The sequence below is a fragment of the Fundulus heteroclitus genome, chromosome 14 (assembly GCF_011125445.2).
Source record: "Fundulus heteroclitus isolate FHET01 chromosome 14, MU-UCD_Fhet_4.1, whole genome shotgun sequence".
Taxonomy (NCBI): domain Eukaryota; kingdom Metazoa; phylum Chordata; class Actinopteri; order Cyprinodontiformes; family Fundulidae; genus Fundulus; species Fundulus heteroclitus.
This window is the reverse complement of record NC_046374.1, coordinates 3,937,383-3,991,792: the sequence shown is the minus strand read 5'-3', so window position 1 is coordinate 3,991,792 and position 54,410 is coordinate 3,937,383. Positions and strand designations below refer to the sequence as shown.

General features: G+C 39.2%; 3 protein-coding genes across 4 annotated transcripts; 2 read left to right on the top strand and 1 right to left on the bottom strand.

Annotated features, from left to right (window-relative positions):
- The first annotated feature begins 3,670 nt into the window (after nucleotides 1-3,670).
- On the top strand, nucleotides 3,671-8,652 carry sox19b (SRY-box transcription factor 19b). 2 transcript variants are annotated; one of them, XR_004932489.1, is made up of 3 exons: nucleotides 3,671-4,738; nucleotides 6,957-7,291; nucleotides 7,857-8,652. XR_004932489.1 is itself a non-coding variant. In XM_036146085.1 (2 exons), exons 1-2 carry the CDS (start codon nucleotides 4,086-4,088, stop codon nucleotides 7,216-7,218), a joined length of 915 nt encoding a protein of 304 aa, XP_036001978.1. In that variant the 5' UTR covers nucleotides 3,671-4,085; the 3' UTR covers nucleotides 7,219-7,977. The 2 variants fall into 2 exon arrangements, 1 of the variants encoding a protein (XP_036001978.1); XM_036146085.1 differs by having other exon boundaries at nucleotides 6,957-7,977.
- An 11,373-nt stretch (nucleotides 8,653-20,025) lies between these two features.
- mpdu1b (mannose-P-dolichol utilization defect 1b) lies at nucleotides 20,026-27,190 on the bottom strand. Its single transcript, XM_012851613.3, has 7 exons — nucleotides 27,025-27,190; nucleotides 23,124-23,189; nucleotides 21,743-21,875; nucleotides 21,529-21,614; nucleotides 21,124-21,242; nucleotides 20,682-20,792; nucleotides 20,026-20,490 (listed from the first exon to the last, which is right to left on the bottom strand). The coding sequence occupies exons 1-7, from the start codon at nucleotides 27,149-27,151 to the stop codon at nucleotides 20,362-20,364; spliced, it is 771 nt and encodes a 256-aa protein (XP_012707067.2). The 5' UTR covers nucleotides 27,152-27,190; the 3' UTR covers nucleotides 20,026-20,361.
- A 6,066-nt stretch (nucleotides 27,191-33,256) lies between these two features.
- On the top strand, nucleotides 33,257-50,333 carry mblac1 (metallo-beta-lactamase domain containing 1). The gene is made up of 2 exons (XM_012851614.3): nucleotides 33,257-33,718; nucleotides 49,622-50,333. Exons 1-2 carry the CDS (start codon nucleotides 33,308-33,310, stop codon nucleotides 49,859-49,861), a joined length of 651 nt encoding a protein of 216 aa, XP_012707068.1. The 5' UTR covers nucleotides 33,257-33,307; the 3' UTR covers nucleotides 49,862-50,333.
- Nucleotides 50,334-54,410: the final 4,077 nt, after the last annotated feature.

Here is a 54,410-nt window from a genome sequence, read left to right as displayed (position 1 = left end):
ACGTTAATCCTCGATTTTTGTTTGTGGTAATAATAGGCCATCGGGCCAGGCCACCATCCGGGCCATCGGGCCAGGCCACCATCCGGGCCATCGGGCCAGGCCACCATCCGGGCCACCGGGAAAACTCCTGGTGCTCCTGATGGCCAGTCCGCCTCTGTCGACGTTATTGAACAACTAAAAGGGTAGCTATGTTTTTCCCCTTAAGAAAATTGACTACTGACTCAATATGAAAATCTTTGGTTAAAATAAAATATTATTTCTATATGTTATATAATTAAAATAATTTTTTTTTTACTTTCTTATCTGAGAAGACATTATGCCTCTAAATAAGAGCTGTGAAGTCACAACAGCAGATTCCAGCTATCTTTTTTTGTCTTCTCCCATGCGTGGGTGCACAACACTGGTGTCATTTTAACTTGTCACCACAGGGGGCAGACAACAGCAAAAATCCTGGAACTTGCCCAGTGCACCTTTAAAGCCGCTTTCTGAAACACAGTTAACTTTCTGTGATCGAGCCAGTAACCTGCAGTGAGATCTATAAGGTCAGGTAGACAGTGGAACACAAGAGTTCAGGCTTCAGAGTATTCATGTAGGACCAACAAAAATAATGGTCATAGAATCATACTTTCAGACATGAGATTATGTTGTTGCACATATTAATATGACATACACTCAACAAAAATCTAAATGCAACACTTTTGGTTTTGCTCCCATGTTTTATGAGATGAACTCAAAGATCTAAACTTTTTCCACATACACAATATCACCATTTACCTCAAATATTGTTCACAAACCAGTCTAAATCTGTGATAGTGAGCACTTCTCCTTGGCTGAGATAATCCATCCCACCTCAAAGGTGTGCCATTTCAAGATGCTGATTAGACACCATGATTAGTGCACAGGTGTGCCTTAGACTGCCCACAATAAAAGGCCACTCTGAAAGGTGCAATTTTATCACACAGCACATTGCCACATATGTTGCAAGATTTGGGGGAGCGTGCAATTGGCATGCTGACAGCAGGAATGTGAACCAGAGCGGTTGCTCGTGTATTGAATGTTCAGTTCTCTACCATAAGCCGTCTCCAAAGGCATTTCAGAGAATTTGGCAGTACATCCAACCAGCCTCACAACCGCAGACCACGTGTAACCACACCAGCCCAGGACCTCCACATCCAGCATGTTCACCTCCAAGATCGTCTGAGACCAGCCACTCGGACAGCAGCTGAAACAATCAGTTTACATAACCAAAGAATTTCTGCACAAACTGTCAGAAACCGTCTCAGGGACGCTCATCTGCATGCTCGTCCTCCTCATCGTGGTCTCCACCTGAGTCCAGTTCGTCGTCGTAACCGACTTGAGTGGGCAAATGCTCACATTCGCTGGCGTCTGGCACATTGGAGCGGTGTTCTCTTCATGGATGAATCCCGGTTTAAACTGTTCAGGGCAGTCGTGGCGTCGTGTGGGTGAGCGGTTTTCTGATGTCAATGTTGTGGATCGAGTGGCCCATGATGGCGGTGGGGTTATGGTATGGGCAGGCGTCTGTTATGGACGAAGAACACAGGTGCATTTTATTGATGGAATTTTGAATGCACAGAGATACCGTGACGAGATCCTGAGGCCCATTATTGTGCCATACATCCAAGAACATCACCTCATGTTGCAGCAGGATAATGCACGGCCCCATGTTGCAAGGATCTGTAAAATTCTTGGAAGCTGAAAACATCCCAGTTCTTGCATGGCCGGCATACTCACCTGTCACCCATTGAGCATGTTTGGGATGCTCTGGATCAGCGTATACGACATCGTGTACCAGTTCCTGCCAATTCTGGGGACTGAGAATACATTTTCTGAGTCCCCAGAACCCCCAATAAATCAAAACTGCACCTTTCAGAGTGGCCTTTTATTGTTGACAGTTTAAGGCACACCTGTGCACTAATCATGGTGTCTAATCAGTATCTTGATATGGCACATCTGTGAGATGGGATGGATTATCTCAGCCAAGGAGAAGTGCTCACTGTCGCAGATTTAGACTGGTTTGTGAACAGTATTTGAGGGAAATGGTGATATTGTGTATGTGGAAAAAGTTTTAGATCTTTGAATTCATTTCATAAAAAAATTGGAGCAAAACCAAAACTGTTGCATTTATATTTTTCTTGAATACACATTAATCCCAACTATGAGACACAAATGTAACTTCTTTATGTGGGAAAAATTAATGGCATCAATGTAAAATGTATGTATTTCCTAACACCACTCAACAATCACCATCACATCTTAGAATATCATGTTAGAAAAATAGTTATAAAGCACAGAGAAAAGATGGAGAAGACTCATAACCATTAGTCTGTAGTCTACAGAACAATTTACTATGGAACAACTCTTTCTCTTAGTTAATGGCATATTGTATATATCCTCTTATTATCAGAACAGCAAATAAAACAAGTATTTCTGTTCAACATTTCACCATCGTTATCAGTATACAATATACATATTAATACACAACATACATTAATCTGGGATTTTTTTGCATTTAAAGAGAGCAACATTAGTATTGAGTGGAAGTACACATTTCCTCAGTTGTTTAAATGTTTTCCTTTGCATCTAAAGTTCAGTTTATTTTGTTTATTACTGTGAGACATTTTATTTGAGGAATATACAATCATATTCATTAAATTAGAATATGCGTTCCAATGAGGCTAATTTGTTATCTAAAAGTACCTTTTGAAAGTAACCACCTTTAAGCAAAATCATTTTCATTAAGCCCACATTTCAGTATTAAAGTTTTAGTTTTTATTGGTCTGATGTAATATTCTAATCTTAAATGTTGTGTGCTCATTACATGTAAGCAAAACATAATTGTTATTAACAAAAATAAGGGCTTTTAAAAACACCTGTCTGTGAGTGATTAATCTATATATGTGTTAACCTTAGTTAATTTGGTTAATGAAACAAATTAAATTAAAACTTAAGTTAAAACGTCTTATAAAATTAGAATGTTTATTATTTTTTGTTGTCAAGAAACTACAGCAGCTCAGGGTAGTAAACATTTATCAACCTACCAGACCACTCGGGACTTCTGGCTCAAGTCTGCACTGCATACCCAGAACCAGAACCAAAAATGGAGAAACATTTAGTTCTTATGCTCTACGTATCTGGAACAAACTCCCAGAGTACTGTAAAAGTACTGAACCCCTGAGTTCTTTAAATCAAGGTGAAACTTTTTTTGTAAAGTTGTCTTTGAATGTTAATGTTCAGTTTCAACTGTTGCAGTTAACTAAAACTTCATTGGATTTAGTTTGTAGTCTAACTTCTCTTGATTCTACTGGAATGTGCTTTCCTCTGTTTTGTTTTCTTATGTTCTGTTCATGTACAGCACTTTCAGTTGTCTTGTTACTGAAATCAACTTGCCTTGCCTTGGTCAATACAGAAAGTACAACTAAAATAAAGATAAAAATAAAAAGTATTGTTTTAGGTAATAAAGTAAAAGAAAGACAATGATTTCTTGATCTCCCCTCCCCATGTGTCATTCAGTACGGAGGATGGACAATTTGGAGAGACATCTGCAAGTTACACTCTGGGCCCCCCTATGAAACTAGACTGGCTCCTGTTTTGTGGAGCAGCCCCTTTCCCAACTCCGTCATCAACAAGTGTCTACAGCGTCGGAAGCTATTCACATTCAAATGGCCCTCTGGAGTTTTCGCTTTCCCATTGGCTCCCGCTCGTATGCAGGAGCACAGAGTTGTTCTGTTCGAGCTCAGGGACAGATGAGTTGCTTCAGTGTGGGATGTGGGGGCCCTTTGACAAATGCACTCACAGCCGCTGGACGTGGACTTTATACTGGTTACATTTAGACAAACCGTACAATATTTAAGCAGAGAAGTAATGACAACCCCAACCACATCACAAGGAAAATAGGTGTATCTCGCTGATCTTGTTTGTTTCCCGGGTGTGACGTGGGTAATTAGCAACTTAATTCAAATCACCCGGCGCTCCCGGTTTTACCTGCTGGGAAGCCAAGCTTAAAGCCACCGGGTTCGCGGCTGGAATTCACTGACTGTAAGTCGTCTTCAACACATCTGGCCAACATGTACAGCTTGATGGAACACGAGCTGAAGCCAAACGGCCCGCCGCAGACTCATCAGCCCCCTGGGATGTCGCCGATCACCGGCAGCCTCAGCGGGAGTATTGGGACCAGTGGGAACTCTCTCCCGAAAACGGCGTGCGCGCCTGGAGCCGACCCCATGGATAAAGTCAAGAGACCCATGAACGCTTTTATGGTTTGGTCAAGAGGACAGAGGCGAAAGATGGCTCAGGAGAATCCCAAAATGCACAACTCCGAGATCAGTAAGAGGCTGGGCGCTGAGTGGAAACTTTTGACCGACGCTGAGAAGCGGCCGTTCATCGATGAAGCCAAGCGACTCCGGGCTGTCCACATGAAAGAGTACCCTGACTACAAGTACAAGCCCCGCCGCAAAAACAAGCCGCTGCTCAAGAAGGACGCGCAGGTGGGAAAGTATCCGCTGTCAGCCGGGAACTTACTGACGGCAGCAGTCCAGAACCAAGGCGGCAGTCCCAGGATGGATGGCTACGGATGGGCTCCTACAGGAGGCTACACCGGCATGCAGAGCGAGGCTCTCAGCTACACGCAGCAGCTGCACCGGTATGACCTGTCGGCTCTCCAGTACCCGCCCGCGATGACGGCGGCACAGACGTATATGAGCGGAGCCAACTCCTACAGGTGGGTGCGCCTCTGCCTCGGTGTGGATAGTTAGGAGCTTTCAGAGAAATGGCTTGTTAACACGCTCCTGCTGCATGGATGAATGACTTCGCGTTGACGGTGAAATCTGAAACACTACCGTGAACTACCAGTTTATAGCCTCTAAGGTCTAAACGAGTTTAAATAAAACCAGTCTGGCTTTTGTACGCACCCAAAGCGCAACAAATGCCAATGGAAAATCTCTCGTATACTGAACACATAAACGAGTGTTACTGATGACCAGCGCAGTCTTGGTTATCAGCATTGAACTAGTTTCCTGCTACCTGAAGGCTGTTAAATTATCCCAGTACAGAGCAGGTTATCAACAGTTCCACATGTCTGCACTTTCTGTGCAGACGTGACTTTAATGTCTGAGACATCAAATCCACTCATTTTATAGTTTCAGGTCTTTGGGTCGTTCGAATATAGCTTAAATTGGATGTAAACCAATGTTAACGCATTGTCAGACGCTTTGAGCCTGATGCAGTTGAATGTTAATGGATGCAGGCGATGGCCAGTCAGGTTATGACTGCTAAGTTCCCTGAGGAGGGTTTGGAACAGGGTTTGGTCTGTTGCCTACTTGTTATGCCAGTGGCTCTGATTTTGGGTTGGGACCGTCTTGCTTGGAATGTTGATCAAGAGGACTCGATTACAGGCAGCGCTAGTCAGTGTGGGGCCACCCACAATTTCTGAGACCATTGGCCTAGTTGACCAGATGGGTTTTCTGCGAGTTTAAACTTCAACTACACAGACTGGGAATTTAGGAAAAATACAAAATTTCAATCCAACATTTTAGTGGTACACCGTTTCAGCAGTCTAATTATGAATACTTTTTTTTTTAAGTAATTAATTGCAGAATTGCAGCACTCTGCAGTTTGCAACATTTCGTTTCCCTGAAATTTTTAAGTTGCTTTCTAACATTTACAAATTCCTGATGCCCAACAAGTCTTTCCCATATTTAAGTGTTGCCCAAAATATGAGCGATCAGAGTTTAATCAAGAGCACTTGTTCTCTCCAAGCATGAGACTTGGCTTTTAGGGTATCAGTGTCTTATCTACAGAAGATGAGCATTTGGCTTTGAAGAAAATGGAGTGCCCCCCCCCCCCCCTTGATAATTCTACAAGGGCCTGTTTCATATTTGAAAACTAGTTTTATACACAGACTATGACACATGGACAATCTTTTGTGAACTCAACCACCAGAGATAAAGGGGACCCAACAGAGCACTCTCTGCAACTGATTTCTGAGGTGTAGAATATTCGTGATCTGTGCCTATTTATTAAACGGCGTTTACCATAAAAGAAACACAATTCCATATGTGTGGTGCACGTAAGATGGCTCAACACTGAATTTAGGTGCCTATTGGCAGCTGTCTTCAGTGATAATTGTACAGAAAGAGCTTTGCACTTTCTACAGTACTTGGAAATGCATAAGATGCCTCCTTTAAAAACAAATGGTGGGGGGGGGGGAAATCTATTGCATCTTTCAAATGGGCTAGATGGGATGCATGATGCTGTTAATTTTTAAATCTTGTAAATAAAATTTGTGGGCTTGTTGGCATTTTAATAAGTGTTTGTTTAATCTGGTTAAATCCTGTTTAGAAAGACATGTGGAATGAAGACCTGCAGTTTGTTGGGTGTGTTAGAAACTAAACATAATCCTTGCCTTAACATGCAAACGCTAGTGACAATGTTCTATTTTAAGGAAGGATGGCCTTAGGTAACTTGTTCCTGACATGTTTGGTACTATTGCACATTCTGAACCGGAATTTCCTTTTCAGCTTCTGCACTGTTCTACAAAATGAAAATATCAATTTTTCCAGGCAAACTAATTTCCAGTAATATAATGGAAGTTATAAACTTATGAATTTGTATATAAAGAATTTAAAGTTGGTGAAATTAGAACAATGATTTGTAGGATGTAAAGTGGTCCAGGGTTCAGATGTATTTAAAATTTTAATGTCAAAGTAGCTATATCCAGTTATACAAAGTTCCACTCTTGTTTATCTGGAATGAAATTGTCATCCAAAGCCCTCGAGGTTCTGCATTTTGTGATTTGGCACCAGTCATTGCTGCCAAATGATGTAGTATGGTGCTCCTAGCCCACAGTGGTCCAGGTCCAGAGATTCTCAAACTTGTTCTAGTGCTGATCCATGTAGTCGGTGTGTGGGTTTAATTTGTGCTGTTTTCTTTATCCACAGTCCCATGTCATACAGCAACAGCCCACAGCAGCTGAGCCCTGTCAATATGCCCATGGTGAAAGCGGAACCAGTGTCCCATTCGCCCTCAACGGGAACACCAAACCACCACCGAGGACCTTTGCAAGGTGATCTCAGGGACATGATCAGCATGTACATTCCCGGACCCGGAGGGGACTCCTCAGATCCTGCATCTGCACAGAGGAGCTACACCAGCGTCCAGCAACACTACCTCGGTGGAACGGTCCCACTTACGCACATCTAGGACAGGAGTGGGAATCCTGGGGTGGGAATGGGAATAAGAACCAATGCACAGGGGCTTGAACAGGAAAATTGAGGTGAGGAGTAATGCAGGCATGAACAACAAAAATTGTAGCTGGTGCATATTTTATCCCTTTTTTTTTTTTTTTTTTTTTTTTTTTTTAAATGGCCTTTTTAAAATCTTCAGCTTGTGTTCCAGTTTCTTAACAGAAAAATTACCTGCTCATACAGTTCCTTACTGAATTAACAAGATAAATGGCCTCCTGCAATTGCATGTGGGTTTCATGGTTTCCATTTTCAGTTCCCTGGTACATGATGCACAGTCCAACTCCTTCCAGCCTTTGTGGTCTTTATGGCTCTTTGTGGTAGGATATTCTGGGCTATAGAGCTGCTGGGAAACCCATTGTAATAAGTGTAGCTGACCACTGTTTATCTACGGAGTAGTAATAATAAAAAAAGCACAAACGGAGGCAAGCTTTCAGCTCATGTCCATCAAATGCCTTTGTTTACTCAGTAGCTGTTATTTGGTCTATGGTGATGATGATTCAGCTGCAGATACAAAAAAGAAAATGCACAGCTTTGGAACTGTTTTAAGTTTTTGCTCTGGATTTTGCCTTTTTACCTTTTTTTGTTCTCCCTTAGATATTTCCCAGTTGAAATCCTGTGTGCAGGTGCGCAAACCACCACTAGGACAATCAGTGCTGCATCTACAGGAAACAAAAGGAACACTATGTGTTCAAACCTTTTTTTTTTTTTTTTTTTTTTTTTTCTTCAAAATGTAGTGGAAAGATCCCCATATGGAGGAGGTCCTTGTTCACATCAAATCACCAGATTCCAGTTTTGGTTTTGACAAGATGTACCATTATTTTCTGCATTTATGATTTTTGTTTGCTGATATTAGTTTTTAGATTTAATCTTTGCATGTAAATAACCAACTGCATTGTTCTGCCATTGTGTTGTCATTCTCCTCTGGGCTGGAGTTAAAAACTTTGCCACTACCATGGGTCTGTTAGTTGGGACAAGTGGCCGGATATACCCCCCCCCCCCCCAATAAAAAAAAAAATCAGTTGTCTTTTTGTTCCAAACCTCTCTATAAAGTTGAGGCTGTTTTCTGGTAGCTCTACGTTCTGTTAAAGCTTGCAGGATAGAATGCTGAATGTGATTAAAACACTTCCACTGCAGACCAAGCAAGCACTGGAAATGAATACCAAAAGTGTTTGAAAGTCACTTCTATTACACTAATATGTGAATGTTTACATTATTACCCAAGTGTATATAAAAATGTAACTTTTGTACTGAATACTTTCTAGAGGAAATGTGTCTGCAAATGCTGCACATTGTAGAGTCATGGGAAATACTGTTGCTGTAAATATTGTCTATATTTTTAGGCTCTACTGCAGAGTGTTGATTGCTTTTTGATTAAAACTCTTATGCCACACTTAAAGTTTTATTTTTTTTCCCCCCAGAACTGAAATTAAGGTAATAGTCATGTTGTTACAGAATGTTTGTCTGAAATTTGAATTCTAATCTTATAAAAGATGGGTCATTTGCACTAATTTGAAAAAATAATTTTCTAAATGACCTGAGCAGTTTGAAGCAAGATGTTGCTGATTTAATTTTCTAATGAGCAGAAAATCTAAACCTTACCATAGGCTTAAAGTGTAAGCTATGGAGGTTTTCTGTTGTCTTAAATCTCATGCTGACTTTACTTACTTTAGTTACTGAATTAAAATGGAAGCTGTTTATGGAAAAGTCCACAGCAAAGTTAATGAGAGGACTTTGATTCTTTAGAAGTTCAAAGACATCTTTGGTCTATAAGGAACTCCAACCTTACTGAGCCAACAAAGTGCATGGGTTGTTACCAATGGTCCAGTTTGGAGGCAGTTTAGTACCCACATAGAACAGTGACTATGAATCTAGAATAAATGCATGTTCTACATGGTGGTTCTACAGAGCTACCCATCGTCAGTTATACAAATGAGTCAAGTTAAACCAGGTACTTGAACCATGTCCCACCATTAAGAATATAAAGGTGTCTCAATGGCCTAATGTTGAAACCCATGGCCACAGCCACCCAGTCATAGTGCAGCTATTGTTTTCATTTATTACTGTCAAATTTGAACATTATGAAGAGAGGGAAATTTGTCATACAATTTTTATTTTTTTATTTTTTTAGAATATTTATGGATGGTCTGGATCTGTTGAATGGCAATCTTATGAAAAGGAGGGTCAGGGTGGTCAAATATATACATTTTACAAAGAATTTTTTTTGTACCATCTTCCAACGCAGTCCCCAGAACTTATCCAGCCTTCCACTGCCTGTTTAGATTTTTATTTCAACCCATGGCTCTGATACTGTTACCCGAATAGATGACAGAAGAGATTGCATTCTCCATGACAGACCTATTAAAATTGAGCAGCAACATCTTGTAACACTGAAGGATCTTGGCTTCCTCAAGAAATACAGTCAGCTATGTCTATTCTTGGAAACATCACTGTTGCATTTCCTGCCCAGTCTGTTGTCTAGATGAACACTAGGTATTTATTCCCCTCCACTTCTCCTTGATGGCAATAGTGTTTTGATGCTTTGAAATGTCAGTTAGCTCCTCCCGCTTGTAAAGAACTCTAGTCGTTACGACAGCACAAAACAGGCCAGAAGTGATAACTGCAGAAACCCTTCAAACAGCACAAAATCTAAACCTTAATGAAAATCTCAAATTAAAAAACTGGAAAGAAGCTTAAAAAAAAAAACTGTAATATAACAGAACTACTGCAACAATATGCCGTTTACCACTTATTTTAGAACACAAGATACCAGATTGTCTGGCAACTACCTGATAACACCAACTCTTCATTTGTGATTGCACAATTTATGCTCTCTGGTTCCTCTACTACACTTTCTTGGCCTAAGTTTGCCACTTGATTTACTACACCACTACTAATTTTTATGTGTAGCACAGTATGTCCAAATGTGACTAGTTAGGTTAGTGTTTTTTGTCAGGAATGATAGTTTGAAAGAGGCCCATTAACCCTTTGCAGACCAATGGGAAGCAAAGGTCATAGCTGATATCCTATTTTAACAGTGTTAAAACACTTCAAAACCATCAGAATTTACACTTTTGTTGGACCGCTTCTTTTTGTACTGCTTCAATCATGATTCAGTGGACGCTGTACGGGTCCACAAAGATTTCCACACACTACATTTTCTTAGTTTTGTGATATTAATGAAGTATTTTTTTTTTCAGTTCAGGTTATATTTATCCTGTTTAAAGAACTGGTAAGAACCAGATGGATTTTATTCTTTCATATTAAAACATTAACGCTGACAGCCTATTAAGGCGAATGTTAGTTTTATGTATGGGAGGAAAATGCCCCCTGTCAATGCTTTCAGGTCCATCTGGATATTAAATATCAGGTCAGATGCTCATGACAGGTTCCTGATTTGATTTCTCCACAAAAATTAGTGGGATTTTTGTCTTAGTAAAATTTACTCAAATTGAAGAAATTTTACTCAAAAACAGGTAACATTTGGTCCCTCTCGAAAATTGTTTTTCAATTTGAGTACATTTTACTCAGACAAATTTCCTGTGTGGTAAACATGACAAAGTCAAAATAATGTTTTTAGCTGAATCAGACAAAGTAGAGGACTGGTAGGAAAACAGTGGAAAATGACACGAAACTATAAACCAACGGAGAATTAGTCTGACTGGAATCTAGATACTCAGTACAATGAACTAAGGTGGAATAATTATGGGATGTAGCTCCAGTCTTGGCTGCTCTGAGGTTGCATTAGGCTGAGGTGGAGAAGCTGGTTGCGCAGGTCAGACTGGCTAACTTTCATTCATTCTGCCTGTAGCTCTCACGGATCTTCCCAAGCAAAGCCGACATTTCTCTAACAAGAGAACATGGGAGGGGAAATCTGAAGGGGAGGGGGTCTTATAGTGTCTCCAGTGATTATTTACTTTCTTATCTTTAACCTGTTTTAAAATTCACTTTCCTCTTTGCCCTCCCTTTCCCTTTCAGCAGCCGTCCTCCTCCTCCAAGACTCTCCTTAGAAAACTGTCCGTAATTGGCCGTTTCAGAGGCGCATTGTCTGTGGCTTTTCAGGCCGCAGGTGCATATAGTAAAGCTGGAGTCTCTGCTCCTCCCCTGGGCATCTTTGTTCCCTCTCCCAGCTTCACTCACTCCCCCACCGAGCAGAAAATTAGGCCTGCTTTCTGGGGGGCTGCATCCTCGGGCTTAACCCTTTCACCGACCGTCGCCTTTCTCATGGAAATAGGAGGGAACCCCACACCGGCTAATCGGTCACCAAGGGGAGGGGAGAGGAGAAAAACGGAGGGCATGGGGATCAGTAGCAGGGAGGAAGGAGCCACAAACAGATGCCGAGGACACAGAGGGAGCCAGCCAACGTTCCTCAGAGAACCTGCAGCTGTCAAAACCCTGTCTCTGGCTGTATCATCTCCTCTAATAAAGATCTACTACATTAAAACATGATTACTGTGTACAGGCAGCTGCAAATAGACTCCAAACACATTCAAAATTTCCCATAATGCCAGAAAAGACAGTTTTGGGTTCAATCTAATAACCAAGGGCTCACTAAAGTGTGAGGAGCAGTAAGCTCCAAACCTGGAACCAGAGGGAAAACTGCATGTTCAGCTGTTTCTGCTCAGCTAGACATTCTTAATTATGTTTGACCAAATATCTGCTATCCAAATAAAATGGACTGAACTCAGAAATATGTTTCAAAATAAACGTGTGTTTATGGTATATATTGGTTATTTGTCAGAATCCAAAAGTGTTGGGAGCGGTGCCCAACACTAACAGACTTACTCCATTTTCAGTTTGGAAAACCAGCAGGATTTGTGACGAGCTTGAAAGCAGGAATAACTCCATGGAAGACTTCCTGATGTGTAGGAGATATTCTGAATGTTTATGGAACCCCTAGCCCAATAAACCGTGGACAGATTTTCATGAGTCCAGACGCAATCTGTTTATTCCTGGATGCTGTTAGCTGAATTAGAACCATTTCAGCTAAATAGTTCAGTGTAAATAGTTTAAAGTCTTAAAATTAAATATGCACACAAACAATAGAAATATTGAAGATCCACAAATTATTTCAGAAAAACACAAATCTCAAAGAACAGGAGGCTGGCGGAATAAAAGAGTAGCATTGATTTGGAGACCTTGGTGTGTAAACTTGTGGCAACGTCAATCCATAGCTCAAAGATGAGACCATTTTTACCATGAAAAAGAGACTGTTTGGAGCTAAATGTTTTAAAAGGGGTCTTTTGAAAAGTTACCATTTTCTATTATTATCACTTCTTTCCTCTCTAATGGAATCCAATGAAGGTAGGGCATATTTTTCAGCTTTACATCATTCTTAGTGTCGATAGTGCAGAGAAACAACAAGACAGGGGAAATCCTATGAAGTGTATTTCTTGCAGTGTTTCACAGAAGGAGAACACAAACTCAGGTTGTTTTGACAGTGGTCAGTGGGAGGGTAGGGATGAGGCAAGGAGAAGGGTGAGAGCAGAAGGAGGCAGAGAGGGTCTCAATGGAAGGATTTTCTGCTCCAGTACATCGCATTACCCAGCAACAAGCAGTGAAGCTTCAACAAGTGGTTGCCATGGATCTGCTGAGAGTAACTTGGGAGTCCACAAAGAGCTGTGGTCATTCTCAGTGTTTGGGAGAGGTTTGTGTGTTGGACAGGGTTGTAGTCGCCAACAAGATTTTAAAGAGCAAACCGAAGACACAATCCAGTTATAACCTGTCTGAAGTAAATGGATTTGGATGTGAGCTTTTTTCCTTTAAAGCTCATTATTCACAAGCAATTCTTGTTTTCCATCTTAAATTAACACTCCGGCGTGCAGGAGGAGAAGATGAATTTGAAATACTTTTTACTTAAAAAGACACGAATATTTAGAGTTGTCATGTACACAGCTGCTTCTGTGTTTCTGTTCCTGCAGTTGGCTTCTGTTGCCGCTCTGGATTGTTCCAGCAGGTTCTCCTAATGGCAAGCACCTGCTACTGCCCTGATTATTGTCTCAGCTTCACCTGTGGGTGGCACTATTTAAGCCGGCCTTCTCCTGTGCTTTAGTGCCAGATTCTCGAAAACCCTAGTGTGAGTAGACCATCCTGTGAATAACCATGTTTGTTGTTTGGATTTATGCCTGTTTTGCCTTGACCTTGTTGGACTCACTTGTTGGTTCTCAGATTCTGGACATCGACCTATGCCTGTTGCCCGACTCTGCCTCTTTGCTTAGCCCTCAAATGCACCTGCCTGCTGGACTGACCCTGGATTTCTGGACCCTGGACTGCACTCTGGAGGATTCCCCTACTAATGCCTTTGTTTGCCTCCAACTGATGATCCTGCACTGTGTTACTGTTCCTGTGTGTCATCTGACTACTTCTGGAAGGAACACCCTGCATTGGAAGCAGTGTCTGTTTTGGATCCTATTAAGTGCTGCCAGTTCCAGAAGTTTCCTGGACTGGCTACATCAACTTCTTTAATAAAACTTTTAAATGTTCATTCAGTGTCATGTGAATTACAGGGTCCAATTCCAGATAACCTTGAAATAGTACTATTAAAGGTCATGGGATTACAGATGCAGGAAAAGCTGGATAATTAATCCAGCTTTTGCAGATAATTAATGGACGGCGAGGATGTCACAAATGTGGCATGCATGAGAACTGGGAAAACCAAAACTGGATGCGATTAATTCTTTACATCTGCTATTCAGAAAACCGTCATGCAAAAATCTGTTAGGACTTTTAGTATCCTCATCAGATGTGGTGTTAGGTAAATATTTGAGTACAGACAATCAGAACCAATTAGCCTGGCTTCGGCAGAATTACATCCATCCACCCATCCTCCATCTATTTATATGGAGTAAGTAATTTTCCCCTAAACCAGGTGTGACCTCCCTTTAATTCAATTTTATTTATGTAGCGGCAATTCATAACACGTCATTTCAAGGCACTTTACGAAGTCAAATTTAATCAAATAATACAGATTGGTAAAGTTTCCTATCTAAGGACAACCAGCAGAGTCTTGGCAAGCAACATTCCCTCCACATTAAAAAAAGCATAGAACCACAGTGGACTGTCTGGATTGGTCATTGTTTTTGCAGCAATCCCTCATACTGAGCATGTATGAAGTGACAGTGGAGAGGAAAACTTCCCTTTAACAGTGAGGAAAAACTTCCAGCAGAACCAGGCTCAGTGTGAACGGTCATCTGGTTCGACCGACTGGGGGTTAGAGAAGACAGAGCAGAGACACAGAAACACACGTTGATCCAGGAATCCTTTCTATGTTATATGGTAATTGCGGATGGCCTGCCTCCACTGGATGATGTCACAGCTAACAGAACGCTAGACCAGGTGTACCTACTATGAAAAGAAACCAACAGAGAACAAGTTAAAAGTTGAAATAACAAACAATGCAAATTGGAGAACAGAAGGAGAAAAATAGACCCTGAATTCATCCAGCAGCCTAAGCCTATAGCAGCATAACTACAGAGATAGCTCAGCGTAAGCTAAGCCACTCTAACTATAAGAAGTCAAAAAGGAACGTTTTAAGCCTAGTCTTAAAAGTAAACAGGGTGTCTGCCTCACGTACCAAAACTGGAAGTTGGTTCCACAGGAGGGGAGCCTGATAGCTAAAGGATCTGCCTCCCATTCTACTTTTAGAGACTCTAGGAACCACCAAATTTCTTGCCTAGAGAGTACGTAAACAACAAACTCATAGATTTATACAGAAAATAAAAAATCCAACAGATGAAAAAACATACCATTCTCTAAGAGACATTAAAAAATCTTTTGAATTATACTACTCAATTATACACAGCCTCATGCAGCTGACACGTCCTTAGTGAGAGCATTTCTTGCCTCACTGGATTTGTCATCGATAGGAACAGATCAAAATAAAAGACTAACACAACAAATAACTGAGGAGGAGATTAATAACGCATTTTCAAAAATGAAAGGGAATTAGATGGCAGGTGAGGACGGCTTCCCGGTGGAGTGGTATAAACACTTCCGAAAATGATTCACTCCACTGCTTAAGGACTACTTTAATCATGTACTTTCTGGAGGGGAAACACGACCATCTTGGAGAAGAGCAGTGATCTCAGTGATTCCTAAGCCAGATAAAGATAAAACAGAATGTGGTTCATACAGTCCAATATCAGTTTTAAACATTGATTACAGGATATTTGCAACAATACTGGCTAAAGGACTGGAATTTATAATCCCAGAAATTACAGACACAGATCAGACCGGTTTTGTTCACAACAGGCAAACCCATGACAACGTGAAACGGGCTCTTCACCTCATAGATTGAATGAAAAACACAGAATCGATAGCTGTCAGTTTAGATGCAGAAAAGGCGTTTGACTCGGTGTGTTGGAACTATCTTTATTTGGCTTTGGAAAGATTTGACTTTAATAATCAAATTATAGGTTGTCTTCGGTCTCTGCTAGGATTAACATTAATGGGGATTTATCAGATAAAATACAATTAGGAAGGGGCGGTCGCCAAGGCTGCCCCCTCAGTACCACATTGTTTGTGCTTTTTATTGAGCCTCTAGCGCAGGCCATCAGAGAACATTATGGGTGTAGCCATTTAAGGCACAATGCACAAGATATGCCTCTATGCTGACGATGTGCTCGTAACGCTAACTAACCCGGAAGTCAGCCTACCTAATCTTTCTTTACTCAAGACATTCGGCACTTTACCACACCTAGAGGATTATTACAGAGCAGCGCAGATGAGAGTGTTAGGTGTTTGGCGTGACCCAACATGTGAAGCTAAATGGAAAGAGATAGATTTGTCTTACAGTGATATACCTCTACAATCCTGGCTAGGAGATCATTCCCTTATTAAAAAACATATTGATTCTGACCCAATATCCTTATGGCTAAAAGTACCATTGGACATATGACATAAAATATTAAAGCAACTAAAGATTGCTAGAAGTGCCCGAATTTTAAGATGGCCTGCTTATGATAGAGATTTTCTCCCTGCAAGAATGGATAAGAGATTTACACAGTGGTCACGAAAAGGTCTAACAAGTTACTGAAAGATTACAAGCAATAGTGAATTAAAAGGTTTTAAACAACTTCAAGATAACTATAACCTGAAAAAATTCGATTTTTTTTTTTAGATACCTTCAGCTAAGAGACCATTACAACAAAAGTATAGAATCTTTGGAGGAGGACGAGACAGGTATACTTAAAATCCTATTAGATTCTAGCAACGGAAGACCTCCCAAAAAAACTATATCCAAATTATACACATGTCTACAAATGGAGAGAAAATGTAATACAATATTGTCATGGTTTTAAGGTGTTTGGCCCACATGCAGAACAGTCGGGAAACAATACGCATTTAAAGATGTTTAAATGCTCACAAATAAAATGCTCACAAAGTGAGCCACAGACGAAGATCGGAACGTCAGGGTTGGAAGGGCTGCGGGAGGAAAAAAGGAGAAAAACGGAGGAATGACACCAATATTGGATCTGTTGCCATAACAAGTGGCTTTTTAAAATAAAGTATAATAATTAAAGGCTACCATTTTGTAGAATATTCTTGTATTTCACTTTTATTTGTCCCCAGGGCTGGGAGTTATCTCAGATAACTCAATCCAGCCATACTAATCATAAACAACAGGTGTGTTCGAAGAACCCAATTAGTCGGATCATGGTTAGCCGGATGAAATTATCTTGGATGTCTCATTTGATCTCGGATGTTTTAAGAGACGTACGAAGAACGGGCCCCAGGGGCGTCGCTAACTCAGTTAGCTGGATTTGATTGTTGACGATTTGGCATGAACTTGAATCGTTTGGTTCTTCGAAAGTCATCTTGGACTTGCTGTCATAGCAACATGTGCGCAAGCTTAAGTCTGCTTGTGAGCAGGCTTATTTCATGTAAACAGGATTAGATCGCAGCTGTATAAGCGAAGGAGATAGGGAAGTCTGTCGTATCCATGTCTTGTCCGTTTTTACGACAGCAACCTGTTGTGGAAGGTGCAAGAATAATTTGCAGAGCTTTTCGAATTAATCGCGTATTGCAATTAACAGGATCCTTTAGCGCAGCGCGACAGTGTAATTCTAGAGAGATCTTTCTTGGTGGCTGTTTAAACAGACAAACCTGATTTAACAGTGGCTTTTAAAAAGAGGAAAAAGTGCCCTTTTAAAATAAAGTATAATAATTAAAGGCTACCATTTTGTAGGATATCCTTGTACTTCACTTTTACTTGTCCCCATGTTTTAGTGGCTCTCGTGGAGGCTCTGACATTAAAGAACAAAGTAAATATGAAATTATTAAACTGCAAAAATACATACTATAGAAAGTGATAGAAACATCTACCATGGATAGTACTTACACACTGGGCCGGATTTTAGCAGGGGCTTACCGGGGCTGCAGCCCGGGGCCCCGAAGGATGTTTTCTATTCATGTGAATGGATAGTGCCCGCCGGCCGGCACCGCAGCGGCGCTTGGCTGCGAGGGCCGATCAACGCCGCTTGCGGCTTTAACATCCTTCATATGCGGCCTATCAGCGTACCTCGAGTCGCTGTTGCACGTTCCATAACAACAATGTTTAAAAACCATGGTTAGGAGACGTCTTAGACTTGGAAAAAGCAGTAGTTATACCGAGTAAAACCAAGGGTAATGTACAGCGAAAGAGTGGAGGAAAACGCATATTTGCCCAACTTGTACCACATGATATGACGTCACGTTCTAAAAATAACTCGCTCGCGGAACGCCATTTGTTCTGGCAAACGTCCATCTTGAATGCTTGCTTGTTATTGGTCCATTTTTGACGCATCTTACGCATTGGGGAGGAGGAGCGTCAAGGGAAACCTCCAGCAAAAAAATCCAGAAAAGTGGCCAACTTTTCAAATTTCATATCAGACTAAGGCTTAAATGTCTGATAACCCTTTCACTCATTACTGAAAGGGCTTGGTGTTACTGGTTAAGGCAGTGGTGTCCAAATTTTTTGACATGAGGGTTAATATTATGTTAAAACAACTTTGGGGCTGTAAAATAATTTTGAAAACAAACTTGGTATTTTTTAAAGTTTATCTGCTAAATGAAAGTAAAATTTAAATGAGTGTAGATACAAAACAAAGATTGTGCATGTCTGCATTATAAGACAGGCTCAAAGTTTCAAACTTTTCAGGGTTGAGTATTGTTTTCTTATTTGGTTTGCGTTTGAGTAAATGTAGGTTGTGTTTGTGGTTCGAGTTCCTACAAAGAAGTTGAATGCAAAAGTGTCATCAATAAATGGAAAGCTGTATTTTGTTCTTCATATTTTTCAAGATGTTCTCTGTAAAAACCTTGGTCTAGAAGATGAAAATTGTTCATTTGCACCGACCTCTGCTTTTATTGAGAACCGGGGGCTGTAAAAAATCCTTCAGAGGGCATATATATATATATATATATATATATATATATATATATATATATATATATATATATATATATATATATATATATATATATATATATATATATATTCTAGCCCAGGGGCCCCCATCCTGACTCCAGCCCAGGGGCCCCCATCCTCCTAAATCTGGCCCTGCTTACACATTTAATTTGTCTGCTACTTTCTGCCAGCCCTCTCTCCTGTCTTTAGCAGACTTTGAGGTGTTCCCTGTCGTTTTTTTTAATACTTCATTTTTGTCATTTTAGTAGTTTTAAAAATACACATACATATATTGAACAATTGGACCCCCTCCAACAAAAATTACAAAGCAACTAGTTACATACTCTAATTTGGAACCCATACTCTAATTTACTGAACATGACTATATTTGCCAGTTAGGCATGACAGCAGGAGATATAGAAAGGAGCATATCCTGCATCATGAAAATACACGTACATGCTTATAGGAAAGCATGTGAGATGTGTTATTTAATTAATTCCACATCTGGAGTAATGGTAGTAAAAAAAAGAACTACACAGGAGCTTTACAAATTATATCAGCCAGATCCAACAGCAAAGATATAAACTATCAGTTTTGGACAAAAGGGATAGCAAACAGTCTTACTTAGAGTGCAGTCCTTACTTTACATCAAAAGTTTGATGGGTTAAATACAAAAAATGTGTTCTCACTCAGGTGCAAACAGAAGTACACACACCTCGAGCTGTTCATCCTACCAGAAGCCTTTTCACTCCATTCCAAGCAGTGCATCAGCTTGTTCACATGCAGAACTGTCCTTGTTTTGATGCCACAATAAAAATGACTTCAGTTAATCAGAGGAGTTTGATGAATCACGTTAAGATGCAAACTAATTAGTTTGCTTTCCTTATCTTTTCTTTGCACATTAATGGAAACCCTTAATGAATTTGGGTTTTGCTGATAGTCAGCTCCGATTAATAACACTTCCTCTTGCTACTGCTTTACCCTTTAACAGTTTCCTCCTTTACTGCCCATCATGTCTACGGAGATTATATGCCAGTAGTGTGTGAAACGGTACGTTATTATTATTTTTTTTTTTTTTGGTGTATAGAAACATTTCAGCTTGAGTTCATTATATCAAATCCAAAATAAACAGACCTAGAGCTGATGTTGTGGCTCAGAAGATGTATGAAAATGTAAAATTCTTACCTTTTCTTTTTAAGGAAGCCATGATTAAATATAAAATGTGGGTTTTCTCTGCATATTTAGACTTGAATTAATAAACCCAAAATAAACAATTAGAAAAACATTTGAGGACCTGAAGACTTTTAGCCTCCACAACCACAGTAACCACAGAGCAAAAATCAGTTTGAGTAATCCAAGACTGAATTATGTAAAATACAGAGATCAGAGTTCACACAGAACCTTTGCTTTTATTAATCCTGATCATCAGAACAGGTTGCCATGATAAGGAAAGCTCTCCTGGAATGTGATTACTGACTGTGCCCCATAGGGTAGGAGAGGTGTCCGGACCCCACCAACAATGCCAGCTGTCAATCATGAAACCAATGGAGCTGCACACAATCACTTTGGTCTGGAAAATTCATCTTTTCCTTAACGCGACATGAGTGCTACTCCACTCATTGTCTATTAGTTCCTCAGATTTTAAAGAGGAGATATCCTAAAACAGAATATCTAAAAATAAACAATGCCCCACAGGTGACATTTAAAGTAGTCATTTGCTTATTCACTCTTCTTTTTCTTCTTATACTCAGGGTGGCTGTTCCAGTAGTAGAGAACCTGCAGTGCAATGATCCCGTTGCATGTAGAGGATATGACGTACGTTAGGGCCATCAGAAAATCCCCAGTTTCCTGTGAGAAGACACAAAAGCTCTAAAAATATACTGATTTCAAAAATGGGCACTAAAATGTGCTCAACTGGCTGTTTAACTTCAGTATAAAGACGTTTAAATAATTCTGCATAACACCCCCTGCTCCACCTTCAGTAGTGGAATAAAGATGGTGGGGAGTGTCTAGGATGAGAATGTAGAGCATGTTCTTACCTGCAGGGAGGTGAAGATCCGAGCCAGGGATCCAGCAAACAGCAAGAAGACGGAGATAGCAGAGAGCTGGCCGGTGTGCCCGTTGCGGAAGTTGGTTACAGCCTGGATCAGCTAGTACAATCAATAACAGAGTCAGTTGCAGCATGTCTGCAGGTGGTGCAGCAGTTTGTGTAATCCCTTCACAAATCTATTCTGTATTGCATTCTTGTTAATTCTGTTTACACCACAGTGTCACTATCAAAGATGGTTTGAAGAATAAACTTCAAACATCCATTACCAAGATCATTAAGACTAGTAACAGGTGACATGCCAAGCCTTGTCATTATAACGCCCAATCTAAGCGTGTTAGCAACTGCTCAGTAAGTGGAGTCTGTGTCCATCATGCTGGAGAAATATGCTGACAATGATTGATTTGGAACATTTCCACTGTGGGTTTGCCTACCCTGCCAATGATGATGGCTGGCATGTTGGAGGCCTGCATGGTAGTAACCACTGAGATGGGAGTGACTGGAGACAGAAGGACTGCCAGCAGGCTAAAATATATCACCAGAAAGAAGAGACCTGGAAGAGTGGAAAGGCACAGATATGTGTAACACCTTAGGATTTGACTGCATCTTTACTGAACTTTAACATGATTTTAACTAGTGAAGCAGCAACCAAATCTTTATTTTCAAGTGGAAATATGTTCCTGTGAACAGATTGTTTGGTAAACTAAAGGTGGTGCTGCAGCTGCATAAGCCACTTAAACTAAACCAACTTAAGACTGCAGGGAATATCTGAGGCACATTTTAACTTTCGCTGCAAGTTTTTCCTAGCCCAACCAGTGGTAATGTGTATCTGGTCTCACCTACGCTGGTTCTTCTTCCGTAATGCTGGATGAGGAAGCCAATGGTGACAGTCTGCAACATGAGGAACAGAGCCTCACCCCAGGCACTGAGGTAACATTCACCACGTTACTTTAATTATCAGACCAAAGTTGGACAAAAGCAATACACAGTGTAAAGGTAGATGTTAGAGTGCTGCATGTCTGCTTGCAGAATTGATCTGCATCTGGTACAAACCTAAAGGGGAACTTGTTGGACATGCTGTAGACCATTGTTCCAGTGATGGCTAACAGTTCCAGGAGCACAGAATTAAAGCTCAGCCCCTCTGCACTCCTTGCTCCCATCAGCTTTATAATCTGTGGTAATTTCACTGTGAACAAAAAGTAAAATCAGAGATATGGTGCTGGTGGACACAAGTAGTGACATTATGAGCGATGTAATGAAACGTGTCTGGTAGATTTAGATTAAATTTTTTTTTAACCAATGTTGACATGGAATTAGGGTGTTGATAGCCAGCTAGGGTAAAAGTAATATTGGGTGTATGTGCACCAGATGTTAACAAAACATATCTGGACACCTTTACTACCTCTTGGACACATGGAGGTGAGAGCTGCAGATAATGAGAGATTTGAATGGAGGAAAAGGAAATGGGAGAGTGAAGCACCAGTCAGCTGTGCTGCCGCTCCACCTACATCTCCCACATCAGATGTAGATGAAGATGCATGCAGCAGCAGCTATCCAGAGGGGTCGAGCAACATGGAACATTATTTTTTCTTAATTATGTGCTATCAATTTCTCTGTTTTTTTTTTTAAAGATAACATTATGTCTTTTAATCCTCATTTTATTATTTCCATCATTTATTTTTAACATTTGATTACTATGTCAGATATAGGAGAACCCCTGCCCCCCCAAATAAACCACATGCCCAGTAGCGATGATGTGAGGCAGAGTGAGATCATTCTGCTCAAAGTTGAGGCGAAGTGGCTCTTTTAGCACCTAATCTTCACGGCGACAGACACTACTCTTTTTTGATACTATGTTGTAGCAGCTCTAGCGCATGGCATGGGGAGAAGCGGCGTCGCAGTGAAGATAAGCTTCTTTCTTCCGGGTTGGAAAAATCAGCACTAAACAACACGTGATATTTCATAATAAATGAATAGTCTGCAGTGACAAAGGATATGTTTCATCATGTCTATAGTTGACTTTGAAAGGCTAAAAAAAAAAAAAAAGCAGGATATAGAACCTTTAGAATTAAGTTCTTCTCTTCCCTGCTGCCGCCCATCATTCTGCTCAGAACAGTGGAACTAAAATGCCATGAAGATCACATGAATTGTGTTTGATTCTTAGCAAATAAAATTTTTTCTGTCCAAACAAACAAACAAAAAATAAAAGAAAACAAACTAAAATGTGTGATTGGTTATTTATATCACAATAAATGCTTTATTTCAGTTCCAGCTCAAACTGGTGAGCAATGTGGTGACAATCACAATTATTTATACCTGAATATTGTTTAAGATATCTTGAACAAAAAATGTATACTCTTTATTTGAATGATTAGGATTTAGACAGATGTAAGTAAGGCCAGATATAAAGAGAGTAGAAAAATAAATTATTTACCCAGCACTGATCCCAGGATGATGCCGATCCCCAGGGCTTTGCTCAGTACAATCTTTAGACATGGCACTAGCACAAAAACGAAACAAAAGAGGAAGAAAATACGTGAACACAGCAGGCAGAGTGGAGATCTTTATCCTTTTTATTTGACCCTGAATATTTCAAGTCAACAGACTTCAATGGAACGGGTTGGATTAATGTGAAAATAAAAAAAAAACGACCTGAACAAGATCCTTATTTGGATTCAAGCTGAGCCAGTTTGCTTTATGTATCGAGATGACCTTATTTTGAATTTGCGCAGCACAATAGTTAAAAGATAAAATGAACTCAGAATCTGGATGAAGCCAGGCTGTCCTGGTGCAACACTGTTTACAACATCACACCTCAGCTGCAGGCCTGGCTGCTTCCCACTGTGCAGGATCCAAGCAGGATTCCTGCATTCTGAGACAGTGGGTACAAGTCCACATCGCCCTCTGCTGGCTAAAATGGCAGCGAGATCCTGTATGGAAACTTCAACTGGAATTTTACAAAGTTGTATGTTTAAGAGCTGAGACACTATCCTAGATTTACATCATTGTTCAGTTAACCCATATTCTACTCAGAGTAGTCCTAATTCCTAAAGCTGAGTACAAACATGACTCCCACAGTCCTCCAGACGTTCCCTGACTGGAGATGGAGGGTAAAAATCAGGCAAAGAAATGGTGTAGTGTGTCCCCAGCATTAGGCACACAGGCACAAAAGGTTTAGTTTCACAAATTACAGACTGAAAATTAACGGCATCAGGTCTGATGGAGAGAAGAATCTTAAATGGAAAATGTTTACTTCAAACTGTCAGCAAGACGTGAAGCATGACTCAGGAAACACAAAACAGAAACCAGAGTCTGCAGTCATCTGATGCAAAGAGTGGGACCGTCATGTTTAGAGCTGCAGTTCCGTCACAATATCAGGCCTGCTGGAGCCATGAACACAGAAAAGTATTAGTCATAGTTGGGCTTATCTTAGAGTACATATACTGGCCTACCTCCACTACTACTGCATTGAATATCGAGAACATCCTTCAACATCCCATCAAACCAACAGACAGGTGGTTGAAGCTTGGACAAATTTGCCTGTTTCAACAGTAACTACGATTGCAAGCAAACATCAAAACTGGTTTTGGAATGGACAAATCAGGCTAGTCCCAACTAAGTGGTGCTAACTTGAACCCAACTGAAAACGTGTGGAGCACGCTTAAAGCAGAGAGCATGAAAGTAAAATGCACTCTGCTGAAGCAGCTAAGAACACTGTTCAAAGATCCAGACAGAACCATGCCACCAGCCGTCAGGAAGACAAAGATGGACTTAGAGACATTTACCCAAATATCAGTGGTGGGTGCGTGGCAAGCTAGTATTAGTTTTTACAGCACTATTCATAGAAGCGGTGATTCAGTTCTTCACTAGAACAGACACAATAAAAAGTACAACAAAATAATATTTACAATCATTTTTAAAATTCAGCATTGCATGAAGAGAATTTATTTTTTTAAAGTTTAACCCAAACAAACACTAAGATAAAAAATAACCCAGTTAAACATTTGACCATCAGGGAAAAGCTGCAAAGGTTTTCAGTCCTGATTTGAAGGAACCAACAGTTACTTTCTGCACATCTCAAATTTTCAGGTAGTTTGTTCTAGAGCCGAGGAACAGAGACACTAAAGGTTGCCTACCCTCTTGTTGTGGTCTGCTGCTGAGACCCTTAGATGGTTCATACACATCTAAAAAATATTTAGGTCCAAAGAACATTTAACGCCTTAAAGACCAATGTCAACATTTGAAGAGCTTTCTCCATAAACAGGAAGTTAGTGAAATGGAAGTAGCCTTTTGGATGAGCTGTAGATGGCACCAAATGATCCTAACAGTCATGTACATGATGAGTGAATGTAGATGTCAGAGCAGAATAATTACATAATGGTTTTATGTTTAGTGGTTTCAGTAAATTGCTGAAGTTAAAGATAAAACCAGATATTTACAGACACCTTTAAAAAAAGATAAAGAACCCCCCCATCACTGTCATTATAAAATCAGACTGAACATTTCCTGCTTTAGCTCAGGTAATGCCACAAGAATAACTAGCAGATTTTTTTTTATTTTTTACATAAATTATTATTTTCTTTGAAGTCAGACATTTGAGGGGGATTTTGTGATCATTTCATGCAACAACACAGCAATTCATATCGTTGGCAAAGGGATTGATATCGGACTTTTTGCACTCGGATACGCATCTCATCAGACCCTAAAGCCTATTTGCATGCTTTAAGCTCCTCAGGAAGTGTGTTTGGTCAGTGCAATTGAAAAAAATGTCACCATGGCAACAATAAATGGTGAAAATAAAGATTATTGATTTAAATAAACCAGCATTACTAGACCTTGAAATGATTTGGTAGAGCCAGGATGATGATGACATGCTCATCCATATTGATCTGTTCAAACAAACACAAACCCATGAGACTGTCCAGTCCAGGGCTGGACGATATGCCAAGACTTATATCACCACATATTTCTTAATTTCGGCCGATACAATATAATTACAATATCGATATAAACAAAATAAAAGCCCCAGAAAGACTGAAAAGAATGCACACAACAGATGCCTGTACAAGCTTAGAATTATTTTACCATGTTTATAAAACTCCTCAAATTTAATATTTGAGAAATATTTGCTTTAAATAATAAAACGCATAAAACTACATAAAACCCAGAACGTCAGTCAGTGACAAATGCTGAAATCATTAACTGCGATGTATTTTGAAATATTGGAAACGTCATATCACCTTTATAGAATAAAGTTACATTGTGATATATATTAATACAGAATTATTGTCCACCCCTAGTCCAGTCACAACCATTTAGGAAGGAGACAGTTCTGTGCCACAGAGATGAATGGCTTTTATTGTGAAATGCACATATCCACTAGAGAGAGAGAGGAAGAGAGCTGAAGATGCCAGCTAAAGTTAGTCAGAGTCTCATTATACACAGAAACAAAGACCTTAGGTTTTGGAAACCTGTTCTGTTGTCTGATGAGCATAAAATGGAATTAACCATCTGAAGGAAAAAGAGGATCGCTTGAAAGTCGAAATACATCAGCCCAGCTGTGAAGTAGGGCTTGTAGGAATCATGCTGTGTATGCGTTTAGCTGTGGTAGGGAGAGGTACATGATACAAAACATCATGATGAAATGCCTTAAAGCATCATTGGCCAAAACATTAAAGCTTGGTCACAGACGGATCTTCCATATAAACAGGGCGGTCAAATGAGCTTTAGTCAATGTTTTAAGGGGCCATTAAAAGGCCCTGCGGTCACAGTGCTAAGAACCTAGTAGGGAGAGAAAGCTGGGCTGAGTAAGATACCCTCGCATCTTGCAGAAGGTAACTCTAACATGACGGACCCAAGTCATACAGCAGAGAAAAGTTTCAGTTTGATTAAAAATCCATTTCCCCTTAGTCTGACATTAGCAGTAGACACTGGAGAATGTGCCTATGTGGATTACAGGATTTAGTTTTTTATGGACCAAACAGTGTCTAAAATAAAGACTGATTGATAATGTCTATCTTAACTCATGTCATGTTGAAGGTTTAGTCTGATTTAATGTCTGAGGGGAGGATCAGGGTTATGGGTCTTTTATAGCTGGTATTCCCGCTTTCCAAACAAAAGGTTTCAAGATTTTAGTTCCTTTGCAAACTGCATGGAAGCATGAGCGCTGTCCACTGTTTTCCGCTTCTGCAGCTTTACCTGCATGTTCCTGCAGCTTTACCTGCATGTTCCTGCAGAAGTTTCAGGAACCAACAAGCAGGAAATCCCGGAAGCTTTCAGAGCTGAACTACTGCAGCCCACCTGAAGCCATGAGAACCATGAGAACCATCACTTACCGTCCAGGAAGTCGAGATCCAGAAAGAACTTATCGTAGCAACGCTCCGGCATAAAATATGCCACTAAAATCCCTCTTAGAGAATCCAGAAAAGATGATCCTCTCGGATCACCTGACGTGTCTGCCATGTTCGATGACGTGTTGTTGTCTTCTTCTTCCTTCTTCTTCTTTATGGAATTTATTGGCGGTTGGCACGCAACGACATGGTGCATTACCGCCACCAACTGGTATGGAGTGTGGATCAGAATGACTAATACTTATAATAAACAAAACAAGTCACAACCAAATCAACATAAACAAAATAAGATTCAAATCCTCTCAATTACATTTATTAATCTAAGATAATGAAAAACAATTACATAACACTTATCTCTTGATTTTTTATTAAATCAAAGTGTATTCTTTACATTTTTAGATTTTGAACCATTTCCCTCCTTTCCCTTTTATACTTCTTACAGTGTACCATAACGACTGTCGTTATGACAGTCGTTATGGTACACTGTCGTTATAGAGACAGTGTTCGACTGTCTCTTGTTGCTCACAGTATTCACATCTGCCAATGTTATGCTTACCTATTTTGAATAATGTACTGTTTAATCCTGTTTGCCCAAATCTAAATCTTGATATAATTGTTTCTTCTCTTCTGTTCCTCCCTGCACATCTAATTTCTCCCACTCTCCTCTGAATTATGTAAAACCATCGTCCTTTCCTCTCTTCCTCCCATTGCTTTTGCCACCTTTTCTTCATCTTCTGTTTAATAATGCTCTTTATTTTCGTCTTACTAATTTTAACTGACACATCAATATGTTTTCTTGTTGTAGCCTCCTTTGCAGCCTTATCTGCCATTTCAATTCCTTTAACTCCCACATGTTCTGGTACCCACATAAACATGACTGTAATACCCATCATTTGAATTCTGTATAATGTTTGCTGGATTTCTATCAAAATATCTGGTCTACTGTCTGGGTGATTTCTCTGTAAACTGACTAGTGATGAAGATGAATCTGAACAAATAATCACTCTCAGTGGCCTTATTTCCTCTACCCATTGCACTGCAAACAGAATTGCTAGCACTTTTCCTGTGTATACTGATATGTTATCACTGATCCTCTTTCCTACTGTAATATGAAAGTCTGGAACAACAAAGTATACTCCTATCCTGTTAACTAAAGTTTTTGATGCATCTGTGTAGATCTGAATGAAACTGTAGTAACTATTAATATATTCCTGTATTGTATTTGAATTCAACATAAACCTCCTGACCTTGTTTTTCTTTTCTAATAATGTAAAGTCTACTTTCGCTTCAGGTAGTATCCAAGGTGGTACTGCTGGCAGTGGAACTGTTGGACTGAACATTAAATCAGTTAATTCTAACTCTGTTGCTTTTTTTGTTTAACTGTCCACCCAAAGCATTTTCTCTCCCTTTTCTCCATTTCCCAACATTTTAAAGTGCTTTGTGCTGGATGATCTTCATTATGGCCCTGTAAATCAGCCCAATAGTTCAGAGACAACTGAATTCTTCTCAACTCCAATGGCAATTCGCCCATTTCCACCTGTAATGCTGTCATTGGAGTTGTTTTAAAAGCCCCTGTACATAATCTCAAAGCCTGAAACTGGATGTTGTCTAACTTTTTTAGAGATGAACTTGATGCAGATCCATACAGAACACAACCATAATCCAGTACTGATCTAATTAATCCACAGTAAATTGCCTTCAACGCTTTTCTGTCAGCACCCCGATCACTTCCCACCAAACATCTCATAACATTTAACACCTTCCTACATTTGTCTTGCATTTTTTTGGATATGTACACTCCATGTTATCCCCTCATCAAACCATAACCCCAAAAACTTAAAGTGTTTTACTCTTTCTTATTCTTGATTATACAACTTTAGTTTTACCTCTGTACCAATTCTTTTCTTTGTAAAAAAAAAAAAAACAACAACATGGTCTTTGTCTTATCTACTGAGAATTTAAAACCCATTTATATGACCACTCCTCTATTTCTGTAATAGGATCCTGTAGTCTTTAACAATAAATTTCAGATTTCTTCCCCTCTTCCAAATTGCCCCATCGTCCGGAAAAAGTGAAAACCCCATCCCATTCCCTATTTCCCTGAAAATATCATTAACTAATATGGAGAATAATAAAGGACTTAGTATACTCCCTTGAGGTGTTCCGTTCTCTATATTATAGTTTTTCGAGTAATTCTTCCCTATTCTAACTTGTATTAATCTCCCTTGTAAAACATCCTTAATTCATCTATATATTCGTCCTTTGACACCTAATTGACACAGTCTAATTAACAATCCTCTCCACATCATATCATATGCCTTCTCTATATCAAAGAAGACAGCCACAACACTTTCTTTGTTAACTTGTGCTTTTCTAATTTCATGTTCTAAACTTACAGCTGGATCCATTGTATTTCTTCCTTTTCTAAAACCACTTTGGTATTTAGCTATCTATTCTTTCTTTTCCATATAGTATGTTAACCTTTCATTTATCATTTTCTCCCATATCTTGCATATGTTAGATGTTAAAGCAATTGGTCTATAATTTCCTGGATTTGTACAATCTTTTCCTGGTTTACGTATTGGCACCAACACAGCCTCCTTCCAGCTCTGTGGCAGTTTCCCATCCTCCCATACTTTATTCTATAGTTCAAGTAATACACCCTTTGAATTTTCACTAAGTTGATTTATCATACTCTCTTTTTATCCCGTTCATTCTTTTTATCATCCCCCACACTTTACCAATGTGTGTCTCCCTCCCTACTGAACAACAGAACTTCCTCCAATATTCTTTCTTTTCAATTTTTATGATTCTTCTTACCTTTGCTTGTGATTTTTTATACGTAGTCAATGAGATTCTGAAAACAATGATTCCTTTTAACAATTTAAAAGCTTTATTTCGAGATTATTGCTCTTTCACATTCCTTTGTCCATTATGGTCCAATCTTACTTTTACGCTTACCTGCCTTCTTCTTTATTGACTTCTCTGCAGCCTCGAGAACTACTTTACAAAATGAAATATTAAAAATTTTCAACTTCTTCATTTCTATCAATTTCCCCAATTTCTTGATCACTAATATTTCTAAATGTATCCCAATCAGCACTACTAAATTACCATTTCTTCAAACCTACTGTTTCATATTCCTCTAGATTCCATCCTACCACTGTCACAATAGGATAATGGTCACTTCCTACTGTTGTTCCTCTGACTACTTCCCATGTACAAATGCCTGCTAATGAATCTGAGACTAATGTGAGATCTAGTGCTGTTTCTGAACCAGCTCTGTTATTAAATCTTGTTCCACTTCCATCATTCAAACGCACTAAATTTGTCATTTCCATCACCTCCTCAATCACCATCCCATTGGCATCATTACTAATAATTGTGCTATGTGCATTAAAATCCCCACAACAAATCACCTTTCCTACTAACTGTATCGCCAGTTTCTCCAGCAACTCTAATGACATTTTTTACATGGATTATAAAAGTTAACAACTTTGATATTTCCTTCTTTAGTCCATACTTCGATTATTAAATATTCCAACTATTTTCCTTTTCCTAAAACTCTATATTGCATTCCTTGTTTTATAAATATTATACATCCTGCTCCACCCGCCTTCTTCTTCCTCTTCTTCTTGTTGAAATTTATTGGCGGTTGGCAAAAACGTTAGGTGAGCATTACCGCCACCAACTGGTAAGGAGTGTGGACCACATGACAAAACAAACAAAAAAAAATTACAAAACAACAACTATATCCTATTATACAACTAATATAGTTTCCTAATTAACTTCTTTCTCTGAATCAAATAATTCCTACAACTCAAAATAATATGTTCCACTGTCTCATCTTCCCTGCAGTCACATTTCCCTGTCTGATGTTTCCCTATCCTATCAAAAATAATGATCTATTCAATCCAGTGTGTCCGATTCAAAGTCGTGAAATAATTATCTCTTTTCTCCTGTTTCTTTCTGTTCTTCTCATTTGTCCAATTCTCTTTTGGATTTTATCAAACCATCTTTCTTTCTTTTCTTCTTCCCATAACTTTTGTCACCTCTCTTTTTTTAAAATTATACTCTTTATTTATGTTATACTAAAACTAACATTAATACCTATCTTCATCTTATTGGTACTCACCTTAGCCATCCTGTCTGCCATTTCATTCCCCTTAATCCCAATATGTGCTGGAACCCATACAAAATTCACGGTTAGCCCAATCATATTTATTCTGTAAAGTGTTTGTTGTATTTGAATTAATATATCAGGTCTACTGGCTGACTGATTATTTTGCAAACTGACTAATGACGAACTAGAATCTTTTAACGGTCTTACCTCTTCCACCCATTGAACTGCTAAAAGCAAAGCTAGCATTTCTCCTGTAGACACCAAGACTCCATCAATAATCATTTTCCTACCTTTGTTTGAAACTGTGGTACAATAAATGCTATCCCTACTCTATTAGCTGTATTTTTTGACGCATCTGTGTACATTTGTGTATAGTTATAATCAGTGTGTGATTTGCAAAAAAAAACAAAAAAACAAAAACAAAAAACAAACAAAAAAAAAAAAACAGAGGGGGGATCATTTCAAAAGTTTTATTAATTAATAAAAGTTTTATTAATAATGGTTAGCTAGCAGGTGTTCTTTCAGGTAACTAGCTAGATCCAATAGGTTACACTATTGTTTTTAAACTTGCGCCATCTACTGTTGGGACTCGGGACCAGAAAATGTAATAATACTCTTTAAAAACAAACAAAAAAATAAATTTACAAATGTGAAGGACACAAGACTTGTATTAACATACATTTTGAAAATCCATAATATTCAGGGGTTAAAGCAAAAATAATCAATTTGACTGAAAAAAATTTCTAGTCAGCCCATATATTGCCGGGGCCGTGGATGTCATGCCACCTTAGTAACCTCAGTTGCTTATTGTGCAAAGTCCACTTTAACCAAATCTGGTAGTTCCATTGTCAATTCCTGTATCTCTCCCACCTTCCAGTTTCAGAGCCTTGGTGCCATCCTGGACAGCCCTCTCCATAATCTCCTTCACTTTCCACATCCATAACATCACCTGGTTAACTTTCATATTTGCAGCATCAAGCAAGTTCTTCCTTCGCACTTTTGCCAAACTGGTCCACAGTCCACTCATCTCTAAATCTCTGCAATTTAAATCAACTTTGGTGGATTTCTAACATCAAATCTTCTCTGTCAGGTTTCATATAAGGTATACTGTAGGCCTAAAGGGCTGCTATAAAATCCACACAACACAACACTCTTTCTGGTCTTACTTCCTCAACCTACTGCAATCCTACAATAATTACCATTATCTCTGCCGTGTAGACTTGATCAGGTAATCTTTTCCCAATGCTTACATTCATTATTAAATTCTGTTCTGCAATTGGTCAATCTACCAACTCTCAATCCATGGCACATTGATGAGAATATTAAGTAAATGGACTGGACTAATAACCCTTCCTTGTGGGATTCCATTATTAGTTTCAAATAGCTGAGATACTTCTGATCCTACTTTAACTCTAAACCTTTGTCTAATTTGTTCTAATTAATTAATAACCCTTTTCTCCACATCCATCCATCCTTCCATCCATCCATCCATCCATCCATCCATCCATCCATCCATTTTCTGACCCGTTTAATCCCTCATGGGGTTGCGGGGGTTGCTGGTGTCTATCTCCAGCGTTCACTGGGTGAGAGGCGGGGTACACCTTGGACAGGTCGCCTGTCTGTCGCAGGGCAACTCAGAGACAGACAGGACAAACAACCATTCACACACACACACACACACACACACACACACACACACACACACACACACACATACATACATACATACATACACACACACATATATATATATATATATATATATATATATATATATATATATATATATATATATATATATATATATATATATATATATATATATATATATATATATATATATATATATATATATATATATATATTTAAAATATATAAAATTTAGACATGGACACCAAATCAGAGGGTTATTCTTTATTGTTGAGATTTCTTAAAAAGACTAATTTGATAAAAAGGATTTAGTTATTTATTATTATTATTATTATTTTGTTTATTATTATTTTTATTTTTATTTATAGTAGTAGGGTATTAGATCATCCCGATCCACACTCCATTTCAGTTGGTGGCGGTAATGCACCAAAACTTGTTTGCCAACCGCTATTAAATAAAAGAAGAAGAAGGAGAAGATGGTCTCCTGACTGTAATATGGACGCAGCGTGTGATCGGTACCAGAGAGTATGTTTGCCGGAGACTCAGCTGGACTTCCCCGGCCAGCCGTATTCTGTGTCGGTCCTTAAGGTCGGGTACTGCATCCCTCAGACTAACGGGACATTCAAAGCCGATGGGACTATCACCCTATTAAGGGGGGTCAGTAACATCCTGGTGGACACCGGGGGACCGTGGGACCAGCAATTCCTCCTCGAGTCATTAAGGCAAAGAGGTCTGGACCCCAGGGACATCAATCTGGTGGTGGGGACTCACGGACATTCAGACCACATTGGAAATCTGAATCTCTTCCCCTCTGCATTGACAATAGTGGGACACGATGTCAGTGAAGGGGACAATTATCACTCCAACCAGCTGGCAGAGGGACAGGCCTACACTATTGATGAGCATGTAAGGATCGCCCACAGCACACCAATATTTAGACCTCAAAAATATAGTCTTTTTGTGAGGGAAGCTTGCAGCTTTAGCGTTTCTGTTCCTTGTTACGTCACCTTCTTAACATTGGAGGCATGGGCGTCGCAGTGTGTGAAGGGGACCCCGCCACTTTTGAAAGCTATCCTAATGGACCACTGAGCTATATTATACACTGGAGCGCTAATAGCCGTGTCACTACCACAGACATATATACGTAGACGCGTCATAGGGCGCAGGTTCGCACGTCAACGTCACCGCCATATTGTATGTGGCAGAAAAAAGTTGAGTTCTGTTATTGTGAACGTGGATCAGAGAAGATGCCTCATTCTTGTGCTGCAATAAATACACACACACACACACACACACACACACACACACACACACACACACATATATATATATATATATATATATATATATATATATATATATATTTGTGTGTGTATGTGTTATGAATATAAGGATCAATTTGTTAAATCTAAACATTGTGGTCTTCATTATTTCATAAAACCGTGTCACATGTGAACCTTTAGGAACAGACTTTTTGGGGGAGTATTAAAGAGGTAAATTAATAATATGAGGAAAAAAAGTCCTAGGTCAATAAAGTAAAAATAAACAAACAAACACAAAAGTGATAATGTTATGATAAAAACATCATATTATGAGAATTAAGGGGGAACATTTCCAGAATAATCACAGTTTGCAGAATTATTTCACTCCTGGAGTAATAGGACCAGGTTAGATTATTTTAAATATTTTTATTCTTTAGGAGAATAAATTCAGGAGAATGAAGCTAAAGGGATACGAAAATAAACTTCTAATATTACAAAAAAATACTACGAATACAAAGTATATTCAGAGATTAAAGTCCCTCTGATACTGTTTAAGTGACTGAGTAACTGCAGATTTGCCACATTTAAGATGGCGGACGCTCTGACGCATCGCAGCATAGGCAGAACCCGCCCAATGACGCGTCTACTCTTATATTATGTCTATGGTCAATACCCGATCCGTACCGGTAGCACTATCCGTACCATCAGCTCATTTGCGCGTGCGCGAACAGAATACCTTCCGGTGGGAAATATTTTGTTTTTCTTACTTTTTTATTCTTTAGTATTTTTTCGAGGCAGGGGTTTCTTTTTGTATATCTTTGTATTTGCGGCAATGATGCGTATTCTAAAAAATAATCAACAAAAATACATAAAAAAATACATTGTTTTTTGTTTTTTTTTATTAGCAAAAATGTTTCCCAGTTGTGGTTAGGGAAATAAACATATATAAACCATTTCTTAAAGTACATAAACCCCCAGCTATAAACACATATTATATAGAAGTACAGAACCGTATTTGATTTTTAATTTTTTTGAAGTTTGAAGTTTTTTTATCATTTATTTGAATTACATATGTATGTATTTTGTGCCTAATACATGTATTTTAATAAGGTATGCCTTCGCTTTGTGTGTGTTCTTTGTCCTATTCCCTGTTCGTTTTTGTAAAAAAAACCAAAAAAAAAAACAATGCGGCTACTATAATCACGAGGTCATCTCTAGTTTATGATGTGTACACCAGAGGGCGCTAATTTCTCAATCAATAATTTTAACTTTCTAATAAAAATAATTTTGTTTATGTTTAGAACAATATTATTTGTATAACGAAATTTGCCGTATAATTAAGCATTAAATATTTTTTCCAGCCCTGTTTGAACAAGCAATAAAACTAACAGAGTGCATTCAGACAATACAGTTAAATGTTATGCAATGATAACTTCCCGGACTGGAGGATGCTGGAGCATATCCGATGATGACGTCAAGCAATACAATGGAGAGAATGTAAAACGTATCAATTTCTTTCAGAAAAGTCTTCAATATTTTATTTACGATATAGTTTAGCATTTTTTTAATGATTTAAGTATAGAAATAAGTATTTTCAGTACCGGTAATTTACATTCTTGGCGACCCGAAAGTTATTTCTGTTTGCGCTTGCGCAAATACTGAGCTAGATGGTACGGATCGGTCTGCTACCGGTGCGTGAATCGGGGGGTAGTTGGACAAGCCGCTGTTAGACCGGAGTTGCTTGTGAAGCCACCAGCCGCCATCTTTGGTTCTTCCCTCTAATGTCAAATGGCCATATACTTTTATGTCTGTTCTAACACTATTAAGTTAATGAGGAAAGCTCATGTGATGAAAGAGTTGCATTTTATATATTATATATAGATATATATAAATATTATATATATAATATATATTATAAATATATATACATTATAATATTATACATTTCTAAATAAATAAGATATTTCTCTATTACTATCTACCTTCTCCCTCTTCTCTTCTCTATCTCTCTATATATCTCTATATATCTCTCTATATACTTCTTCTTCTATATTCTTCTCCCTTTAAATATCACATCGACACTATGCAAGAACATATATACATATATGTATACATATATATTAGGGGTATGCAAAATAATCGTCATGACGATGCATCGCGATTCTAATATTCTCGATACAATGCATCGATTCTTGACGCCAAGAATCGATTCTTGACGCCAAGAATCGATTATTAATTTAAAAAATTAATAAATAAAATTGCATGAATGGTTGGCGAACATCAGCCAAAAACAAGTGGAATACAACTTCCAGTCCAGTAGATGTCGCTGCAGATGTGTTGACGCCCGCTGCCTTGTGTCACAAGCATTTCCGGCCGCGGGATACTGCGACGAGTCGTTCATAAACAAAACATGGAGGAGACTGAGAACATTCGCCAAGCTCCATCACGTGTCAAGTCAGATGTTTGGACGCATTTTGGCTTTAAAAACAAAGAAAGGTAAAAACAAAATTGATATGACGCACGTAATTTGCAAACACTGTTACATCGTGATGAAATACTGTGGGAACACAACAAACTTAAAAGGCACATGCTGAGGCGCCATCCAGAAAAACAAGAGCCGCGAGTGCCGCAAGCACTGATTAAACAAACAACACTCGATTGCAAGCTAGCCCCAATTTCTACACGCGCAAACATTTGAATGTTTTCATTTCATTGGTTTAAAGGACCACTGAGGCCATGTAAACGGCACTGATTATCCTCATTTTGTTATTTTAAGTTTTATAAATCCTAAGCACTTTTTGTCAGTGTGTCCACTCCAGTAATAGTAATATTTGTGTTCAGTTACAGTAATGTTTATTTTCACGGCAATACCTCCAAAAGTCATTTCAATAAATACAGCTATGTATGAATTTAGTTGCTTTCAGTTACAGTATGTATCAATTGAAGACACTATCCAGATCATACACAGCCAGTCAGCCACTGGTGTACAGTGTTTAGTGAAAATATCACAATGCATTGCGATGCATCGCAATAATTCAAGTATCGTGATGCATCGTGATAGAATCGCATCGTGGCATGTGAATCGTGATTCGAATCGAATCGTGACTTCTTTGGCAATACCCACCACTAATATATATATATATATATATATATATATATATATATATATATATATATATATATATATATATTAGGGCTGGGCAACGATTAAAATATTTAATCGTGATTAATCGCATAATTTGCCTGATTAATCATGATTAATCGCATTGTATTTACAAACTCCAAGAATGAATTCAAAAGTACTGTAAAGAGCACTTTTATTTTAATGTTCTGCTACCATATGAACAAAAGTGTTGTAACATTTGTAGCACTTATCAGTAACACATATTTAGTGTAAAGCTCAACTTAAACATGTAAAACAAAAAATAGCAATAATAATAAATCAAAGCTTATTGCCACTGACAGGGAATTCTCTTTATGGGGAAAAAATCTACCAAAAACAGGCAATTTCTGAGGTAACAGCAGGGAGCAGCATTACCATTTTATGTTCAATACCAAAGTTTAACTTGGCAGTGGTTACAACTAACTTGTTTCTGTCATATTCGTTGCTGGAAGAACTTTAAACTGAAATGCTTGCTAACTCGATATGCTTGCATGTTTATTTGACGTGAACAAGCGGTTTTTTGTTGTTGCTCTCTCGCGTGCATATAGTGAATGGCAGGGAAAAACAGGCAAAAACACATGGATACTTTGAAACGAGAAGCGACTTCACCGACGGCGTCGATGCAGACCTCGCTCCGCTCCGCACAAAACTTGTTCAACTCACCGCCTCGCCTAAGCAAATTCCTCCGGGAAACACTGCCTTCCGCATGTCAGCTTTGTTTTTTTCCGGCCAGCACCTTTCTTCCTCTTTGAATCCAAGGCTGGGCTGACAGCGAGGTTATTGGCGCATTATCGCCACCTACTGTTCTGATTCAAACCCCTACACCGCAGCAACAGACCTTCACAAAATAAAAGCATGTGAGCAACATGCGTTAACCCGCGTTAAAGTAAATATCGCCGTTAATAGTCTAATGAATTAACCCAGCCCTAATATATATATGTATATATATATATATATATATATATATATATATATATATATATATATATATATATATATATATATATATTAGGGCTGGGCAACGATTAAAGTATTTAATCGCGATTAATCGCCCTGATTAATCGCATTGTATTTACAAACTAAGAATGAATTCAAAAGTAGTGTAAAGAGCACTTTTATTTTAATGTTCTGCTGCCATATGAACAAAAGTGTTGTAACATTTGTAGCACTTATCAGTAACACATATTTAGTGTAAAGCTCAACTTAAACATGTAAAACAAAAAATAGCAATAATAATAAATTAAAGCTTATTGCCACTGACAGGGAATTCTCTTTATGGGGAAAAAATCTACCAAAAACGGGCAATTTCTGAGGTAACAGCAGGGAGCAGCATTACCATTTTATGTTCAATACCAAAGTTTAAAGGGGAAGTCCGGTCAACAAGGAAAAATCAGGGTATCATTAGCTATAACTAAAACTAATACGTTTGTGGTTATTTAATGAACTTATCTTTAATCAATAAGAAAATAAAAACATAAATTGTCGTCTGAATCACTGTGTATGGGGGCTGACATCACTGCCCATATTTGGGCAGTAAGGGGCGTTTGACATCACATCCTGGGGCGTGGAAAAGCGGAAGCGGCGACAGCATTTCTTTCCGCTTTCCATGCAAAGTCAATAGGAGCCGTTCTACACAGCTGCGATCATCAATAATTTTTTCGGATTTCCAGAGGACTTCACCGCTGACATTCCCAAGAGCTATTGCTGAAGCAACAATGCCCACGTGCATGGCCATCGGATGTTCCAACACAACTGGTAAAAGTAGAAAAAACATTGCTTCTTTCAACTTCCCGATTCATGAGCCACCGGGCTTGGTGCTGGATTGCCAACTTGAAGAGAACGGATTTGCCATCTAACTTCTGGCCAGAGAGAAAACACGTCATATGCAGCAACCATTTTGAAGAAGAATGTTTTGAACATGACATTTTCGGTAACATGACATTTTCGGTAAGTTATTTTTTATTTTAGAATTTTTTATTTAGAATTTGCAGGGATGGTCACCGAGCAGAGGGGCGGAGGGATACCACATGTGATGTGGTATCCCTCCGCCCCAGCATGTGCTGGAACGCTTTTATATTTTAATATTTATACAATAATGACCACCTGCCCTATTTACTACAGGGCAAATATATAACTTAAGTCACTTCAGCGCGATCTCTCCTCCGCTGTGTGTGTGGTTGTGTGCGCTCCGCTGCAGCGGCGGAGCGCGCACACACACACACACACACACACACGCGTGTATACATATATACTGTAGGACCCGACTGAGTTTGCACTGGAAATAGGTACGCTGGATTCCGTCAAAAGTCCGGTTTCTGTCAAGAAACTCTTCTAAAAAAATCCATATCGCTATCAGATGATGATAGCTCCACGGAACTCTCATCACTGTCACTAAGTACTTCATCACTCTCTGCTTCGTACAGAGCACCAGCCGTCGCCATCTTGGAAAATAGTGCGCCGTGACAAACAGAGCGTTGAAACTTGCTCAACTGCGGGTCCGCCGAGTGACGTCAAAAAATGGGAGGTGACAGTATTATTCTTGACCAAGATGGATTCCTCCACATAAACATGATTAAATGAAAATTATTCATAATTAAAAAACGTGTAATTTTTTGCACAGTATGTAGTAGTTTTATATTTAAAGTACTTTCAGCAGTTTGAATTCTGATTTTGACCGGACTTCTCCTTTAACTTGGCAGTGGTTACAACTAACTTGTTTCTGTCATATTCGATGCTGGAAGAACTTTAAACTGAAATGCTTGCTAACTCGATATGCTTTGACGTTGACACGCGTTTTTTTGTTGTTGCTTTCTCGCGTGCATATAGTGAATGGCAGGGAAAAACAGGCAAAAACACATGGATACTTTGAAACGAGAAGCGACTTCACCGACGGCGTCTAAGCAGACCCCCCCCCCCCCCCCCCCCCGCTCCGCTCCGCACAAAACTTGTTCCGTTCGCCAACTCACCGCCTTGCCGCAAATTCCTGCGGGAAACCGCCTTCCGCATGTCGGCTTTGTTTTTTTCCGGCCAGCACCTTTCTTACTCTGAATCCGAGGCTTGGCTGACAGCGAGGTTATTGGCGCATTATCGCCACCTACTGTTCTGATTCAAACCCCTACACACCTTCACAAAATAAAAGCATGTGAGCAACATGCGTTAACGCGCGTTAAAGAAAATATCGCCGTTAATAGTCTAATGAGTTAACGCGAAATTAACGCGTTAACTTGCCCAGCCCTAATATATATATATATATATATATATATATATATATACACATACTTATATATATATTTAATATGAATAACATGTAAAATATTTCAGCACCTAATTTCCTAGTAGTTGATAGTGTTAGTACATCCGCTGACTGTAAAATTACCTATGAAACTTTTTCACTCAGCCAGAAAACTGCTTATTGTTGCAACCAAATCCTATGGGATTCTGTGAGAGTATGGAGTAGCAAGATGGCGGCCAGTGACTTCAGTTTTTTGGCAAAATCAGCACTCCGGTGTATTATATAGCTCAGTGGATTGGACCCCCTCATGTTAACAAAAATATCATGGCTCTTTTGCTGTTTCTTTTTCTCGAAAGAATTCATTCCATTTGATTGATAGGAGAATACTTATATGCCTAAAACCCACTCCGTGTTTTCCTGGCTACCAAACATATTTCGCAGCACTGCTGCTTTCTCCAAGCAAAACTGGCAGCTGGAAAATGCGCAAGGTAATGTCAGTCCCACTGACACTGTGTCAGTCAGTCCCATCTCACTGTGTCTTGCGTTTGCTTTTTTACATAAAATGTTAAATGACTTCTTAACTAAACAAATACACATTTAGGAGAACTCTGCTTAACTTTGCTTTACTAGCATGACATATTTGCAACCCATCCCTCCCCAGACACAAAATACACCAGAAGATTCCGAACAAAAAAGCGAAAAGTAAGTTCAAGTTTCCCGAACAGAACAGTTGGTTTCCCCCAATGTCTGTGACGTAAAATATGGAATCGTCCTTTATTTGGTCAATGTTGCGTCTGTTTTGAAGCAATACAGGATAATTTGTTCTGTATTTTGGTAAACAAAATTAAACACAGGAACTGAGGCCAGGAAAGTTATAGTGGCAGGATTTTATCAGGGCCACCTCAACTGCACTGCTTTCACGATTGCCTGGAGACAAACACTACACACATATGTCTTGCGCTCCTTTTAGTTACACTCTGAAGCGAAAACCCTCCCAAAAATACAGATGGGTGTGACAAGAGGTAAATCACTGACTTAGCATCACTGAGCGTTAGGGGCAAAATTGATACCACAGCAGTCCATCAACCCATGGGTTCAACTGAGGCGCTATGTGGGGTTATAACAGCTGTAAAGTGGTCAGCTGTGACCTAAATATGGAGCCATGGCTTTTGAGTTTTGTGTGCTTTTTGATTCAACTGTGTATAGTTTTAACGCTGTTTGTAATGGTTTATATGGTAATTAAGAGAGACTTTAAAAATAGTTACATTTCTCCCCTGGCACCGGGGGTTGGAACTGTAGAGATGATTGAACTTCAGACATGTCGAGGTAGTGGTGGAAATTTTTTTAGAATCAAATATTTTTCAAAATAAAAAGCTCTACTAACTGCAGTTAAAACGAGAACCTCGACAGACCAGTAAAGTCACGGTGAGCCCCACGGGACGGAGAGAATAGCTGCATGCAGCTCCGCACTTCAGCTACTCATCACGTGGTCGATGTGTCCCCCCACATTTCAAATGCTTCCCACACCACTGGTTCAAGGCCATTTTTGCTGGAGCGCAAATAAGCTTCAGAAATCTCTGTTGGGAGAGGCTGATCAGACCACGATTAAATGTCTTATCATTTTTGGATAAATATATTTTCAAGCGTTACCGTTTTCCGCCGCTGTCATTGATTTATCTCAGTATTCTCACACGCTTTTCTAACACAATGATAGGACACTCTCAGTTCTGAACATTTTCTTTGTGCTGCTCTTCGTTTTTATGCCAACAGCAGCTTTTTAACAACATAGGAGAAGCAGAAAATCTCTCAGAGGCAACTATATGTTGTGCTGTCAGGAATGTTACTGTTGCACTCAGTTACTGTAGAGTTTAATGGTATTTCATAGTCAGAGACTCACCAGATTAATAAAAGAACTACACAGAATGAAAGCAATCATTTATTCTGTATCAAATTTTGAGACTTCCAGCTCTAGTTTTCCATTCGTATATGTTACTTTCCATTCATATATTTTCCACCAACGCCGTTATGGCTACAGCAAATTTCTTCACTAAAATAACGGCATCTATACTTGAACTTAAAATATAAATATATGATTAATATAAAGTGAGGTTGACACAAATAATACTCCTACAAGAAAATATGTGTCAATTCATTTTTAGAAGGATGAATGAAGCCACATTCTGGCAAAAGGTTGAATGAACGTATCAGTTATTTTATTAACTCACACCATCCCATCATTAATTGCATATGTTTATTATAGCTAATTAATGCTTTAGTTGAGTACGGTGAAACATAATAAAAACTTATAACTTAACCATACCTAATTAAACAGTATTGTAGCGGCTAAAAACCTCTATTTTAGGCTACTGATTGTTGTTTCTGAAAGGCGTTGGTCTTACGTGCGCTCGATTAAGATTCGTAATCCGATCTTCAGTTTGACTTATAGTAAAGTCATTTATTGTTAGCACAATGTCCATTGTCTCAATATTTCCATTTAGATCCACAAACATTCCACTTCAATCTAAACCAAGCACACTAGAAAACTGTTGCCTCTTCCCATTAACAACACCTGAACACAATCATGGTTGACCTTAAATAACCACATCCCCCATCAGACACTCAGAACTCAAAATGAAATACGCCCCCTGGTGGCGATAAACACAGGAAAGGAAAAATGGCTCCTACAAGTATATTCACACTTCATCAAGATTTGCTGCCATGTACTTTCAATGTCTTTCGTAATCAATACCTCCCCCCTCCCCTTTTTTTGTGTTGAATGAGTGAAGTGTGAGAATAAAGCTTTAATTTAATCTGCTGACAGCCCAGGGTCAAGACCGGCAAGCAGAGTCATAGTTGAACACAGCTTCTGTACTGTTCTGTACTGTTTCACACCCATTGAAACAGATCTAACTGATCTAAAAGGAGCAAATCATAAAAACCTCACAAAAACGAATACAACTTAACTTGAACCAAAAGATAAAACAATTAAATGTGGTTTATTAAATATAAGGTCTCTCCCTCCAAAGACGTTGTTAGTTAATTAATTGATTTATCATAATCAGATTTTTATTTTGTCTCACAAAAACCTGGCTGCAAGAGGGCTACATTTGTATAAATGAGTCGACTCCCTCTAATTATTAAAATTTCCACATTCCCAGAACTACAGGATGAGGGGGATGAGTAGCAACCATCTTTCAGTCTTATTTATTAATTAGTCCCAGGCCAATTAATAACTGCAATTCTTTGGAACATTTAACCCTTACTTTCCCTCATCCAAACTGCAAAGCAATAAAGCCTCTTCTGTTTGTTGTTTTGCATCGTCCACCAGGTCCTTACTCTAAGTTCTCAGATCAATTCTCAGACTACTTATCTTATTTAGTGTTAAACACTTACAAGGTTATTTTAGTGGGGGATTTTAACATTCATGTTGACACTGAATGTGATAACCCTAATTTAGCCTTTAAGACTATCCGAGATTCAATTGATTTTGCTCAAAATGTGCATAAACCAACACACTCTTGCCTTCATACTTTGGACCCTTGTGCTGACATATGGCTTTGATTGCAAAGAATTAACAGTATCTGATTGATTTTAATAACTTTTGAGTTAAATTTCAATGAGTTTCTACCCCCAAAAGAAGGTTTCATTATAGTAGATCTTTATCAGATACTGCTGTATGAAACTTAAGGGTTGGTCCCCCTTTTAATTTCCCCAGTATCACAGACATGCCCAGCAGATGTCAGCAATGTTGTTTCTTCCATTCACAAATTGACAATTTTGTTCATGGTGTCACTTCCTAGTAGCGTTTTGCATTAGACATTGTAGCCCCCTTGAAAAAGAAGGTGATTATTTACAGGAACCACGACATTGTGAAATTAGAGAGAAAATGCCGCTCTACACATCTACTGTTTGCAGAGTTAGATAAGCATTTTTTCATTATTAATAGAGGAGAATAACAATAATCCTAGGTTTCTCTTTAGTACAGTTGTCTAACCTACCCAGAGTCAGAACTCTGTTGATCCATCCATTCTCTTAGTTCTCAGCAGTAATGACTTTATGGGAATCTGAAACCTGATCAGTGTTTGAACTGTTTAGACGCAGTAGGGCTTTCTGAGTTATCAAAAAATGTTGCTTAATCTAAACCAACTTGCGTGTTAGACCCAATCCATACCAAGTTATATAAGGAATTATTCCCTTTAATTAACCCTCTCTTGATCAAGATGACTTAAGAAATTACGGCCCTATATCTAATCTTATTTTCCTATCTAAAATTCTTGAGAAAGTAGTTGCTAATCAATTATGTGATCATTTCCAAAGGAATGACCTGTTTGAAGGGCTGCACAGTGGCGCAAGAAGGTTCTGGGTTAAAATCCAACCCTTCGTCTTTCTGCATGTATGTTCTCCCTGTGCATGTGTGGGTTCTCTCCGGGTACTCTGGCTTCCTCCCACAGTCCAAAAACATGACTGTAAGGTTAATTGCCTTCCCTAAATTGTCCTTAGGTGTGAGTGTGTGCTGAATGGTTGTTTGTCCTGTCTATGTGTTGCCCTATGACAGACTGGCGACCCGTCCAGGGTGTACCCTGCCTCTTGCCTAGTGACCGCTGGAGATAGGCACCAGCTACCCCTGTGACCCCATGAGGGATTAAGCAGGTCAGAAAATGGATGGATGGATGACCTGTTTGAAGAGTTTCAGTCAGGCTTCAGAGCTCATCATAGTAGAGTAGAGCTCTGGTGAAGGTCACTAATGGACTTCTGTCTGTACTTGTCCTGTTAGATCTCAGTGGTGCATTCAATACAGTTCATCACGATATTATTCTAGAAAAACTTGAGCACACTGTACGGATTGAGGGAAAAGCATTAAAATGGTTTAAATCTTTCTGACAGATTTCAGTTTGTTCATTGGTAATGATAAATCTTAAAACTCTAGGGTCACTTGTGGAGTACCACAGGATTCAGTCCTTGGGCCAGATCTCTTTACTATATATATGCTTCCGATTGGTAAAATTATGAGACAGCATAGGATTAATTTCCACTGTTTTGGTGATGACACTCAGCTATATTTATCCATAATTCCGGATGAATACAGTCAATTACTTTCACTACAGGCATGTGTTGATGACATCAAAACCTGGATGACTTTAAATTTCCTGCTTTTAAATTGTAACAGGAGTTGTAATCTTTGGACCAGATTCCTCAAAAATAAACTTCTTAATCACTTAATCAGGATGGCATTGAATTGGCCTCTGGTAATAAGGTAAAAACCTTGGTGTTATTTTTGACCAAGACGTCATTTAAATCAAATATTAAACAGGTTTCCAGAGTTTCCTTTTTTCACCTCTGGAATATCGCCAAAATTAGAAATATTCTGTCCAGGAGTGACACTGAAAAACTAGTCCATTTGTTACTTCTAGGCTGGATTATTGTAATTCTTTATTATCAAGAAGGTCACAAAATGCAGTTTGAATCCTTCAGCTGATACAAAATGCTGCAGCAAGAGTTCTCATTAAAGTCAACAAGGGGGATCATATTTCTCCTATTTTAGCTTCCCTTCATTGGCTTCCTGTTAAATCAAGAATAGAATTTAAAATTTGCCTCCTCATGTATAAAGCCCTTAATAATTAAGCTCCATCATGTATCAAAGATCTGATTACCCAATATGTTACTAACAGAGCACTTCACTCTTAGACTGCAGGTCTACTGGTGGTTTCTAGAGTCTCTAAAAGTAGAAGGCTCCTCTCCTGTGGAATCCACTCTCAGTTTTGGTCCATAAGGCAGACACCCTGTTTACTTTTAAGACTAGGCTTAAAAGCTTCCTTTCTGACAAAGCTTATAGAGTGCCTTATGTTACCCTGAGCTATTGCTATAGTTATGCACCTATAGGCTTTAGCTGCTAGAGGACATCAGGGTCTATTTTTCTCACTCTGCTGAGTTTTCCTACGGTTCTCCTATTTGCATTGTTTGTTGTTATTTCAGCTTTTAACTTTTTGTTCTCTGTCATTATTTTCTTCATAGTAGGTACACCTGGTCTTACGTTTAGTTAGCTGTGACGTCAAGGCAGATGACCGTTCACCCTGAGCCTGGTTCTGCTGGTGGTTTTTCCTTCCCATTAAAGGGGAGTTTTCCTTCCCACTTTCACTTTATGCAGACGACTGTCCCTGTGACTCTCATGAGGAGTGAATGCTGCTTGTCAGCGATAGCCATGTAGAGTTTTTCGTAGTAATCCTGAGGGTCATGCATTTGTGACTGGCAGCGCTTTCTCATGGGCCCATTACTAGTGACTGTTGTGAGATTTGCTGCTTTTGAATAAACAACTTGAAAAGCCTCTTCTGATTTTTTCTTACAAAGGCGAGAGATTAAATTTTAGTTTTGCAAAATCCCACATCCATTGCCCTCCGCTGGAAAATGTCAAAAACTGAACATTTTGTTGAATGTGTACAAAAGGAAAACAAACTCAAGGTCCTCCATCTTCATTATGTCCCTTTTGGCACAATCTATTGTCTCATCATCCATGTTTTAAAAAACAAAAAAAAAAAAACCTGTAGCAGGATATCATAATTATTTGCCACAGTGCTCACAATGCAAGATGTAAAATTCAATCTAGTAGGAGCATTTTTTGGGCAATATTGAACACCCCACTCAAGAAATTACATTCTCTTTGTAGACTTTGAAAAAAAAGTAGCAAACCTAGTGAAAGTTGCAAAAATACTCTTGATTGAGACGAGCATTTTGCACCCTGAGACAACATTAGGTTCAGCCTGAGTGCATAACAATGCTTAAATGTAGCACTGGGGGCTATTTCTTTAACCTTGGCCAGCAGACCATTGAGTGACAAAGCAATGACAACAGCCTGTTGGCGCTGTCATCATAAGGGCAGGGAACAGTCGGCAGGGTTTCTCGCAGCGCTATCTTGGCGAACTCGCCAAACTCACGCTACCGCCTCTCCAACATTCCAAAAAAAAAGTAACTCGCTATGCTTGCACGTTTTTTTGACGTTAACACGCGTTTTTTTGTTGGTGCTTTCGCGTATAGTGTATTTCGCATATAGTGAATGGCAGGGAAAAAACACATGGATACGCCCCACCCCCCCACACACCCCCACCCCGCTCTGCGAGTCGGTCCGCGCAAAATTTGTCGTCTCCCGACCACCACCCACGCACCACACACCCCCCCCCCCTACTCCGCGAGTCGGTCTGCGCAAAACTTGTCGTCTCCACCCCAAACTCACCGCCTCGCCTAAGCAAATTCCTGCGGGAAACGCTGGTCGGAAAATAACCGCATACTACTACATCAAGTTGAGTTTCCACGAGCGACACGTCACACGCCACCTCTTAATTTTACTTCACACAACAACATTGCGCATGGTCCACAATTTATAGTCACACCCATAAATGACGTCATTGAAGAGCACTCATTAGAATACACATGTCAACACAGCCCCAAGATAGGTTTGGGCCACTAGTTCTTCTCTGAAATTGAAACTCCACATGTTGTGGCTTAAAACTTCAAGCACAGACTGAGCATCTCGTCCTTCTGACGAATCATTCCTGTATTTTGCCTGCACTATCCACATAACGAACAGTGACAGACATCTGTGCATGGCATGATAAATCTGTAGTTTCGTTGACCTACCATCCAAAAAATGGGGTACTTTGAATTTCACTTTTGATCTAATTGTCAGGGGATGAGGCTTGCGAAACTGAAATTCAGCCGGACACAGAGTACGTCTTTAGAAGTTTATTTAGAAGGATGAGTAGATTTGAGCAAATGGACAATGGCAGCTGGAGCAGGAGAACAGAGGGTGCAGACCAAAACTGAGTAAAACAAGCGATGAGAACTGGGGAACTACAAGAACGGGCAGAGCAAGCGGCTGGGACTAATGGAAAAACAGGTAGTGGGGGAAACCCTAAACAATGACAACAACCCCTTCTCAAAAAAAATCGCACCATTCCAAAATCCTAACAAAAAAAAAAAAACATGGCAGAGGAGGTCTGGAACCCACTGTGGACCACGAAGAGGTCCAGGAGGCGACTGGAGACCACGAAGGAGCTCATAAAATGATCGATAATGTGGTGTTTCTACTGTAGCTTCTAGACTTTTCTATGGCTATGACTTTTAGTAATAAAAAGATTGTTGAAACTGTAACTATATTTTACCATATTTAATCTAAAAGGCAGAGGGATGTTTACAGCTTCAGTATTGGACTCTCACAACAACCCAATGCAACAGGTGCCAGAGCCCCGTTCATTCTCTCACACAGACATTAAAGAGGACCCATTGTGTATGTCCATTCAGGGGCGTGCACAGTATGATATCTCTGTTCTGTTCATCACATTGGTGGAGAAGATCATGCTGTAATGCATATGTGTTCTTGCTGACACATTTTCCCCTAAACAGTCATTCTTTCTAATCTAAGTATGTCCAACTCTGTGCCTCTTGAGTCTGTAATTTCCATGGCAACCACTTTTGCAGTCCAGTCTCTGTAATCTCTTAATCTCTAACATGATTTAGAAGTCTGAATTTCTGACTTATACGTGCTCATGGAAAGCATCAGCCAGGGAGGTAATCATTTTAAATAACAAATAATTATTCCTTTAAAAACAGTAATGTAGACTGCTCTATTAATAAACGGAAAGATAATCTTTAAAAAAATCATGTATTTGCAATATTAATGATATATTAAGTGTATGAAGTTTTGCACCATTTACCTTCATTCTGAACTGCATTATGTTTTAAACATGATCCCTAAATGATAATGGAAGAATAGGACACTAAAAGACATCCCAGAAACTTAAGTACCAATGAGAGGGCTCAGGGTCTGGGATTTATCATAAAATGTCATATGGTCTCAGGATTTTTAAACATATCTGTATGAGAGCACTAGACATACACTGTGAGAACAAGTAAGTGTACTTTCTTTTCTTTCACCTACTGACCTATTGTTGCTTTTGTGGCCAAATTTTAAATAATAATACTGTGAAAACCAAAATACTGATTCATTGTTGCTGATGATTTCAGGTCTTTTTTTTTTTTCTTTTTTTTTACTTTTTAGCATTCCAGAAACACTCTCTCTAGATTCTGTCGAATGTCTGTTGAATTCAGGTCTCATATTTAGAAAGCATATTGAATATTCATCTTGTCTGTCTCACTCACAGGTATCTGTGGTTCCCACCCCAGGCCACACAGGACAAGATGTCAGCGTCCAAGTGAAGGGTACATCGTTTGGAACCATACTTGTTGCAGGGGACTTATTTGAGTGCTGGTCTGATGACAACAGCTGGAAGGATTTGAGTATGAATAGCGCAGTCCAGGAGGTCAGTCGACAGAAGGCCCTAAAAACTGCTGATGTCATCATACCTGGACACGGGCTTCCTTTTAGAGTCTTCAGGAGCTGATAAAGTTGAGATGTTGGACTGGTGATAGCTAGATAACTTGTATATCCTAATCTCTTTGCGTGAGCTTTATGGCTGTTAACTCAGCTAAAGTTTAGACTGAGTAATCCTTCTCAATAGGACATGTTCTTACACGAGGATTGAGTCATCTACATTTTGTTTATGGTTCTTCAGAGTATATGATTTGTAAACTTTGAGTTTTTGAGTTTAGTTATTGAAGAATCCTTCATATCTGCTGCCTGAAAATAAATATTTCAATCAATCTTGTGAATGGTTACCAGAACTCATTGAACCTGGACAGTTGTCATGGTAAATAAAGCCTGAATGAGTGATGGAATGCTTTGGGACTCTTTAAAATATGAAATTCCCAGTTTGCACGTGCCCTTTACTTCCAGTGTCTAAGGAATGACACTGATATTGAATATTTTGCCATAACATGTGACTTTTTAAAATAAAGTATAATAATTAAAGGCTACCATTTTATAGAATATTCTTGTATTTCACTTTTACTTGTCCACATGTTCTAGTGGGTCCTGTAGAGGCTCTGACATAAAAGAACAAAGTAAATATGAGATTATTAAAATGCAAAAATTCATACTGTAGAATGTGATAGAATCATCTAACATGGACAGTATTTACGCATTAATTTGTCTGCTACTTTTGGTCAGCCCTCTCTCCTGGCTTTAACAGATTTTTAGGTGTCTTAATTAATGACTCAAATTCGGCATAACCTTCCATTAAAAGCTCGTGTTCTGCTTGGGAGAAAAACTGTGGGCGTTCTTTAGCCATGCTGAACAGCCAATAGCAGCGTTGCTGATCATTGTTTCTACTATCTATACATTTCCACTTTTAAAAACAAACGCATGAATGCGCAGTTATATCAGATAACTCAATCCAGCCGTGCTAATCATAAACAACAGGTGTGTTCGAAGAACCAAATTAGCCGGATCATGATTAGCTGGATGAAGTCATCTTGGATGTCTCATTTGATCTCGGATGTTTTAAGCAATGTATGAAGAACGGACCCCTGGTAAGAACTCCCAGCACCTTGATCCTGTCTGGTAACCTGTCCTGTCTGTTTCTGCCCAGTTCTGTTCGCCTGTTTACCTGTCAAGTCGTTGCCTAGATGTCTGCCTTACCATCTGTTTGGATCATGTCTGTTTGCCCGTCTGATTCCCTCTCCTCACCTTCCCTTCAATAAACACCGTTAAAAGCATTGATACCGTGTCTGGTTGAATACCGGGTTCATCCCCAGTCAGATCATTACAGTCAGAGTGGTAGTACCAATCAAAATTCATGACTTCAGTGGCAATAAAGTTTTTTTTAAAGACTTAAATAGAATTTACTGTCATTCAACTGCACATTCACAATGTACATTTGAGCAAAATTGTGTTGCATTGCTCCGAGTAAAAACACAAGACAAAAGAAAGACGAATGCCATAAATATATATATATATATATATATATATATATATATATATATATACACTGTGGTATCTCTAGCATGACAAGTTGAGTGGGGTAATATTCATTTTTGTGATGAATATTACTTGATGCATACAACATGCCAGTAGTGTCCACTCTGGATGACTCCCTCACCTTCAAACCTTTTATTGATAAACTTGTGAAGAAATTAAAACTTAAATTGGGTTTCTTCTTTTGTAATAAGACATGTTTTTCTTTTGGAGTAAAAAAGCGCCACGTTTTTATTGTTCTTAGATTATGGTGACCTTTTTTATAAGAATTCTACTTCTTCATGTCTTCAAATGTTGGACTCTGTTTACCATGCTTCATTAAGGTTCATCACAAACTGTAAAGCCATGACACATCACTGTGACCTGTACTCTTAGGTGGGATGGCCTTCCCTTTCTACGAGGAGGGAGTGTCATTGGTACACTTTTATTTACAAGGCCCTTCTTGGATTACAGCCCTCTTACATTTGTACCTTACTTACACAGAAAAGAATGGCCTCTTATGCCCTGAGATCCAACGATCAGCTGTTGCTCACTGTTGCTTTTGCCCGCACAGAGCTAGGGAAGAAAGCCTTTAGCGACGCAGCTCCTTGTGCGTGTTTTTTTTTTTTTTTACAAAGAGACTGGAAGTTGACAGAGTTTTTAATTCTTAAATGCTTTTAAGTTGAAAGTGAAAGAATTTGAAGGAGCCTCAATTATTTGTAATTGTTTTACTTGGTATGTTTTTTATTTACCTGTCATTTAATTTGATGTATCCCTGTTCAATATATAACTTTGCTGCCTCTTGGCCAGGACTCCCTTGAAAAAGAGGTTTTTAATCATAATGGGATTATTTCCTGGTTAAATAAAGGTTAAATAAAAAAAATATAAAAACCTGACTTTGACCAACTTTAAATGAAACAGATAAATTAGCATAAAGCAACACACTAGAATTTCCATTTATATAAGTTAAATGTAATTTTGTCAGGAACTGTTCTGATGAACCCAAATTCAGCCACACACTGAGCTTAGTTTTTAAGAGTTTATTGAAGAGAGGATGAGTTGTTGAGAGAGAGAGAGAGAACCAGATTCTTGCCTGAGCAGGAGCAGAAGGCTTTAGATAGCAGGAGCTGGAGGACAGCGGGTGCTGAGCTGTAAGTCCAGGCAGACGCTGAGAGCCTGGGAGCATTCAGGGCAGGCGTGAGAGCACAGAGGTCCAGGAGGAACTGAAAGCTCGGCAGCAGAGTACTTGGCGCTTGCGCTTGAGCGCTGAGGCTTGAGCAGTGACGTGCAGTCAAGGGAGGCAAGTGAGGCCAGGCCTCACTTGTCATCATGGAAAGAAAGAAAATATATAATAATGATAACATAATATATATAGGGCGTGGGATCCGCGTTGCATTGTGGGACGTGGCGGCCATGTTGATGGCTACGCGAATGTTAACATAACTCTGACATAACGTTGTTGAACAAAGAGACATAGAAGTTGTAAGAGCCATATGATTGAAATTAGTAATTATTGATGTGACGGGAGCTCATGGTCTGGTGTGGGGGTGATGGGTGTGTCAGGAGGGGCGTGACTGTCACCAAGGTATGAATGGGAGCCAAACGCCGCGCGCTGTTTTTTTTTGTATGTATGAGGAAGTGGGTGCGTCGGTGTAGGTCGTAATTTCTGTTGACCGGTCTATAATGTCGCTTATTGTTGGCAACAACGAATGGGTTTAGCCTGGTCAGTATGTGTCAGTATCTGTAAAGTCGAAGCATAGCTGTCAAGTGGAATAAACGGATGATTGCAACCACCAGAAGCGATTTGGAGTTTATTGAAGCATGCGTCGGACAGTGAGGAAGTCACCGCGTCAGCCCAAGTGCGGCCCTCTACAAACTCATTAGTTTGCCGCACATCTATCGTCAAAAGAAAGACAATCGAATGAGCGGCTCATTGGAAAGACAAGTTTGGATTCTTCGTCTCTGCTTGGAACAGTTTGGAAGCGGTAATGGCGCACGCAGCGCAGCGTTATCAATTAATTGAATGAGATTCCTTCACTGCAGCTTAATCAAGTCCGCTGGAACTGAGGTATGGACAAATACACATGCATTGAGTCTCTTTGTTTGAAGAGGAATTGTTAAAGACAAACAACGGGAAATGGAGTCAGCTGGATTTAAATCGAGTTCCGTTGTAAGCAGTAATGATGAAAAAAGACGATCAAAATTAACTGTTAAAGCATTACAAAATAAAATTGAGAAGCTTCAAAAGGATCTCAAAGCAAAGGTTCATAAAATTAAAGGAGAAATAAACATTATTAAAGAACTTATGAAAAATGAAGCAAATCTTGAGTGTTCAGTCTCACTGTGATGATTTAAAACTATAGCTTGAAAATGCAAATCAGCTGTATGAGTCTGTTATTCCACTGTTTCCTGCTGAAGAACAAGAAAGACAAAACACTTGGTTTTTAAGCTTGAGTAAATATAATTATGAATTCATACAAGAAGTTGAAAAATGGCTATCAAGAGGAGAACAATTCAACAACGCAGCTCAAGTGAGTGAAGAAGCTGAATTACAACAGGCTCAATTGGCCAGTGTTGAACCCTGTGTGAATAAAGCTCTTTAGTTTCTCAGCATGTAGAGTGTGATGAAAATGATGATGTTGAGGATGATGTTAAGCCAAGCGACAGTGTTTCTAATGTTGAGAGCAGAAGGTCTAGAGGAAGTCGTTCATCAAGAATTAAGTCCTCTGTGTCTTCTATATCTTCAGCTCGTGTTAAAGCAGAAGCAGATATGGCTGCATTAAAGGCACGACACAAGCTGTTGAAACAAAAACATGCTTTGGAGGAGCAGGAGGAACAGCTAAGGAAAAAGAGAAGAACTGGATTTGGAGATTGAAATTGCAGCCTCTATGGCTAAAGTTAAAGTGCTTCAGGACTGTCTGTTCTCAAGTAACTAGTGCTGCACAGATTGGATCTGACGGCATGAATTCATATGTTGAGCATGAAAATAGAAGATCTCAAATGCTGAATGTTGATGCAGATATATTTGTACCTACAGCAGCTGGAACTGATGGTCATGATAAAGCTCCAACCTTTCAGTCCTATTCCTATTTGGGTGC

Coding starts and splice junctions, on each gene's coding strand:
- sox19b (XM_036146085.1), top strand. CDS start 4,086: ATGTACAGCTTGATGGAACACGAGCTGAAGCCAAACGGCCCGCCGCAG. Junction 4,739..6,956: donor AGCGGAGCCAACTCCTACAG/GTGGGTGCGCCT, acceptor CTTTATCCACAG/TCCCATGTCATACAGCAACA.
- mpdu1b (XM_012851613.3), bottom strand. CDS start 27,151: ATGGCAGACACGTCAGGTGATCCGAGAGGATCATCTTTTCTGGATTCT. Junction 23,190..27,024: donor GGATCTCGACTTCCTGGACG/GTAAGTGATGGT, acceptor TTTTTGTGCTAG/TGCCATGTCTAAAGATTGTA. Junction 20,491..20,681: donor GGATCTTCACCTCCCTGCAG/GTAAGAACATGC, acceptor GTCTTCTCACAG/GAAACTGGGGATTTTCTGAT.
- mblac1 (XM_012851614.3), top strand. CDS start 33,308: ATGGACGCAGCGTGTGATCGGTACCAGAGAGTATGTTTGCCGGAGACT. Junction 33,719..49,621: donor CCTACACTATTGATGAGCAT/GTAAGGATCGCC, acceptor TCTCACTCACAG/GTATCTGTGGTTCCCACCCC.